The 62,405-nt window shown below is 35.5% G+C and overlaps 2 protein-coding genes across 3 annotated transcripts in view; one reads left to right on the forward strand and one right to left on the reverse strand.

Moving 5' to 3' along the window:
• Positions 1–4,864, reverse strand: part of LOC126726020 (serine/threonine-protein kinase GRIK1-like) — an 8,616-nt gene extending 3,752 nt beyond the window's left edge. The window contains exons 1-9 of one of the 2 annotated variants that reach the window (XM_050431117.1): positions 4,215–4,864; positions 3,811–3,993; positions 3,209–3,584; positions 2,520–2,594; positions 2,368–2,412; positions 1,966–2,040; positions 1,288–1,375; positions 1,032–1,156; positions 429–524 (exon numbers count right to left, since the gene is read on the reverse strand). In XM_050431117.1, the coding sequence (XP_050287074.1) occupies positions 429–524; positions 1,032–1,156; positions 1,288–1,375; positions 1,966–2,040; positions 2,368–2,412; positions 2,520–2,594; positions 3,209–3,520 (816 nt within the window). In that variant the 5' untranslated portion in view covers positions 3,521–3,584; positions 3,811–3,993; positions 4,215–4,864. Of the gene's footprint in view, positions 1–428; positions 525–1,031; positions 1,157–1,287; positions 1,376–1,965; positions 2,041–2,367; positions 2,413–2,519; positions 2,595–3,208; positions 3,585–3,810; positions 3,999–4,214 lie in introns of both variants that reach the window. The other variant, XM_050431124.1, reaches the window with a different exon arrangement.
• Positions 4,865–27,854: 22,990 nt separating this feature from the next.
• LOC126726033 (probable pyridoxal 5'-phosphate synthase subunit PDX2) lies at positions 27,855–32,295 on the forward strand. Its single transcript, XM_050431135.1, has 7 exons — positions 27,855–28,060; positions 28,149–28,276; positions 28,846–28,933; positions 29,084–29,157; positions 30,370–30,558; positions 31,789–31,886; positions 31,965–32,295. Exons 1-7 carry the CDS (start codon positions 28,006–28,008, stop codon positions 32,098–32,100), a joined length of 768 nt encoding a protein of 255 aa, XP_050287092.1. The 5' UTR covers positions 27,855–28,005; the 3' UTR covers positions 32,101–32,295.
• The last annotated feature ends 30,110 nt before the right edge of the window (positions 32,296–62,405 follow it).

Below are 62,405 nucleotides of genomic sequence, written 5' to 3' on the forward strand. Positions count from 1 at the left end.
TAATAAGAGTCCTAGTAGGATACTATATAGGTTAGGCTCATTTAAATAAATTTATTTATTAAATGGCGAATAAGGATTGTAGAACCTATAAATTGGCTGCAAGTACTATAACGAATTAATTATATAATTTTTTATCAGTAAAATTTCCATGAGTTTTTTTTTCCCCTTCTTCTAGTAGACTCTAGAACCCTTTTGGACTTGGGGGTTTATTGCATGCACTACATCAAAAGGTATTCTTCAATTAATGATATGTTCACCCATTCTTTTTTGACAAAAGAGCATACGCATGCACAAATCCTTGACAAAAAATTCACATTCCACCTTCATGCATATTACAAAAAAATAATATCAGAGCATATTGTCACCAGTTTTATTCTTGTCATTCAATGAAGTAATGTGAATGAAATAAAGGTGAAGCAATTTGATACCTCAAACACCTGGCTGACACTGAAATCCCCTATCTTCACCGTACCATCACGAGAAACCAAGAGATTATCAGGTTTGATATCACCATGTACAATATTCTGCATTTTCAAAGTAAAGACAAAAAGGATTACTATAACATTGAAGGCAGTCAACTAATATGTAAACTAAAGAGGCAATACACACTAATCATCCAAAAAAGAAATGCTGTAACCCAGAAACACAAACCCTTTTACAAAAGCTTGATCAATACTTTAAATTCTTATAGTGCAAAGAATGATTTTAGGATTTGAAAATTAAGAAAATATCAATGGATGGTAGAAGCAACTTGCTCTAGTCCAATACAAAAAGAAGAAAAAAAAGGATATCATGCATTTGCAAGAACTAGAAGACTCTGCAGACAAATTTTATACAGAAATCACTGATCTTAGTCCAAGCAATTATTGGACTCATGCCGAAAACATTGTTGAAATAATGCTATAAGACAATAAAATATAACAAAAACCCAAACTAGCTCGTATGAAATCAAACCAGAATATCTAGGCAAAAAGGTGATAAATCATCCAACTATCAAAGTCAAATTGAAAAGCAGACTTTCAAGATCATACATGAGCATGGAGATACATAAGCCCCGAAACTATATCTCGCAAATATTTTCTTGCTTTGGTTTCTCCCAAGCCACCTGGTGGACCTGAACCCTCACAAACCCATTTTCCCTCCACGAATTCAAGAACTGAACAAAAGAAAATCACTTAAAATCAAGCATAATCTAATGTATCAATTTTCAAATATTCATATCTTTGTGAAAGTATTGCAAAATATAGCACATTTTGAAGTGAAAGTAGAGAAAGCTGTAAAACATACCCATGTAGAAGTGATCTGTGTTTGGGTCATCAATCACCTCAATGAGATTAACAATATTAGGATGATCCAACATTTTCATTATTAGAACCTGAAAGGAAAAAAAGAGAGTACTACTATTGAGGATAATACTAATGCTTAAAGATGAAACAACTAAATGAGCTACTGCAATCAACCATTGATAAGCAACCAACCCCAACCCCCCCCCCCCCCCCCCCCGGTTGGGAGGGAAACAGATATAACAAAGCATTATTATATAGGTCACAAGTAGCATCCCCCTCCCCCTGGTGGGAGGGAAACAGATACAACAAGGCACTATTATGCTCTACTAAAATTACTTGTTGAGCATTTGCTTGTAATCGAAAATACTTCACACTGTTGGAGATATCATAACTAGAAGAAGCATCAAGAACCTTAAGCAGTGTAAGATATAGAAATTTTGCATGAGGTATGAGAACAATGATCCAGCAAACCCTTTTTTCTTTATAAGTCAGAAGTAGCATCCCCCCCCCCCCCCCCCAAAAAAAAAACCCCAAAAAAAATGTAAAAATAATTGTAACAATAAACAATAATGTAACAGTAGTGAGGAATAAGCTAGAGCAGCTGGAAAGTTGAAAAAATAAATACACAATTTTCAATACAAACTATACTAAATAACAAAATAAGACAGTAAGCAGATACCTCACGAAGCACATCAGTCATAGCAGTCTCTGACGGTGCAACTCGCTGCTTTAACAAATGAGACTTATGAAAGGCCTGCCATTCAAAAAGTAAGCCCATAAAGTTTTGAAATCATCTGTTTAGCATGAACTTGTAAATTATCCACAAAGTGCCAGAGATTTTATTATTTACAAATCTAGAGTAACTAAATAAAAAATACAGAACTAGCATCACTCAGAACCGCCTCCTATATCTTAAATTTCAGAATGGGTAACAAATATAATGATATGAATGGAGAAATAGACTAGCCCAAACAATTTCCTTAATCCAAATAACCAGAATAAATCACTCAACGCTACCCTTTTTTTGAACATAACATGCACACCACTCCTTTAAGCCAAAAAGAAAAAGAAAAAAGAATACCTTAATTGCATAATGCTTTCCATCTACAGTGCTTCGATATAAAACCTGTTCCACACGCAAGGAGAAATACTAAATAAAGAACAGGAAAAATGCTAAAGAAACAAATGCTATAAGCAAGAGATACAAAACAATGTCATCAAGATTATTCTTACCACTTTCCCATAGCTACCAGCACCAATCTTATACTCACGAACGTACTCATTGACCCTTTTATTGCCATTCTCATCCTGAAAATGCATTATAAAAAATTTAATAAGAAACATTGATGCAAGTGAAAATGTGGAATGGAGAAACTATTCTGCATGTAGAGAATAATGAAAACACATAGGCACCTACATGAGCCCTTGCACATCCAACCAAGAATAAGATGTACTAAACTACTAAGTACTAACATACATAACCTTTGTCAGTATATTAGCCTCAATCTGCAGTTTGATTGCATTATACTGAGAGAGAAAAGGAGAGCTTCTAATGTACATGAATGTCACAATTAATGCCATGACAATAAAATAAACAAAGCCTAAAAATGATGGTATATAGTTATTATTAGTTAAAATCCTAGTGGGAAACTGTTAGAACATAGAAGACACATTCGTAATGAAATACCGCTGCATGCCTGAATCTCTAGGAAGTAATAAAAAGCACAATAAAATTTTCAAAAACACTGTTGATTCAGAAAGCATACATCTTTATGCAACAAACTAACATCATGTTGCAACCTATGGTCAACCACATTGAATTTCTATGCAATAAGTGTCAAATAGCAATAGGTTAGTCGATGCATGTAACTTGAAGGATTGTCAAAAATCAATTGGCATGCAAGTAATACCAAGATTTATACCTCTGTGCGAACAACTTGATGAGTTTCCTTTACAGGAAATTGCCTGCAAACCATTCCACTTTGTTCTCTAAGCCTTAAAATCTCTTCAGAACATTTGGTGCGACTGTGCAACTCAGCATCATCTCCATGATTGGTATCAGTAACATCACCATTGTATGAACAATCATCATCTTCTATCTCATCATCCAACAACAGCTCCTGCGAATGGTTATTATTGTAGGCAGAAGGCGGTCTCGGTTGTGGTCTGGGCCTTCTACTAAAACCAAAGCAGCCGCAGCAACCCATCATTCTAGCTATACTCTTACTCAACATGAGAAACTTGAATCTTGAAGTGGTTAACTATATATCACCAACCAAAGAAATTTATCCCCACCACCTGTAAAAAAAGACATACCCCTAAAATGAACAAACCAAAAAAATTCCATAACCCACTTCCAAAAAAAAGCTACTTTTCATCTTGAGGTAGGTTTCAAAGCACAAATTTTGTCAAATTAAGCAAAACCCAAATTGGGTCTACTAGAATTTGTTCATATCACATCATATATAAGCCAAAACCAAATAAAATACACATAGTTGGAACTTAGAGAGCAATGAATACAAACCTGATTTTTACAGAAGAAGGAAAGGGCTCCAAGCCCAAATCAACTTGGCTATTGCAATGGATGCCATTCAGCTAAATGAAAGAAAGAGCTTGTATTATCGAGATTTTCCCATTTGGGATTCAAAGACAGCATCTTGATCGCTCCAGCTTATTATAACAACAAAATGCAGGCTCAAACTTGACCCTGCCCTACCCAACAAGAAGTTGACCTTTTCAATTACTATTATTATAAACTCAAAAAAAAAAAACAATAAATTAAAGACGATATTAAAACCAAATCACATCACATCAACACAATTCGATAAAAAAAGACAAATTTTTTACATACAATTGTCAGACACGAAATAAATACTATGAAAAATTGAGCATATCTGAACAGTACAAAATCAAATTCCTTTACGCTACCTTATTGTTCGGCTTGGAAGTGACTTCTTTTTTGACAAAAGGTAATCAGGAACCAAAATTTTCCACCAAATGACGACTTTCGGGAGCTAAATTCCACCCCAATTAATTAATTTACAGTGGAAAAAGAAAACCCTAATTTGGATAACCGAAATGGGGGAACAAAGAACAAGATTCTAGATTTCGTGCAAATGGGGCTCTACACAAGAAACCCTAAAGTCAGATGGGAATTTTTTTTTTTTTTTTGGGGTTTTGATTTTTTGGAGCTAGAATTTGGAGGTGATGATCTGAGAGTGAGTCAAAAGTGGAAGGCGTTTTGGGACATTTGAAAAGTTTTTGGAGTGAGAGGGATGTGTTAGCAAATTTGGAGATTGATTTGGGTTTATATTATATTACTATATATATATATATAGTGTGTGAGGGACAAACAGAAATAGAAAAACACTAGGACGATGCGTGTCCGAAGAAAGGGCAGTGAGAAGTGGGAAAGGCAAATGAAAGGTAAGGTATAGAGAATAAACAGGTAGAGTCAGGTATAAAGGGGAAGTTATTTTAGTTTTGGAGGTTAAGTTCTAGAGTGTTTGTATTTGGTGAGATGAGAGGTTAGATTTGGACATGTGAGAGACAGCAGTGGCCAGTGTTGAGGAGAGAGGATAGTTTTGCATGTTGCAACCCTCACTACATAATAATAGTTAGGTCAGGTGTGTTTGGACGGTAACCTGATGGCTTGGTTCTTCATTTGCAATTTTGGTTAAAGATAGGTAATGAAGGATGCTAGCTAGCTAATGTTTAGGGTATAGCTGATTTGGTTCCCCTGCTCAGCAAGCTTGGTCCCAACCGATAGCTATTATGTAGGGCCACTCTCAAGGTCCATTTAAATAGAATTTATTTTACTGAAATTGAAAATTAAAAATACTGTAATAAAATAATTTTTAAATGTGTGAATAGTATTGTAGGACTCATTTTTAATAAAAAAATTGTTGAAAAGTGAGATTTGTGGGTCTCATACACTGTTCACGGGACCCACTGATGTGTTAAAAAGTCAAATAATGCGTCTACTGTTCATAAACAGTAGCCACACTATCTCCTTAAACACGTGCCAAAAAAAAAGGAAAAATGCAAAACTCAAAACGCCAACGCTGTTTCCAAACCCCACCTCAGTTAGGGATGCCACATTCGATCACCCCTTCCGACCATTTTTTATTTATTTACTGTATGTGTACACTACCATTTTGAGTGACCGTTGTAGTTTGCTAGGTTTTTCCCCCTTTATTCCCCCAAGGTAATAGGGGTTTGATGAGAAATATAAATGAATAGAAATAATGGCAACAGTGAACAGGTAGAGTCATGAATTAGAGCACTAGCATTGAAAAATGCTATCTTATACTATTATACCATCTCAAAAAGTCACTTTATTACTTATACCATCCCATTTTACAATACCTCCCACATCCTAAAACTCTATTCTTATTAAAATATTATTCTTTAATCTTTTTTTATTATTTCTTTTTAACCAATTTATTTTTTCAGTTCTACTTTCCTACGCTTTCCAACCGTTTCTTTTTTTTTTTTTTCCTCAGCCTCCCTCAACCTCTAGCACCAGCTCCTCTCACAGAACCACACAAACCCATCAACAGAGCCACACACCGAGCAACCCACAACCCACCACCGATCAACCCACCGAGCAACCCACAACCCAACAACTACACAAACACGACCCAAACCCCGGACCCAACCACCACCCACAACCCCTTTAAGCACCGGTCATAGCCAGGAAAAAAAAAAAAAAAAAAAAACAGAGAACCAACACAGTGACCCACACACAGCCGCACACAAACCATCAAACCAAAGCCAACAACGGCCACCACACCCACCACCGATCCGAATCCACACCGCCGTTTTGAACATCAACCCACCACCGATCAACCCACTGATCAACCCACAACCCAACCACTACCCAAACACGACCCAAACCCCGGACCCAACCACCACCCACACCCCTTTAAGCACAAAAACCACAACCACAACCACAACCAAAAACACCGAACCCACGCCGGACCCAACCAAAAACCACAACCACAACCTAAAACACCGGACCCAAGCTAAAAACAACCAAAAATCAGCCCCAAAAAGACCGGTCACAGCCAAAAACCACAACCACCACACCCACGCCGTCACCCACGACCCAAACACCGGACCCACAACCCACCCACGACCCAACCAAGACCCAAACCCCGGACCCAACCACGACCCACAACCCCTTTAAGCACAAAAACCACAACAACAACCAAAAACCACAACCAAAAACACCTGACCCACGCCAAAAACAACCAAAAACCACAACCAAAAACACCGGTCACAGCCAAAAACCCACTCCGATCTCCGATCTCCGTGACCCACGCCATGACCCACTCCGATCTCCGTGACCCACAACTCACCTCAGCCATACCCACCACTTCTTTTAAGCCCCGGTCATAGCCAAAAAAAAAAAAAAAAAGCAGATGAGAAGATGGATGATGTTTGGGTTTGAAAGAGGAAAGAGCAGATGAGTGGTGACCGGTGCTTGAAGAGCAGATGAGCCGATGAGAAAGAGAGAATGAAGAGAACGGAGCGGTGACCGGTGCTTGAGAGAATGAAGAGAACGGAGCGGTGAGAAAGAGAGAATGAAGAGAACGGAGAGAGCAGATGAGAAAGAGAGAATGAGGAGAGAGAAGATTACAGAATTTATGGGAGGAGAGAGAAATTTTGGGTTGATTAAAATATATATATTTTTTTTACAATTGTGCTACAGTACAATTCTAAAGATAGAATTGTACTGTAGCACAATGGTATAATTTTTTACCATTCCTGTGTTTAGCATCCTTTGATGCAGCACATTTTGAACCAAAAAATGCTAAAAAGGACCTAAATATGGCATTAGCATTTTTCAATGCTAGTGCTCTAATTAGTGGGGTATTTATGGAGGCGAATTGGAAATATCTAAGGTGAATACCCATTAGACAAAGAGGTCCTTACGACTTTGCATCCTTTTAGCTACTCAGTGGATGAGACATGTAACTAGGGTAACTTTTCCAAAAATGATAAATTGGATGTCACTTTCTGGCCGATAATATTTAATGCTCAACCCATTACTGGGTGAGTCATTAAATGTTGATTAGTGACAGCAAGAAGCCGTCAAAGGTTCTTGGAGAAGCCTTTCCTAGCTTTTTAGAGAAGACTCATTGCCTAAATGGCAATAGTGTTTGATCTACGATATGATTGAGCTAGTATAATTCAACAAGGCCTGCTTGCTTCTTTTCTCATCATGCCTTGGTCGTCATTTAGAAGTTCAAACAAGAGTCATCCTCGAATTTTGGGTAATCCCTTTCCCCTCCATGTTTGTTCACACTTCATTCGTTTTACTATAAAGTTTTTTACTTCTTCGACCCACCATCCCTAGAGCATCCACATAGATCTTAAATATATATTTAATTATTCAAATAAAGAGTTATTAGATAATGAGTGGAAGTAGTGGGATAAAACACTATTTGAAATTGTCTAAAATTTAGTCTCGCACTTATCTAACCATTTTTCTTCTACATTAAATACATATTTAGGAGTCTAACATTGTGAATCTATCTTTCAAGTGTTCACCACTTGAATATTGTTTTTAAAAATAATGTTTTCTCTCAATTTTGAAATTCTCTACGAGTCTATTTGGTTGGAAGGTTGGAAAAATAAGAGAATAGAAAATTGAGAAGAGATAGAAAAGTCGAGTATAGAAGAGATTTAGTTTTCTCTCATATGTGTTTAGTTGGGAGAATGAAAAAGTAGAGAGACGGAAAAATCATTTGTTTGGTTGAAAAGGAAAATGAGAGGATTGAAAATGAAGTTAGTATGAATTTACAATTATGTCCCTATTACATTAAACAAATTTTTTTAATAGTATATGAATAATTCCTTTTTCATTATTATTATATAAGATAAAAAATAATGTTATCAATTTTATAAATATATATATATATATATATTAAGCAGCAAAGTATCTCAGTCTCCTTTAAAAAAAAATTAGAAATAAAAAAGAACCAAAAATAAAAAAATAAAATAGCTTTGATTAAAAAAATGTAAATAACGACGTACGTTCCAACAAGTGGCAACAACAAGGACAAACAATGAGAATAACATCCCCTCAAATAAAAAAAACAATGAGAATAACAAATTAAGACAAGCAAGTAAGAAAAAGGCACCATGTAGCATTAATAACAAATGGGGTACTCATATAATTTCACACTTTACATATTCTTCTTTCTTGTTTTCTCTCAGATTTGGGAAGATTGATTTTTGGTAGGCCAGGGGGGAAAACACTTGAGCACCACCAAAATTTACCTTTTTTCTCTCTCTACCAAACAACCAAAAATTATTTTTTCTCTTCCATTTTTAATCATCCTAAAATTCACTCCATCCAAATGCACTCTAAGGGTGCCTGTAATTAGTACCCAATATCCTATATAGTACAACTAATTGAGAGATTCTAGTAGCCTCCCATTAACAAAAAATTATGGTTTGTGAGATTTGATATTAGGGATGACAATTTTTCTCCGCCCCGCTTAACCCACCCTTCCTTATTTCAGTGCAGGTTTTCCCCTCCCTGCAAATGTGGTGGGGCGGGGATGGGGTAAGATTTTAGCCCCGCACCACGGGGCGGGGTGGGGATGGGTTTGGGATGGGTTTCAACTTTTTAGACCTACCCCGCCCCATCTCGCGTTGTTGAGGGTTATAATTGTAAATTTTTCATACCCTAAAACTCTACTATTTAAACAAACATATTAATATTAGCTTATTTTATTCTATTCAATGTGGTTCTTTGTCTTTATTTTGTTATGTGTTATACTATGAGATTTTTTAATTTTTTTTATATAATTGTCTTGTTAAACACTTAGATATATTATTCAATTTTTTCTAAAAATTGATTTGATTTGATGTGATAAATTTAGTTGTAATTTCAAGTATATTTTTATTAATGAAATAGGTTTCATTAAAAAAATTGTACTAGTTGTAAGGCAAATTAACAAAAAGTAGAGTTTTATGAGGTGGGGTGGGGTTTCGTGGGGCCCCAAGAGGCAGAGATGGGGTGAGAAAGTTTTCCCAGTCATGCGGGGCAAGGTGAGGATGGGGTAAGACAAAACCATGTGGGACGGGGACAAAGACTCTATCCTTCGACCCCGCCCCATTGCCGTCCCTAAGATTTGTGGTTCAAAAGATTTGCAAAATTATAGCATAGAGCCTTTTAGGACAAGTAATCAAGGATGTGACTTGAGAAATAAGTTTTCTTTAGATATGTAAACCAACTATCCAATGTCAAGTGAAATCACTTTCATCAACAACAATTTTTTCTAACATTATTAAATTGAAGAAATATCTTGAAATTTATGAGTTGCAAGAATCTAAGAATAGTTTTGTAGTAGATAGAATTATTAAAATGTAATGACTATTTTTTTTGTTTTTGGCTTTTGATGATATTGAAGTTAGACATGTAAATTTGAGATTTATGAACTAAGGTTTTTTGTTTTCCTCGAAAATTTAAGTATGTGTTTTTTCTTTTAAAATTTGTTTGGTAACTATGTTGCTTATGATTTTTAATGAGGTTGAAGTGAAATATATATAAATCTAAGATTTATAAATTTGAATTTGTGCATTTTTTTTTTAATTTCACTAAATAAGTTAGATTTGTGTTTTTGGTATTTTGAGTAAATTTTATGGAATTTTGTTGTAATCTATAACTCATCTGAGGTATGATTGTTCCCTTGATGGTCGAATACTAAAGGTTTTGTTTGATCTATCGGACGACATCATGTGAGTGAGTTTATCATTTGACAGGATTGAATTGAGTAACAAATTGACTCCAAACTTGAATTAACTTGACCCATGAGTATATTTGGCAATAGAACTCATATATGTGAGGCTTGCGTGTTATAAGAGAGAGGGTGCATATCCTCTCAACTACTTGGTGGATGAGACGTGTAACTAGGGCAATTTTCTCAAAAAAAAAAAAGATAACCCCTTTTTGACTAATAGTATTTATCTTCTCATAAAAAACTAATCTATATATATATATATATATATATATATATAATCGAAGCTTTTTAAACTCCCACAATTTTCCACGTCAGCAATATCTTAATAAATAATAATAAATCTTTAAAAAGCTTCCACAATTTTTCATGTCAGCAGTACCTAAATAAATAATAATAAATCTTTTTTTTCCCACCAAATACAAATTACAAACCGTAGGTTTCAGCTAATACTTAAATAAATAATAATAAATTTTTTTTTTCCACCAAATACAAATTACAAACCGTAGGTTTCAGCCGCAACTATCTCAAACCTATCTCTCAAACGCAAAATCAGCCCTAACAAAATACAAATTACAAACCGTAGGTTTCAGCCGCAACTATCTCAAACCTATCTCTCAAACGCAAAATCAGCCCTAACAAAACCCTCGATCAAACTCTCTTTATTTCAAGCTCAGTCCCATCTCCTTCTTCTTCTTCTTTAACTCTCTCATTCAATGCAGCTCCCTCCTTTTCTCAGCCACAACTCCTCTGGCTAATGTCAATTTTGATTCATGGTTATTTTGTTCTTGAGTTTTTATCATCTGGGCATTGATTATTTTTTGGCCCCCTTTTTGGGCATTTGGTTTTCAGGACTAACTTGAAGAATTTGGATCGTTTTCCGTTTCTGATGTTGGACGATTTGGATCCTTCCGTTTCTGATGTTGGACGATTTTTCAAGTATGAAGAATTCCAATTTGATCTTTTTCAAGTTTCAATTTTATTTGATTGATATGGGTTAAAATTCAAATTGAAATTGGTTTAAATGGAATAGAGCCTCAAAGTTATGTTTTAATTATATTTCTTCAATTAGGTTTTCTATTGATTTAGGGATTTCAAATTCTACAGGTTTGGTAAGAAAATATTGTAAATATCGATGGGTTTCATGGTGGAGATAGTATCAATTTAATTTTTTTTCTATGTTTTTGAAAGGCCTAAGAGTCGGCCTGATGATTAATTTATTTGGGCTGAAAAATTAATTCATATTGTTGTAGATTGTGTTTTCAGAATTTTTAGTGACATGTATGGGCTGTGTGTTGCATATAGTTATGGGCTGCTGCTGGGGTTTGTTTAATTAATTTATTTTGGGTTGCTGTTGGGGTTTGTTTCAGTTTCAGGTTGCTGGAGTTTTTAATATCATTTTTTATCTGAATTTGTTTTAATTTAGGCTTATGTTTGGATTTATAAAAAATTTAGGCTTATGTTTGGGCATGTGATTTTTTGAAAGAAAAATTCTTTTTGTTAACAGAGAATGTTCATAATATATGATTGTTTAAGGTCCTCAGATATTATCAAGAACTGTTTTTTTCTTTTTTGTTTCTCTAAAACTACACAGTAAATTAAAACATGCATTTCTCTTTACAAAAACAGTCCAATGGACAGTGAGATTGACATGTCTTTCCATTTGATTTTTGAATTTGATTGTGATTATCAATTTTTCATATACTTACTAATATAGTTATTGTTTCTATGCCTTATTGTCGTACAAATCGAATACTTTAGTGGGGTTTTTCAAACTTGGGCTTCTTCCCAGTTAAGTGATGGTATTATGATTTCTTTTGATTACATTTTTGTTTATGGTATCTTAATTTCTAATGTTGTTTCCACTTTGCAATTTTTATTTCATGTTAAATTATGCTTGATATGACTTTTGATTTTAGTTCTAATATCACATTAGCTACTGAGCATGTGAATCTGTTTCCAACTACTAAAGCTTAGAATGACCTATTTTTGATGTTGTCTTCCGGATCTTGCACATTTGTTTGCTGCCTCCTAAAGATTGCAATCTCTGTAGTTCTGTACCTCTATAATCATAATGCACTAGAGCATGTGAATCAGTTTCCGACTATTAAAGATTGCAAGGCCAATACCTCTTTTCTCTGAGAAATTGAACATTTTGGTACTACACACAGACAGACATACATTGATCCATGTCTAGGTTTAGAAATATATATTATGTTACTTTCTTTTTTGCGTGCTTGGAGTTGCAAAGGATGTAGGAGTTAATTCTCTCGCTGTTGTTTTTGTGAGTAGGTATTAACTTGATTTAGGTGGTCATTTACTGCACTATTATTGATCTTCGTTATTCAGTTTTTTACAAATTATTTTAATTAAAAAAATAAAAATACTTATTTTGCAGGTTCTACTTTCTTTTTTGGATAAAGAGCTGCATACTTAACTGCATCGACTCAAGGTTTGTTCACAATTTCTGTAAAAGATTTTTAAAAAAAGTTCCTGTTGCATAAAAGTTATATATAAATAGTCAATATAAAACCATTAATCAGATCATTTACTGCTTTGCTACTAATACATGTATTGCACTATTTGTCTGATGTAGATAGTTTTGTTTATGAAATCTATATTTGTTCATTATTCTGTTTACTTGCTAAATAAAAGAAAAAAGAGAAAAAAAAAAAAAAAAAAAAAAAACTCCTTTGTTTTTAGACTATTTTCATTTTAAAAAGTATATTTGACTCAGCTGAGTTGTTATACAAAATAAAAGAAATATTTCTTTTAAACGGTTGGAACATATTGTTTATTGCGATTGTTATACTCATTATAATTGTTTTTAGTTGTTTTTCCAATAATTCATTGTGAGAAGGTAAAATGTTTCTTTTAAATGGTTGGAAGGTAAAATATTTGTTTTCAATCATACAACCTGCCCTTGAATATTTTGTATCTATAAAAATTATTCTCTTGGCTTCAACTCAAACTAACAGCTACCGTACATCATTTGTAAAGGAAAAACCAAACAGCTCAGCAACCCAATATGTTCTGTGTTAGACAGCACCTTTAAGATAATATACCCGACTGTTTTGTTCTTATTACAGAATCTGAATCTAAATTCCCAAATTTTTGAATGTTTACATAAATTTATGATCTTTTTCACTCATTTTTATTGTGTCCATGCTTTAATTTAAAAGATATTGCATTAAATGATGTCGTTGGGTTATTTTGGCATTTTAAAAGGTGCAGGAGTGGTGGAGAAAGTAGAAGTAGAGGTGGAGATAAAGGAATATAAGTATGAGGAATTAGTTAAAGCCCTTGAAAACTTTGAAAACAGGTATTATATCTTCCTATTCTTTTTGTTTGTTTATCTAATTCTTTGACTGGATTGAAAAGAATTAGATTCCCATAGGTGTATAAAATTTGTTAACCCTGACAAACTTTAGTAGTTTTGGAAATCCTTAAACATTTTTGGCAGTTATAAATAAACAGTTAAGTTCTTTCTCAATCTAACATTTTAATCTATTTAGATTTTTATAATTTTGGGTGTGTTATTCATGGTTGATATACGTGCCAATTTGTTTGGTTTGTTATCCGCTCATCCTGTAACTCCCTTGATATCCTTGCTCCAGGAGGTATAAAACAATGCAAGAAAGCTTGGCAAGCTAAAACTTTTAGAGTTACTTCCTTTCCAATTGAGTCTAAAATCTTAACAATTTATGTTAGGTTTGTTAATTCTGCTCCCAACAATCTCCCTCTATGTTCTTGATATTTGGTTCTTCATTTTGTGAATTTTAATTATTTTTATTTTGCTTCATTCATCTCTCTTCAAATATTATGATTATTTGTTGGTGATATTTCTGCATTATGGTGTTTTTAAAATAAGGCTGCTTTTGAATCAATTTGTATCTATGCTAATGGTGTATATATTGAGAATTTTAATAATAAAGGCATGCAAGATTTTGATAAAATCATGAATCTTAACTTTTGTTGAGGGCTGCAAAAGTAGGAAATGAAAATTCTGGAATTCTACTTTTGTCTGCACAGTTTTGCAAGGCAAGAAGCTTATGATGGGGGAGCTTTAGTTGTAGAGCACAGAGAAGAATGAAGCAATCCAAGAGAGACTCTTTGTGATACTGTGTAGAGTCAACAACAATATGGTTGCACCTATTTTCTCATATTTAATATGATAACTTAAACAAGTCTTATGAAGAAAATAATTTTTATTGATAAAATATAGTTAGTGAAGCTGCCCCCAGCAATTTAATAAGATTTTGTTTTTGATCTACAAAACTCTTTGAATATTATGATCATTTGTTATTAGTGCATGTCATATATTTTACTTTCTGTTAGTGTTTCTTTTAAATGTGATATGTAATCTTTTGATTTGAAATTTTACCCTTTTTGTTGTGAAGGCAATAACCAGTGATAGAACATCATATTATTTTTCATCTACTCAAATTGTAAATCACAACAACAAAAAGTATGTAAGCTTCTGCCTAGAATGAACATTGTAAATTGCTTCAAATGAGCAATAATTTGCTTTGTTGGCAGATTAAGAAATATTTGACAAGGTTACTATATATATATATATATATATATATAAAGACACACGCACACCTACCTTGGTTGACCAGCTCAAATCCTAATGAAATTTGTATATTCCTTTTTGTGAGAGTTATTCCTTAAAATCCAAAGCGAAAAGGTTCATTTAAGTTGACGAAATTTTTCTCAACCCGACAACAAATGTATTTAATTTGATTAAAAAATATATTTAGCATTTCTAAGGACTTGCACGGGTTAGCGACTAGTATTATTTAATGCTCAACCCATTAGTGGGCCAATCATTAAATGTTGATTAGTGATAGGAAGATGTCATCAAAGGTTCTTAGAGAAGCCTTTTCTAACGTCCTAAAGAAGACTTATCACCTAAATGGCCGGAGTGTCTGATCTAAGATTTGACCGAACTAGCATAATCTAGCAAGGCCCGTTTGTTTATTTTCTCATCCTACCTTGGTTGTCATCTAAAAGTTCAAAAATGAGTCATCCTCAAACTCTGGGTAATCCTTGGCCCCTCCATGTTCGTTCACACTTCATTCATTTTACTATATAAGGTTTTCCCTCTTCAACCCACCATTCTTAGAGCATCCACATAGATCTTAAATATATATTTAATTATTAAAATAAAATACTGTCTCATAGGAGTTATTAGATAAGTGGAAGTAATGGGATAAGCCACTTTTTAAAATGGTCTAAAATTAAGTCCCCCACTTTTTAAAATTGTCTAGAATTAAGTCCCTATAGACACCGCATTTTGTACCCCTTACAACTCAGGCCTCCGTTCTCCAATGATGCTCGAACTCTAATAAGACCTAAGGCCAATTTAGAGCCCAATTAAATGTTAAATTGATTTGAGAAGTGTTAAAATGGAAAATATAAACTTTTAAATGAGCAAAAATTTATTTTTAGAAAATTAAATGACCAAAGTGGCCCTCGGCCTGCGTACGCGAGCTAAAGTATGTATACGCAGCTAGGGTTTCAGAAGCATATGAAAGGCAAGTTTTTTGCAATAATGGCTGAAGTTTGGAATAAATCCCACATCGTATGGGAGCCGTTCCAAACTCTTTTTATTTTATTTTATTTTATTTTATTTTTTATAACTATAAAAAGCCTTACATGGTACATTTTCAACATTCACATAAATCCCACAGAAAAAACCTAAGATTCACTAGAAAATAGTGAATCAAAAGGGAATTTTCACAAAACACCCTCAAGTCTTTTTTATTATTATTGGGACCATTTCTAGCCCCAATCCTTTGAGTTTAAGATTACTAATCACTATTTTATTGAATTATAATAGATTTGACAGAAGGGAACGGTAAAAAATCAAGCTTAGGAGCTTTTGCTTTAAGGTATTCTTTTGAACTTTTGCTTTTTCTTTTCTGCCTTTAATCTGTTTCTTTGTTTAGTTTATGTTTATACATGTTTGTCTAGGTTATTTTTAGGTTTTCTTCATATTTTTAAGCATGTTAGGTTGCTAGATTTACGTTTTTCTATTTTGTTTGGCTTTTGCTCTATTTTTGTGTTAATTAGGTTTTCTGGGTAAGGATCTGTGTACGCTTGATTAGCCTGCGCACGCAGGCTGAACTCATGCATATGCAACCCTGTTCTAGCATGCGTGATGCCGTTACTTAAAAACCCTAATTTTTGTTTGTTTTGTTTCTACTTTCACATGTTTGTTCTGTGTAGCCTCTTTTTCATTTATTTTAAGCCCTATAATTGCTTGTCCGTCTTTTTAACATATTTGTTTGTTATCACATGTTTAGATTAGGGTTTTATGCTTGTTTCTTGCTTCGATGCCATGAACATGCACTCACATGCCCATTCATGATGCCATAGATGCTGAGGTGCTGCGAGGTAAGTAAGGTAAGTCATGCATTCGTATGAACATGCATGTTGATTGTTTAATCCTCCCTTGATATATGTGTATGAAGTTGATGCCTTGTTTTGATTCGTGATTTGATATGCTTGCTGCCATGCTTGGTTTGCTGATTTGCCTTGAGATGTATGATAGGATGTTCACATGTTCGATGTATGCTGTGGTTTCTTATTTGTGTTTGGGTTTGACTCTCTTTTGCTTTAGTTTGATGTATTGGGATGAATGATGTCATGTTGTATGTTAGATGCATGTTAGCGTGCTTGTGAGTTAGGATACAAGTGTTGAATTGGTTTTTAATAAGGTTAAGACATAAGACATAATGATGGGAGGCCAACCTTAGGGTTAGGCGATCTTGGGTGCCTAACACCTTCCCAAGAGCATACTTAAACTCCGAACCCATGCTCTAGTAGTAAGACCAAAGGTCCTTCCTTGAACAGACGCTATATTTATGGTTCCTAGACCATATAATTAGGTGGCAACTCCGACACGTCTTGCCCTTGCGCCCACAGTTCCCCACCTTTCTAACCATTTTTCTTTAATATTAAATACATATTTAGGAGACTAACATTGTGTTTGCCACTTGAATATTGTTTTCTTTTAAAAGGTTCTCTAAAATTTGAAATTCTCTAAAGGTGATTTTTTTCTGAGCGATAAAGGTGATTGTTATTAATACCTAATATCTTGTCGGGTACAACTGTCGGGGGCGGTTTTTTGCGCGTAGCCACGTGCCTTTTGGAGGTGTGACTTTGCTAGGCCCAGATTTGTTTTAAGGAGGTCAACTCGGAACTCGACATTGGGCCGCATAGACCAATGTTTACCGGTGTATTTTTTAAGCCTACAAAATAGATAAAACCCAAAGTCTTAGAATCATGATAATGGTTGAAATAAATAAATAATATGCTTAGCATGATAGCTTTGATTAAATGGTGAGTTGATACGTTTTTATTATGTTTGTTAAGTGATGTCCAATATTAGAAAGTGTTTAATTAGGTGTCCAATGTACAATAATAGGATGAGTCCGATAGTCGATGTCTAGTTGCGGTTCATGGTTCATGTTCAACATGATAAGGTATGTCCGGCAATGGTCATTGTCTAAATAATAAATGTCCAATGGTAGTTCATGTTCAAAAAAGATATGTGTCCAAGGATGGTTCATGTCCAAATAATATATGTGAGATGATGGTAGATCAATTTATTAATATGTATTTTCATTAATGAAGTATTAGTGAGATGATATTAAAATAACTTGCATCCAGTGGTAAAATAATAATGAATTAACATGTACTTAATAATGTAATCTTGAAAATAGAGAAAGATTGACTTATCTTGTGTGTTTCTGACTCCAGCCGTATAGCATCACTTTGTTCTTTATGTGATTTATGGCCCTAGCCATGTAACAATAATGGGCTGATGACATTCCAACAGTATAATGACATTAGTTGAGTGGTATAATGATAGTGAATAAAATATACTTAATAATATAAGTTTGAAGGTAAAATATAATGACTTATCTTCATAATTTGGGGCTCTAGCCGTAACATCAGTGGACTTAGTCATTTTAGCAACCTTCAGACTTTGCAGTTCCAGCCGTACAACACCAGTGGGCTTAACATTTCAGCAGCATGGTGAAGTGAATCCTTTCATGGTGACTTCATGTTTGAAAAGGGAAAAATAGGTGCAACTTTGAAAAATGGTGACTTCATGTTCGAAAAGCCGTTTTTGGTGTTTTTGGCTAAGTTTCTTCTCTTGGAAAAATTATATGTTTAGTCCATATATAATTTTGGTAAGTAATAGACTAGTTGGTTGATATTTGATGAAGTTTTAGAGATATAAATATGATCTTTTTGTATTTTAACCAAATCTTGGAGAGTAAAGAGAACATTTAATGCTAGATATCAGATGTTAATATATATTTAGTCATGTGCTTGGAATTGATTTATATGAAAATAATAAAATAATTAATATGGAATGATATGATTATATTTTAAAACTTATATTATATGATGGACATTAATTTTTATGTAAAATGCATGGGGAGTTTTATCATTTTAAGTGCTTATGTGATATGAGAGGCTTACCCAAATGTTACCTTTTACACACTGACCTGTCAGAGTTCAGGGAATTGGGGAAGACATGCCAAGCAACATGCTTTCCTTTATCAACTTTGAACCACTAGAGCTTTACTAAACATACTTCTTGGCCCTCCAAACCACGACTCCCAAAATTCCCTCGATGAGACTCATGAGTTTGGATCATGAGCCAAAAATGAGATGTTGTGCCATGAGCTCGAACTATGGGCCTTGATGAGATTATATCGCCATGAGTTTTGGACAATGGGTTTCGGCATCATTTTTGTGAATAAGGACTCTTTTGGGCTTTAAAATAGATTCTCTCAAAATCTATGATAATATTGATGTGGTGCGGGTCGCCAATGAAATGAAGTCATGTGGTGTGAAAAATTTGTCCTCAACATTCAGCCCCCCGAGTGCATGGGCTTGCTTTATAAGGGCTTGTCTTGTAAGGGCTTGTTTTTGCAAGGGCATGCACGAGTGAAGATGTTTCTTGAAAGAGATTGGCCAATAGAGTTATGTAGTGGAAGTGCCTCTATTGACATATTTGATACTTTTTTTTTCTTTAGATCAATACCCAATTGTAGCCCCCGTAAATGGAATCCTTTGGATTAGTGAATCGAGCCCCCGGGTGTAGGAAGGCGTTGGATAAGCATAGATTTGCTGCAAGTATCACAGCTGAACCGTTGACTATTTCTTCTTAATTGCATGAGCTTTGTTAATTAATTTGCCATGGGCTTGAACCATGGGCTTTGATTATGGGATTGAATTCCATTGATAAAATAACTTTGCCATGGACTTGAATCATGGGCTTTTAAAATATTGCTAAGTTGTATTGGGCTTTTGATAAGATATTGCCAAGCATTATTGGGCTTGGGCTTTGATAAATAATTTGCCACGAGCTTGAACCATGGGCTTTGATTATTTTAGTGTAATTATAGAATAAATAATCATCTAGTAATATAGTTTTTCATGGGCTTTTGACAAATGTGTGCCATGAGTTTGTAAAATAAACGTAATTGTTGTAGGTTTCAAATATGACTTCTATGAGTTTTGAATATTAGTAACACAAGTTCATATTTCTCCATGAGCTTGATGTATGTTAGCCATGAGTTTTGGAAAGATGAATAGTGTTACATAAGATTAATAGTTACTATGTTTTTATATAAATCTTGTGGTATAGATAAGTACATATATATGTTAGGAAATCTATGTTGCCAAATATTATTAGTTTCGGACTTTTAGTAAGATATTTGAAATAATTTATTTGCCAAGTATCATTAGTCTTGGACTTTTAAGACTTTACAATAATGTTTGCCAAATGATATTGCGCTTTTAAAATATTGCCAAGTAGTATTGGGCTTTCGATAAAATGGTGCCAAATATTATCGGTCTTGGGCTTTGAATGTTAATGGGATAAATAATATAACATAAGATAAATAATTATAATTTTCATGATAATATATATATATATATATTTTTTTTCATCACAATTTCCATGGTTTTGTAAAATAGTAAGGTAAATATTAATCGCCACGGGGTTTAAAATAATTTCCATGGGCTTTTGAATGGTAGAGAGATAAATAATGTGATATAAGATAAATGCTTACCATGGGTTTTATTAAGGTAAGTTCCATGGATTTATAATAAAGTACGAAGTAAATAAGTGTCATAAGTTTTTTAATATAATTGCTATAGATTTTAAGGTAAAAACCTTTATGGTCTTAGATATTAATAACACATATTCATAATTCTCCATGGGCTTGATATATGTTTGCCATGGGTTTTGGAAAGATGAATAGTGTTAAATAGATAGTTAAAATTAATCACCATAGGTTTTAAATATAATTTCCATGGGCTTAAATGTTAGTAACACAAATTCATAATTCTCCATGGGCTTGATGTATGTTTGCCATGGGTTTTGGAAAGATGAATAGTGTTAAATAGATAGTTAAAATTAATCACCATAGGTTTTAAATATAATTTTCATGGGCTTAAATGTTAGTAACACAAATTCATAATTCTCCATGGGCTTGATGTATGTTTGCCATGGGTTTTGGAAAGATGAATAGTGTTAAATAAATAGTTAAAATTAATCGCCATAGGTTTTAAATATAATTTCCATGGGCTTAAATGTTAGTAACACAAATTCATAATTCTCCATAGGCTTGATGTATGTTTGCCATGGGTTTTGGAAAAACAAATAGTGTTACGTAACATACATAGTTACCATGGGTTTTACAAAATAGATTCAATGGGTTTATAATATGGCATAAATTATAGCTATGCGTTTAAGAGCTTATTAAAAAAAAAATGTTCATTATTGGGTTTCAAATATTTGTAATATAGTATTTGCCAAGTATTATTAATCTTGGGTTTAAGATATTGCCAAGTATTATTAGTCTTGGGCTTTAAATGTTAGTAATATAAGATAAGTAATTATCATAATATAATTTTATTTGAATCTTTTATGTGTTTTTGTGAAATAGCAAGGTAAATAATAATTGCCATGGGGTTTAAGATAATTATCATGGGCTTTATAATCATTGAATAAGTAATTACTTTGATAATATAATTTTCCATGGATTTTTATGAATATTTTCCATGGGTTTGCAAGATAAATAAAATTGCCATAGGTATTGAATATAATTTCTATGGGCTTAATTATTAATGTCACACACTCACATTTCTCCATGGGCTTGATATATGTTTGCCATGGGTTTTGGAAAAATGAATGGTGTTATTTCATAAGATAGATAATATGGTATAAATATTTGCCATGATTCATTAGCTTATATACTTGTTTAGGAAAATTAATTTGCCAAAGGTTATTAGCTTTGGGCTTCAAATATAATGCGTTTGTAAAATTAAAAAAAAAAATCTGTTTTGCCAAAGATTATTAACTTTGGGCTTTTGAGCAAGATATAATATTTTTGTAAAGTGATTTTGGATTTTTTTGAAATGATGGTTTGCCAAAAAATAGTACTTAGGCTCTTAGTAAAATATTTATAATATGATTTTTTCCAAGTATTAATAACCTTGGGCTTTTGATAAAATAGTGCTAAGTAGTTAGCTTGGGCTTTGATGAAATAATGTCAAGTAGTTAGCTTGGGCTTTTGATGTTGCCAATAAGAATTGGGTTTTGGATGTTGCCAATGAGAATTAGGCTTTTGATGTTGCAATGAGAATTGGGCTTTGGATGTTACCAATAAGAACTGGGCTTTTGATGTTGCCAGCGAGAACTGGGCTTTTGATGTTGCCAATAAAAATTGGGCTTGATGTTGCCATCCATTAATGGGCTTCGATGGTGCCATTTAGTAATGGGCTTTGATGTTGTCAAGTATATCAAAGTATGGTCATGGAGGCAATATCTATTTTGAAATCACATGACCATTTTATTTTGAAGAGGTCCAGCCATAGAGGCTATTATCAAATTTGAATATTTATAAGTTTGAAATATGTTTTGATCATAAAAAATTGATGCACTTAAACCAAAACTATGGTAATGGAAGTTATACATTTTATTTTATAAAAATAACTTGTCAGAATCATGATAGTTCATTTTGGAGATATTAAGTTGTAAAAAGTCGTCATTGCGAGATCGAAATATAAATATCGACGTAAGAAAAAAAAAAAAAAATATATATATATATATATATCTTCAAATACTCATAGTTGGTTTAAGGCAAAAGATAATGCTTACTAGTTATTTTCGAGGTAGTTTATTGGAAACATGATGATGATTGAGTCAAGAATGATATAGCTCCAACCATTTGCCATTGATAGGTTCCATGAGATTTTCTCCTTCCACCATGGCTAGACAATAATAGTTGTTGTTATTGACTTCTTTTTCAAGACAAATGTCCGTGAATGTAGGGATGTCAGATTGATTGGGCCTTTTAGATCAAAGCCCCCTGGTATGAGGTAGTTGACATCCTTGATGATGCTCAAGATTCCAAATGTTCCAATGATATGACTCATGTGCATTTGATGGTTCTAGTAATATGATGCATGGAGTCACCATGGCTTTAGGGGGCACGGGGTTATCATGGCCTTGATGGTGATAATAAAGCTTCTTTGATGACCTCCGATTTGCTTGGTTCAGTGGATGATTCAAAAAACTTTCTTTTATTGATTGGAACAAGATTGGTGATTCCAGTGGCAAGGAGTTATTGAATTTCTTGGATGATTCGGGCTTCTATATTGGGATGAGGATTCTTATGGGTTTTATGCCTACAAAATAGACAAATTCCAAAGTATAAAAAACATAACGATAGTTGAAACAAACAATATGTTTCGCATAATAATTTTCGATCAATGGTCGCAATGATGGTAAAGATAAAGTAATATATATATATATATATTTAACATGATAGTTTTAATTGAATGATGAATGTGATTTAAAGTAATTCGTATTGAGTGATATGAGCATAGTAGAGTAACATATACTCGATATAAATCCAAAGATAGGGATGTAATGACTTATCTTGAAAGTTCGTGATGATGAGATGAAGTTTGCCACTAGCGGTGGCTCCTCCTCCTTGGAAACCTTTGGCGGCTTATTGAACTAGGCTACTCATGCTTTAGTTTATTTTTTCTAGTGGGCAACTTTGTTGGGATGTAATATATATCTAATGTGTTACTACATGTTTTGAGACTCTCTAGTTATAAAGACTTCTTTCCTCTTTCTCTTTTGTAATAGGATGAAAAAAATTGCTCTTCTAGGTGTTGTTACTATTCATGTATGTGAAACTATTCAGCTATAGAAAAGCTTACTTAGTTGTGACTTGTTCAGCTATAAGTGTTGTTATTATTTGTGCGAAAGGTCATTCAATTGTAGGTACCAATATTACACGCGAAAGAAGGACTAGTCAACTATGGGCATTGTTTTGTAAAAGGTTCACACCCAAAATAATTTTTTCTGTATAAAAGCTATTTTTTTGCATAAAATAAATTTTCTGCATAAAGAAAAATTTTCTGAATAAAGGAATTTTTCTGCATAAAGAAAATTTTCTGCATAAAGGAATTTTTCTGCTAAAAGAAAATTTTTTGCATAGCCGAAATTTTTTCTGCAAAGCAGAAATTTTTTTTTTCTTTACAGTAGAAATTTTTCTGCATAAAAGGGGCTGTTTATTGCCACTTTTTCATGTGTGCACATGTTTTATCCTACTGTTCATGTGGAGATATTGCATTGTTCATAGCAAAGGACACCTCCAGTCGTAGCTGTCGTGCCTCTTTTTTTGCAAAAATGATTTTTTGAGCCCAAAAGGGAAGGGAAAAAATGTTTCGTGATCAAATAATGTTCATTCATCTACGTATATGTATACACATGTATACTAACATACATATATGCATCATTAGCCTTTTCTTTTAGCCATTTGCGTGTAAATATTGTACTTTTCATGGCAAAGGACACCTCCTACCGTAGCCACTGTGTTCCTTTTTTTTTTTTATTTTTTTTTATTTATTTATTTTTTTTATATGTACATTGTTATCTTTCTTTTTGACTAAGCTTTAATTTAGTTGTTGGTGAAACTAAAGCCGCTGGCGAGGAGGTTGAAGAGATTGAACCTCTTTTGCCACTGCATGATCTATGGTGCCATTATTTCCATTGTTTCAGCAATAATTTAGAAGGATCATCCTTTGTGAGCCCATTATTGATTGGCTTAATTGAATAAGCTGAAAGATTGATAGTAAAGTGCTTTATTAACCCCTTCATAAAGCCAATGTCATTGGTGATGTGATATTGTTCCGTGAGCTGCTGGATCAAGAGATATTGAGCGTGTGATATGTTGGAGTTGAGATCTCCTTCATGATATGTGATTCTAGACTTTTGGAAGCATGATAAGGCTATACTTTATGACTCCCCAGTGGAGTCGTCAGAATGTCGGGGGCAGTTTTTTGCACGTAGCCAAGTGCCTTTTGGAGGTGTGACTTTGTTAGGCTCGGATTTGTTTTGGGGAGGTCAACCCGGAACTCAACATTGGACCACATAGACCAATGGCTACCGGTGTATTTTTTAAGCCTACAAAATAGATAAAACCCAAAGTCTTAGAATCATGATAATGGTTGAAATAAATAAATAATATGCTTAGCATGATAGCTTTGATTAAATGGTGAGTTGATACGTTATTATTATGTTTGTTAAGTGATGTCCAATATTAGAAAGTGTTTAATTAGGTGTCCAATGTACAATAATAGGATGAGTCCGATAGTCGATGTCTAGTTGCGGTTCATGGTTCATGTTTAACATGATAAGGTATGTCCGGCAATGGTCCATGTCCAAATAATAAATGTCCAATGGTAGTTCATGCCCAAAAAAGATATGTGTCCAAGGATGGTTCATGTCCAAATAATATATGTGAGATGATGGTAGATCAATTTATTAATATGTATTTTCATTAATGAAGTATTAGTGAGATGATATTAAAACAACTTGCATCCAATGGTAAAATAATAATGAATTAACATGTACTTAATAATGTAATCTTGAAAATAGAGAAAGATTGACTTATCTTGTTTGTTTCTGACTCCAGCCGTATAGCATCACTTTGTTCTTTATGTGATTTATGGCCCTAGCCATGTAACAATAATGGATTGATGACATTCCAACAGTATAATAACATTAGTTGAGTGGTATAATGATAGTGAATAAAATATACTTAATAATATAAGTTTGAAGGTAAAATATAATGACTTATCTTCATAATTTGGGGTTCTAGCCGTAACATCAGTGGACTTAGTCATTTCAGCAACCTTCAGACTTTGCAGTTCCAGTCGTACAACACTAGTGGGCTTAACATTTCAGCAGCATGGCGAAGTGAATCCTTTCATGGTGACTTCATGTTTGAAAAGGGAAAAATGAGTGCAACTGGAGAGAGAGAGAGAGTATATCTAGCCATGTGCATCGGTTGATTAAGTTTGTCCCCTTAATCATGCACTTAAATGATTTTCCTCCTGTAATGCTCTTTTAGTTTTTTAGTCAAGCACGAGTGATATTGCCTTTTAAGATGTGTAGAAATGGTAAGAAATATATATATTGTGAGATATGGTGTTTGTAATATGTATAAGAATTGTATGTAGATACTTTGTTGGACATAGATCTTGTATGCTATGTGAGGCATGGAGTTCAAAGATATATGATGAGTATGTATGGGTATTTTGTGAGAAAGATGTTTATAAAATATATGGAAGTGTGAGATAGATAATATGAAGGTTGAATATAGTAAATACATGAGATTATTCGTGTTATGGGTTATGTTACTTTCTAAGAATGGAGATTTTGTATGGGAAATAAAGAATGAGATGGAGATGCGTTTTGGGCAATAAAAATGAGTGAAATTTCAAAGTATTGAAGTGTGGGAGAGATGGATAATGTGTAATGGTGTTGTCTAGGAAGATATATTTTTGTAAGGGAGATGGAGAAGTATAGAAGAGTTTAGAGATCTTTAGAGATATGGCAGCAAAATGAATAGAGTTTTAGAAAATGGAAGATGAGAAAGGGATGAAGAAAGACATGGAGATCTATTAGAGATATGACAACAAGATAAATGGAGTTTCAGAATTATTGAAGATCAGAGAGAGGGTTCAGACGGAGGGGGGGATGGATGATGTCTTTAGTGTGTAGCTTAGTCCTCTTTATAGAGCCAAGCTATGTAACTAGATCAGAATTAGTTGAAGGAAAATTAGCAAATAAGGGAAAATCTTTGACAAAGTAAGTGGTCTTTTGTTTTTTAACCAAAAGAAGAAATTTTGAGACTTAAATGTTGCTAACACAGCTGGATGATGTCATGTGGATGACATCTTTTGCTTGGAGAAAAAATACTTGGCATTAAATTCATGATTTAACTAAAGATGGTGAGATGATCTTTAAGGGATCCTCTTGTTTTTGGTACCACAGCTGTTGGGATTGGGCATTTATGGGCGAATGACATCATTTTAGGACATGTGTCAATCTGCTGGAGCTGCTACAGATCTGTTGGAGCTGCTACAGATCTGTTGGAGCTGTTATAGCTTCTGCAGGAACTGTTACAGCTTCTGCAGAAACTGTTTGCAGCTTTCGCTGGAGCTGTTTTTCTGTAGAAGCTGTTGCAGCTTCCGCTGGAGCCGTTTTTGGTGTTTTTGGCTAAGTTTCTTCTCTTGGAAAAATTATATGTTTAGTCCATATATAATTTTGGTAAGTAATAGACTAGTTGGTTGATATTTGATGAAGTTTTAGAGATATAAATATGATCTTTTTGTATTTTAACCAAATCTTGGAGAGTAAAGAGAGCATTTAATACTAGATATGAGATGTTAATATATATTTAGCCATGTGCTTGGAATTGATTTATATGAAAATAATAAAATAATTAATATGGAATGATATGATTATATTTTAAAACTTATATTGTATGATGGACATAATTTTTTATGTAAAGAGCATGTGGAGTTTTATCATTTTAAGTGCTTATATGATATGAGAGGCTTACCCAAATGTTATCTTTTGCACAATGACCTGTCAGAGTTCAGGGAATTGGGGAAGACATGCCAAGCAACATGCTTTCCTTTATCAACTTTGAATCACTGGAGCTTTACTGAACATACTTCTTGGCCCTCCAAACCACGACTCCCAAAATTCCCTCGATGAGACTCATGAGCTTGGATCATGAGCCAAAAATGAGATGTTGTGCCATGAGCTCGAACTATGGGCCTTGATGAGATTATATCGCCATGAGTTTTGGACCATGGGATTCGGCATCATTTTTGTGAATAAGGACTTTTTTGGGCTTTAAAATAAATTCTCCCAAAATCTATGATAATATTGATGTGGTGCGGGTTGCCATTGAAATGAAGCCATATGGTGTGAAAAATTTGTTCTCAACAACAACTAATTGAGAGATTCTAGTAGCTTCCCTTAAGTATATTTGGCAATAGAAATCATGTAAGTGAGACCGATGTATTTTAAGAGAGAAGGTGCATATCTTTTATGCTTGAGATACTTTCTAAATGGTGTGAGTGACTTGGCCAAGAGCTTGGTAACCTGCTTTCATTTATAATAGGGAGAATTATGGTTGAAGCAATGTTTATTGTCTATTACACATTGTTATATTATACACAATTCACTTTTTGAACTGTAATTGTGTCTTGAAGTCACGATTTGAGTTCAAAAAATGGTTTATTTGTTTGTTGTGTAAAAGTTTACAATTATAGTTTGAATTGAATTCCTCCTCCCCATTGTCTTTTAAATCATTAAAAAAATGAGTAATAAGAAAGTTACTTGGACCCGCTGGTGGCATGAAACCATAATGTAATAGGTGAAAATTAAAGCTAACATAAAATAAGCGAAGGTGGAGGGAAAGTGGCCAGTGGAAACTAACGAGGAGCGCCATAAGAAACAAGAGGCCCGCTAGTGGTTTACGTATCTCTCTCTCTCTCTTTCTCTGAATTTGTTTCGTTCGCAGATTCACTCAGCCAAATCTTTCGCGAACATGGCCCTCGTTGGCGTTCTCGCCCTTCAGGGATCTTTCAACGAACACATCGCAGGCACATCTTCTATCTCTCTCTCACACACACATACTTCACATACTGTTTTGTGTGTGCGCTCAATCTCTGTCTTTGTTTATGGTCTCAGCGCTGAGAAGGCTAGGAGTCAAAGGCGTGGAGATAAGGAAGCCAGCGCAGCTTGACAGCGTAGCCTCCCTTATCATCCCTGGTGGAGAGAGCACCACCATGGCTAAGCTCGCTGAGTACCACAACCTGGTCCTCTCTCTCACTCTCTACATTTTTATTTTCAAAAAAATGTTTCTTGCTAAAGTACAATCAAACAACGCTAAAAATTCAATTGGGTAGCTAATCATATAGACCCTCTTGCTAATTTGCTCCAAGATTTTTACTTTCTTACAAGTTAGCGTGACATGTAACTATATACCATGCTAGAGTTTGCAATTTTCTTCTTTTTAATCTCAAGAATGATGCTTAACGTTGATTAGGAGAGAAAAGAACTTATTTTAATGTACCGTGTGATTCCTTGAACTTGGTTGTTGTTGTTCATTAAATTTTTCCATTGACAAGGTTTGTTTTTCAGACCCCAGATTATCTAAAATGCTGGGCTTTGGAGTACTTAAACTTTATATATTTTTCATGTTCTATTGGTTTGAAATAAATGCTAGTTATAATGAACTTGTCTAAAGTTTTCTATTTGACAAGGTTTTGTTTTTTCAGACCCCAAATTTTTTAAAATGCAGGGCTTTTGCTCAATTTATATATATGTTCTTAATTTTTCTTCAGAACCAATGTAGCTAATTTATTAATTTTGAATTTATTTGTAGTTTCCTGCATTGCGTGAATTTGTTAAAATGGGGAAGCCTGTTTGGGGGACCTGTGCAGGGCTTATCTTCTTAGCAAACAAAGCTGTAGGTGGGTTTTCCATCCTTTGTTCTGTTTTGCATTGGGTTTACTTTAATGCTTTTTTTTTTTTTTTTTTTTTTTTAAACCTTGATTTGTCCTTAAAGAAATAGAAGCACCTGAAACTTGTTTATACATTGAGTGGCTGGCATATCTTTTCAGGGCAAAAAACAGGTGGGCAGGAGCTAGTTGGTGGCCTGGATTGTACTGTGCATAGGAATTTCTTTGGTAGTCAGGTAACTCTCTGCAATCTTATTTCTCAAATGCATTATGTTTAATTCAGATAGTTATGCAACAAAGGCTAAAGCTGTTGGGGTTTGTAGAGTAATGGTCTGGAAATCTGATATAATATGATGAGACATACTTAAGCATGTTTGGATATGATGAGGAGTACTTAAGTATGTTTGAGCATCTTGTAGTAATTCAATTAATTTGTTTTCCATAGCATCTCATGTCACAAATCTGTCATTATGGAGCCATTCAAAAACTTGGGATTTATATCCTAAAAATGATTGTAGGATCAGGTCTTAGGATCTCATGAAACATTTCAATTTTAACCCTATATATATATATTTTGAAATATCTTTATTAGTTCTTTTGTTTTGAAGGTTTTGTATAAAAATTATATGTAAAGTCCTTTAAATCTTCTAATGTGTTCTAGTAGTCTAGTAGCATAGGGTTAATTCTATAGAATATTTGTTAAATGAAAATGTGTGTGTTTTTTTTGGGAGGGGGGGGGCGGGGGGTAACGCTGGCTGGTTTCAATTAATTAGAAGCTGTCCTGTTCAGTATTTGAGTTTGAAGAGTTCATGTTGTCTAAGAAGGTATGGACTGAAGTAGATAAAAACTGCTAAAGTTCTTTGGTTAGGTTCAGAGTTCTTTGTTTGCCATATTTGGTTGCAAAGAGATTAACTGAACTTTCTCTGTTTGATACAAGGATGGGTAGAGCATTGAAAGAGCTACCTTGTTTATTGCTAGGTGCAGATTCTCTAGTAATGTTTTTGCATTGAAGTAATGATTTATGAAGTCTTTTCACGGAGTGTGGGATTAAATTCCTTAAGTTATGTATTTTTTGTATTGAGTATATATAGTTTGCTTTCTTGATGAACAGAATAAAATATATAAAGCATTCATACTCATTTGGCTGGAAAAGCCCCGTCTTTATTATTTTACTCACCTAGAAATTTCTTAGATAAATATTGATTTATCATGTATGGAGTTACTCCCCTCCCTCAGGCCTTGGTAGGCGGCCAAAAAATAGGGAAGAGGAAAATGCATGAAGCTTATGGCACATAAGTTTGGATCTTCCCTTTTATGAAACGTCCTGCTGTTGAGGGATTGACTTCTTTAAAATTTAATATAGTGACATGTGTGTCAATTTATTGTCAATATCCACTTATGGGGTTTCTCAAATGTCTTTGTTATCTAAAAAATTCATGTGTATATAGATTCAAAGCTTTGAGGCAGAGCTTGCAGTACTGGAGCTTGCATCCAAGGAAGGTGGTCCTGAGACATTTCCTGGAGTTTTCATTCGTGCTCCTGCAATCCTTGAAGTAGGTCCGGAAGTTCAAGTGCTGGCTGATTACCCCGTCCCATCCGATGTCTTGGATTCAAATTCTACTATTGAATCCCCAGAGGTTTGTTATATGCTCATTGCTGTAATGATCTATTGATTCAATACTTTAACAGAAAAATTTAATCTGCTACTTAACATATAAACAATAGAGTATTTTATTTGTCTTCTCCAAAATATGGTTGACCATGTTGCTATCTAAATGCAATGTAAAAGATATGCATGCATCTGTACAATGATCATATTGCACAACAAAGAGTACAATCTGTTCTAATTAGTGGATGGACTATTCTATCATTTGTAGATAGAGGAAGTGAGATTAGCAGAGATGGCTTATAGAACTCATATTAGATCCTGAAACCATGATTTAACCTCTATGGCGCTGGTATAGCGTCATATTTTGGGTCTTATAAAGGTTATATAGATAGAGAACATACTATCTTGTGAACTAGCAATCTGATAGTGAGCATTTTTTCAGTACTTACAATTTTATTCTTGATGTGCCTTACAATGATTGCTTTCTTTATGAGACAGGGACATCTTTGTAATGTTGCACTTGTGCCTTTTATCTCTTATGACCTATATTAGCCTTTAGATAATGTAAAAATGGAACCACCACGTCCACCGTAGTACAAGTTATTATGATTTTATGGGTGGAAAGGAGGTAAAGAAAAAAAAATGGCAGCTAGTGCTTCCCTTTGTCTCCACTTCTAAGAGGATAAGGAAAATCCCGTTTTGGTTGAGCCTTCTCCCATGGGGTTTTAGAGCTTTAGAGGGCTTGCCTCTGTGCCTAAGAGCTGCCACATGAACTAGCAAGCCACAATTTCATTTGCTAGAGTACTACTCCATCATTTCTTTCTTCACAAGAGCTGCTGTAAAAACCAAACTGTGTCAAAGTCATTTCTTGTTATAATTTTTTTTTTTTCAAAATTGAAGACAGTAAGTTTCTGATAGTGTTTATGCACCGGAGCCATACTAGACACTGCCCTAGAGACATTGTGAGGATGACTAACTGTGATAACTGACTTCTGTCATCAATGACTTCCCTAGCGTATATTTTGAAGATATGCTGGAGTCTTTGGTGAGGGGTGCAATAAATGCAGCTATTTAGCTTGAAAAATGAAAAAGAGAAAAAAAAGAGCCAACACAGGAACTTGTTATGTGTGTGTGTGTGTGTATATATATATGGGTTAAATAGTGATCATAATATGCCATACACAATATCACTGGAATGGTTAAAATGGAAGCGATTTTATCAATTAGTTATCTACTTATACATTGTTCAACATTTTAGGAGAAAATTCAGTCTGAAAAGAAAGTGATTGTAGCTGTAAGACAGGGAAACTTGTTAGGGACTGCCTTCCATCCTGAATTGACAGCAGATACTCGATGGTATATGTATTTTGACTATTTTCCATTGCTTAAATATTTTTATAATATTATACCAGGTCTAAGCATTTGCTTCTGCAGGCATAGTTACTTTTTGAAGATGGCAAATGATGTTGCAGAAGGGGCCTCAACTAGCATTATTGCTGTTGGAGTGGATTTAGGTTTAAACAATCAGCCTAGGAATGACCTTCCTATATATAGGAGCATTGAGAACTAAAAATCCTCTTTACCACATTTCCTTTTCTAAATTATTTTTCTTTCTATTATGAAGTTTTCGCATCCTTGTAGAACTGTTATATCTTTTAAAGGTCATATACATTGAGCTAGCATTCTTTAAATTTTGTGATTTTGATTTAAGGCAGACTCTCAGTCACATGGTGTATATATAATTTGAAATAACTATATTTAGTCATTCACTTCTTGTTAAATGGCAATGAACATATGTTTGCAAACCAATAATGTGGTGTTTACCATCAATGTTAAATTAGGATATAATGCTCGTTTTGTCTGTCCAACTAGGCCAGAACTTTTTGAAGTTATCAGAGTACTGATGTTTTGAAATTTCACTGATATAGATTAGAGAAATGACACCATTCAAGTTTCCATTATATTTGATTATCAATTGCGTGGACGTGTACTCTATATATAATTTGATGCAGTGCTTTGTTCATTGGTTGCAAGTGGCTGCCAACCATGTTGCAGCCAATTGGTGATGCAATGCAGCCTAGGTGCATTGTTGCTGTGGGCTGTGTGCGCCAGCAAGTGCAGCCAATAAGTGTTAGGCTCTTTGTAACTCAGCTAATAAGTGCCAACAAGAACATTTTTTCTGCGTCTAGCTCAACTTCCAAGAACGGGTAGAATATAATTGTGCATGACAATGTCATTACTTACAGAAGTAAATAACTATAGTCTGGTTGTTGGGCTTCCGGTGCCGTTTCCTCAAAATCCAGACGCATGCAGCATATAGGTTTATTTGGTCAACTCCAGTAGGTTTAAAGTTTAAACACAATATATTATCTCTAGCAGACTGCACTTTGTTTTGATCATCTCAACGGACAACGATGGCTGTAATAATGACATAATGCCAGATGGCTATAATTATGACATTATGCCAATTCTTAGAGCATCCACACCAGCTTGTGTAAACTTATCATCTATTTTACATGGAAAAAGTTACATTTTCTATTTTACATATCTATTTTTACAAAATACCCACATCAGTTCATTTATTATACAATATATTTTATATTCTTTTTTTAATATTATTTTACCTACCCATTTCTTTTTCCAATACCTCATTTTCTTTTTTCTTTCTTTCTTTTTCCTTATCTCTGCCGTTTCCTCTTTCTTTTCTTCCTCTTCTTTCTTCTTCTTTCTCTCACGGTCAAAACCCAGAAGCACCAGAAGAAGAACTCCATCAACACCACAGCCATCACAAGCACCACAACACCTCTCCAATCTGTCGATCTCCATCTCTATACCCATTTCTGAATCAACTCTCCCTCTCAGTCTAATCCACACCATCTCGGTCAAAAGCACCAATCCACAGCTCCGATCAGGCAAGCACTGATCTCCACAGCTCCGATCCACAAGCACCGATCTCCCTAGCTCCGATCCACAAGCACCAATTAGATCTGACCAGATCAGATTTGACCGAGATCTCCCTAGCTCCGATCCATAAGCACCGATTAGTTAGTGTATCTCTCTAGCTTCGATCAGGCAAGACCCATACCCACAAACTCCGATCAAGCAAGACCCACGAGCTCCGATCGTTCCAGTCAAGCACCGATCGTTCCGATAAGCACCGATCTCTCTTTGTTGTTTGTCCGTTTGGGTTTGTTTGTGTGTGGGTGTGTTTGTGTATCTCTGTGTTTTTTTTTTTTTTGAGCAAGTGTATCTCTGTGTAGATTTGTCTGTGTAGATGTGTTTGGGTTAATTTGTAGTTGATTTTGGGTTAATTTTCAGTTGATAATGGGTTGATTTTGGTTAATTTTTAGTAGATGTGTTTGGGTTAATTTTTAGTTGATTCTGGTGCCCTGGGTTGTTGTAATGGTTGGGGAAGAGAAGTAGTTTCATAGAGGAGGGAGAAAAAAAAAAATTGTTTACACGGTGAACAATAACCGTGTATATATACACGATTACTGTTCATTTACACAGCCGGGTGTATATTTTGCACAATTTTACACCCATTGATTTGGGTGTTTTTTTGGCAAAAATGTGTAAAAATGGCTGCTTTATGTATTTTGCAAGACTATCCATGGACTGATGTGGATGCTCTTATATTCTTATTTGATGTACATTTGTTTATATTTATATAAGAATAATGCTAGAGATACAAACTATTTTACAATTTTTTTTATAAACTGCTAATGTGGTGAGTGATTATTGGTAAATGAAAAAAATGATATTAATAGTGGGATTAGATGAAAACCAATAAAAGGTTGACCACATCAATATTTTGTAAAAATATTGTAAAATAGTTTGTGCTTGTAGCATTACTCTTTATATAATATCTAAGTATTTAATGTTTCAATGCTTTTGCTGAGTCACATCATCGATAGTGTCGCTTTATATATATATATATATTGATTGGTTCCTCTAATCTTTTAATAATATTAAATACATTAACCAATTGACTTTATATATTCATCTTGGATGATTTTAACTTTATACTCCTTCCGTCCCAATTTGTTTGTCTTGTTTGAAAAGTCAAATTTTTTAAGGGAACATCATTTATTGTCTTGTTTGCTTTATAAAAATGCATAGGTGCTTTTTTTTTAAAGAGTTATTCTGAATGAGGCAACTAAAAAGATACCCCAATTAGATTGATTTTTTAAATATTTGTTAGTTTTTTTTTTTTTCAAATAGTTTTGAAAATAAAGTAGGGGTATAATAAGAACATTAGTAAATTAATGACTTTATTTTTAGAAACATGACAATATTTTGGGACATCTCAAAATAGAATAGAGGACAAACAAAGTGGGACGGAGAAAGTATATACTTTGCGTTTACTTATTCATCCAATTTAATTTAGAAATAACTAATTCCATACTTTTCTTTTTCATCACTAGTCTTTAATTCATTGCTTCTCCGTTTCTTTCAACCCTTCCTCTACCCATCAAACCCGAATGACTATCTAGCTGCTTCAATTGCTACTCCTTAAAATTAAAGTCCACTGATTTTTTTTCCTATTAGATTTTTAAATTCCCTTTTGTCCTCTCACCTCTCCCATTCATTGAACAAGTAGAATCCTAAGGTGAGTTTCTCTCTCTCTCTCATATTTCCAGTGGATATGTGATTTTTTTGTTGGCTAATCTACTTCTAAAGTGTGCTAGGTAGATTGAATTTTTTTTGCCCATTTTGATTGAATTTATGACTTTGGGTTTAGAATGAAGACAAATCTTTTCAGCCTAAGTAGAGGCGGAACTATATTCCCCCCCGGCCATCAGGCCACGACCCAAAAAAAATTTTATTTTTATTTTCTAGTATATATATTAGTGAAAATTTTTAAAGGATTCATTAAAAAATTAGGATTTGGCCTCCCAAAAAATTTAAATTCTCAAACAATGCTCTAAAAAATAAAGAATTGACTAATAGACCAAATAATTATAGAGAGAATGTATTTGTTTTTCTCAATTTCATTTGTTTCTCAACAATACTTTTAAGGTTGGATCATTCACAATTTTGAAGACTTCTTTAGTTTCATTGAAGGTTTTTTTATTCATGATAGACTACTTAGTAATCTATATGCAAATGAAAATTGTAAGAATTCACTATGAAGATGATAATAGTTGAATTTTATTCTATGAAATATCGTCATCAAGTTTTATTCTATAAGTTTTAAAAATACATTTTTTTTTGGTGTGTGGTACTGTTGAGGTACAAATTTTCAAGCCCTAATCTCATTAGCCCACTCACTAAAATATCCATACAAGCGGCAAAAATGGCCCATTACCATCAATTTTCAAAATAATTTGCCCAGAAACACTGTTTCCAAACTATATAGCAATATACCACTTTTTTAGGTACTCGAGCTTGCCAAGCTCGAGTACCATATTTTTTTAATCCACTATCGCCCCATATTCAAGGAGCCCTATAGTGGCGTTTTTAAGCCCTATAGTGACGTTTTCGGGCCAAAAAACACCACTATAGGGCCCCTTGAACCTGTTATGGGGACTTATAAAAAATTTTTGCAGGAAAACGCCGCTATAGGGCCCAAAAACGTCACTATAGGGCTTAAAAACGCCACTATAGGGCCCCTTGAACCTGTTATGGGGACTTATAAAAAAATTTTGCAGGAAAACGCCGCTATAGGGTCCGAAAACGTCACTATAGGGCCCCTTAACTTGGTATGGGGGCTTAAAAACGCCGCTATAGGGCCCGAAAACGTCACTATAGGGCTTAAAAACGCCACTATAGGGCTCCTTGAATATGGGGCGACATTGGATTAAAAAAACATGGTACTCGAGCTCACCAAGCTCGAGTACCAAAAAAAGTGGTACATTGCTATATAGTTCAGAAACAGTGTTTCTGGGCAAATTATTTTGAAAATTGACGATAATGGGCCATTTTTGCCCATACAAGCTCATAAACTATTTTGGGTCCACACAAATATTTCCTAAATACTTTCCACATATTACCCAAATATTTTCTAGTATTGGGCTCCCACAAATATTTCTCATATAAGCGCCATAAATTATTTTGGGCCCTCTTACAAATATTACCCAACTTGGGCTCTCACACAAATACTTATCATACCGCTACCAAAATTGGGCCACCAAATTATACAATCTCTACAAAAAGCCCAAACTCATTTACTTTGTGGGCAAAATCCAAAAAGCCCAACAAAGCTCTCTTTACAAAGCTCGTTGCTATAAGACATCTCTAAAGCTTTTTACTACATGGCAGCTTAAAGCTCGTTGCTACATGGCACCTCTAAAGCCAATAGCTACACGGCATTCTTACTAAGTCCATTGCTATACGGCAATATTTTTACAAAATCTCAAATTATTCTGTTAAAGCCCAAATATCATTTGGCAAAAACAATTACATTATGCTCAAAACACAAAACTATTCCTTGGCAAAAACATATTTTCATATACTAAATCCATAATTCATGGGAAGAATAAATTACTTATGATATATTACTCATCTTTCAAAACTATTCCTTATACAAAATTTATGGGAACTATGCTTATTTTTTCCATGAGAAACTCTAACTACAAAAGCCCATGTATGTTACCCATGGCAAAACTATTTATTTTTTAGGGATGAACAAGCCTAAAGAAGCCCAACAACAAGGTCTAGTCGAGATAGCCTAACCTAAAGTGCCGTTGCTACACGACACTTTAAAGCTCATTGTTACACGTCACCTCTAAAGCCAGTAGCTACACGACACTCTTACTAAGTTCGTTGCTATACGGCAATATTTTTACAAAATCTCAAATTATTCTGTTACAGCCAAATATCATTTGGCAAAAATAATTACATTATACTAAAAACACAACTAAGTTGACAGTTGGGGCCCATTACCCTCATTTTCAGCTTGTCAAAATAGATCAGAAGGGGACACATGTCCAGCTAAGCTTACACCCTTCCTTGGCAAGCTGATTTTCATGATTACTGATGTGACATAAAGTTGTGCTAACAAGACATAAGGTTGTGAAGCTGAAGCCAGCCATTCTCTCCCTCTTCTCCAACACAATTGGTCAAGGAATTAGGAGTAGCCATGAACAGACTATGGAAGCTTCTGGAATAACTTGTAAAGAGCTCATTACCATGCCAAAAATATATACTTTCTGGTTCATGAACCAAGCATATGAACCCAAATGGGAAAACTTAGGGAAATGTGGTTTGGAGGGCACCATAGAGATTTCCATTAGAGTTTCCAGCAGAAGGCTCCAAGATTGACACTTGGCTTGAGGTGACACAATTTGCCCTGGGAAGCTCTGATAATAGCAACAGATAACCAAGATCATTAGCCTAAAACATGCTCTAATCCCATTGGCTGAGGACAATCAGCATTTAATGCTAAGTTAGAACTCTAGCTGCTATTACCCAAAATAGCAAGAACATTTTAAAGTTGAACTTACCACTCTTGGCCAAATCCTAGGAACGATTTTCTAAAGATTTTCTGAAGATTGAGATTGATTTTGGCAGAGATTATTTGTTGAAAACTCCCTCAAACTCAACTATAAATAGAGCTTTTTACCAATTCTTCAACCCACACCAATAGAGAAGAATTCTCTCATAAACTTATCTATTTTCCTCTCTCTCTAATTTTCTTTAAGCTTTTAGTGAGGTTTTGAGCTTCTAAGTTCTTAGTTTCAAATTTAGAAACTAAGCTCTTTAGCTCCTAGCTCATAAATACCCCTTACACCTCTACTTATAAGCTCTTATCTATCCCCAGCAAAAAGTCCTAACAGCTTTACTAAATTCTCTCTCACTACTCATACCACCAAAATGACTCTTACTTCTCACTACATATACGATATCCATGAGCATACCCTAGCATAATAATGATGTTACTGCACTAATTGGAATCACTCTCTCTCCCTTAATCTCACACTAAACTTTCTCCATTACTTGTTATAATGGAACCTATAGTGTTTGTTTATTCATTTGCTATTGAAGGTTATAATATAATTGTTACTATAGAGTTTTTCCCTCATGTTTTAGTATTAGAGGACTTCTCCTCACTGGAACTTATGGATGGTGATTTTGGAGATGTAGACACTCTCTTTAATCTGTGAAATAATTAACGGCTGGAGGTTTATTTTGTTCTATCTCATTTTACTACTGGAATATTCTACCGCTGTAATATTTTATTGTTGGGCTATTTCTTTATTGCAGTATGCTTTTCTGTTGTGTTGATGTTAAGGTTGTCCAGCAACCCAGATAACTCGACCCACTCGACCAGACCGATCCAACCTGAGGCCTAACAGGTGGATCCGAATAGTTAAGGCAGTTGGTTTCGGATATGTGTAATTTAAAACTCGAAATTTCGGGTCGAGTTACGGGTTAGGGTTTTGAAACTAGACAGATCCGACCCGACCGAAATCTCCTAATAGGGTTTTTGATTCACCCCTTGTGTCCTCCTTTCATTGGTGGAAAATCTCACCTCATCTTCAAAAGTTATTATTTTTTTCATCCTCTCGTAAGTTTCTAGGCAAGTGGGAAACAACTATAAACACTAAACACTCTTGTCATGCTCTGTCATCCTCACATGTTCTCTCATTCTCAAATTTGAGAATTCAGACTTCCTCTCTTGGAAAAGCACACAAAACACTCCAATGACTCTACTAATAATGTATATGTAAAAGTCTAAAAACTGGTAAGTTCCTTTTTCGGCTCATCGGTCTTTCCTGTTTCCTTTCCATACTCATTTTCTATCCAAAAAAATCTTAACATTTTACTTTTCATAGCAAGAGCTCAAAATCAAGAAGACCAACAAAATTAGTGGGGTAAATTTTGGCAAAAATCTTTTGAAATCTTTGCTAATTTCTCTCCCTATTTCATTTAATATACCATTGGAATATTTTCAAACATTAATATGATAAATTAATTTCCATAATTTTCAATTTTTTCGTCCACAAAATCTGATTCTAGATTTCACTCTATTAATTTGTCTTTCTTGATTCAAGGCAGGTCATGGGTTTTTTGTTTCCTATTATGTTTCTAATACCAGTTGCTTGATTCAAGGCTGGTCATTTTTTTTTTCCTATTATTTTTCTAGTTGATATCATTCAAATTGTTGGCTTTCTTATTAGTAATAATGGCAATAATTCCATTTGGGTATTAAAAATCATTTCCATTTCCATATTAGATTATGCATATCTGGTATAAATCTTTTTTCTACTTGGATCTGAATATATTCTTGGGAATATTGTTGCTCTTTGAATTCACAATTTGCATGATTAGTGTAGATGCAAGTTTTGATTATGGTAACACAATATTCGACCGATACCCGACCGTTAAGTTTGGGTCGAGTTGTTTTTGGTTTACAAGGTTCTATCATTAGACAATGGGTGGGATGATTCTCAACTCGAATGATTCGGGTTGAGTGGCAGGTGCACTCCAAACCCTATCCGCCTGACCCGTGGACACCCCTAGTTGATGTGTCTACTGTAGGAAACGTTTTTGGACCATCCCATAATCCTTGTTAGTCCCAACCTAGGCTGTTGTTGAAATTTTAAAGTACTCGCAAGTGTACGAACCGTATCGAAGTATAGTTTGACAAGAACGAGGTCGAACCCACAGGGACTTGAATGAGCGTGGGAAAATTAAATCAAATCTTAACCAAATTATCCTAATCTAGTTTAATAAAAATTGGTTGTTTTGAAATTAAATAAACTAAGCAAATAGTTAAACTAAGCAAAAAATATAAAGCAATAAAAAGATGTAAACAATCAAGGGAAAGGAATTAAGGTTTTGGAATCCGCCTTGTAAGTCATATCAAAATATATTTATGATCATTAATTTTTCCTAACTCACTACATGATAATCTAGAAATCAATTTTGCTATCATGGAAAATATTCTCATTAAAACTTCTATTTAAATATCTAAAGCATGTTCTTCTTCACTTCTTAAGTATAAAACCAAATTATCAATTGTATCCATAGCCCAACAAATCACAAGATATATCCAATTCTAAAAATCAAATCATAAATTGTATCCATTGACAGATAAATCACAAATGATATCCAATTTTATAATCAAGAATTAATAAACCAAGCATTCAATTAATTAAGACAAATCCTAAATCATGAAAAAAACATGATTGAACTCATATCTAGAATCCCATTTTAGTCAATTGATATGAAGCAAGAACAATTTAAATCATTAAAAAACAACTATTGTGGGAAAAATCAAACCACATAAATATTATTGATAATCCTTAACAAGGTTTCATCCTCAACCCTAATTATAAATTTAGCTACTCATGGTAATTGAAATAAAACACAAGAATAAAACACTAAACATTGAACTAGACAAATAAAATAGAGAAAGAAATAGTCACAATGCTATCATGGAGAAAGGCTACAGAGAAGCCACATGCGACATTGCCTCTTGCTCCAATTTTCTGTTTTTGCATCTCAGCCCTAGCACTAGCCGCCCTTCTTGAACAAACTAACCTAAAGCATTATATAAGAAAAATAACTCCTAATACAATTCGGACTAGCCTCCCTTTCTATTGCGTTAATTTGCTCATTTATAATCACATAACACACGAGGTTGACCTAAGGCTTTTCTTTATAAAGACCAAAACTGAAGTGGCCCAATAGAAATTCCTTGTTTGATTCTTGTATATTGGTGAAGTTATAGGGAATCGTTGGACTAGAGAAAGCCCACAAACATGCAAACTTCTTGTCTTTACTTTTCCTTATCTGACACTTCATGCTTTCCAGCCTTGCAAATTACAATTCTCTACAAGTTGGCTTCTTGAATCAATTGGCCCCACCTTATTGTTTCAGCATACTCAAGTACACTTCACTTGCTCTGCTTCTTCTTCATTTTTCTTGTCTTCCACTGATTCTTGTAAACATGCAAAGCCTTTATAACCTATAAAACATAGATAGATTATAATTAGTCACAAATTAATCATAAAAATGAGGTAAAATATACCAATATGAGGGTACTTATTATATAAATTTCATGCACATCATAGGCCCAAGGCATAAAATAAGGCAAATTCTCTAAATCTTCATCGATACCCTTTGGGTCATGCTTCAAGCCCATTGTCGAGTTTTGGTTTAGGCCCTCAACTTAACATAAATCTAATCTGTCGGGAGGAAAATTTTTCCGCCCCCGACATTTTGGCGACTCCACTAGGGAGCCTACTGAAGTCAAGAATTCACCATGCCTCTTAGGCTACAAAACTGTCGGCAAGAAGGGACACAAAACAACAACCCTCTAGCAATATAAAGTCGTCACAACCCGGCTGCATAAGATGAATAGGCTGACCAACATGAAGTTAATCAAGAGAATTCTGATCATCAATTCTCTTTTCTCCTGGAGATGTTACAAGGAATGCAACAAGCTCAGTTCGAACTTACTGAATCTATGAGAGTCTTAAAAGAGGCTTAAGAACCAGTACCCCAGCCATTACCTGAAGGTCCAAATCCTAGAACATAGTAGGAGAGAGGATCAGCTGTTGGAAATCCTCAATCTTGTGAGCAAAGTGCCTTTCCTCCTCAGTTTGTTACATTATTTGACCTTATTGCTTTGCTGGAAAAGGAATGAATTAGCCAGCCAAGGGAACCAAGGCACTTTGTTTGAAGGTCACCATACCCAGTTGAGTTACTAAGCAAAGCCATATCCGAAAAAGTATGATACTCTCACCTTCACTCTTTATGACGGGAGGTAAGAGAATGCACTTGAGCATGTTAACAAGTTTCTTGATTCTATGGGTCCTTTTGCTAGAAATGGAGACCTTTGTCTAAGGGAGTTCTTAAAATCCCTTACCGATCATGCACACACATGGTATTCCACTCTCCAGCTAGGTTCCATTGCTACGTGGGACGACATGGTTGAAAGTTTCTACTCAAAGTATTTTCACGGAGAAGAAAAAGTTATTATCCTCACACTTTACAACACCAAGCAAAAGTCCTCCGAAGGACTCCTTGACTTCATCCGATGATTTAGAGATGCGGCTTTTGATTGTTATGGGTAGTACAAAGAACAAGAGCTTGTTGAAATTTGCATTGACAACATGTCTCATGAATATCGGGCCTATTTGGAGAATCTTGACATTGTTCAATTTGCCTAGTTGCTCTAGAAAGCTCAAAAGATAGCAGTATCAGTCAAGTCCTCTACCGTTGAAAAGCCCAAGTCAAAAACGAAGAATGTTCCTCAAGCTCTCACTGTCTCCAGCAGTGAACCAGTAGCTGGAGTGAAGCGAAAAAGAAAAGACCAGAAGAGTACCCTCCTATACCATGCACTGATGAAGAAATGAATGCCGTCATCGACAAATGGATGGTTGACGGAGTGCTTAAGCCTTTCAAGCCTAGTTGAGAGCCTACTGTGGAGGATATGTGAAAGCCCTTTTATTGTCAATATCATTGATTTATGAGTCAAGGAACTAGAGATTGTAGAGCAATCTGGAGAACATTTCACAAGAAGATTTCAGATGGCACCTTAAACCTCACTCGTGAGCAGGAGGTCCAGCGGAACCCACTGCCTCAGCATCACAAAGAGAAAGCCATAGCAGCTGTACTCTTTCATACTTGAGGCGATGAAGATGAAGTGGCCAGCAGTACAAGTATGCCTCTAGCAGCTATCTCCGCTCTTCAAAGAAGCCCTACCTTTCGGACTTTGTTTAACAAGTTGGGGCTTAAAGAGGAGTCAAGGGGAATAGCGACCAAAGCTCTTGTATTCATTGCTGCCAACTCCCGAACACACTACCTCATAGTTAAAGCTCATGCCAACTAAGCTTTTCTAGAGGCTACTAATGCCATTACCTTCACCGACGAGGATATGGAGGTACAACACCTTGATCATAGTAGACCATTATATGTTGCTGCTTAAATCAATAATGTTCACATAAGAAGGGCACTAGTTGACACTGGTGCATCACTTAATCTTATCCCAACTAGCATATTCAAAGTAGTTGAAATCTCGCTCAGCAGAATCGCTTGGGCTCTTATTGAAGTTTCTAGTTTTGCTTGAATTCATGAATACATTATCAGAAGCATGAAGCTAGTCCTCAAAGTGGGGCTCATTGTTGCTCTCACCAGATTTCATGTGATCGACTCACCCGTCTCTTACCATGCTCTACTTGGGAGGCCATGGCTCCATAAACACAAGCTTGTGCCATCCATTTACCACCAATGTGCCAAGGGAAGACTTAATGGTATGCCCATATGTATCCCTGCTAATCCTACTCCATTTGATTTATCTGAGGCACATTACTTTGAGGCTAATTTCTACGATGAGCTCACCCCAAGTGGGGAAGATTCTACTTCAAAGCTTGTTGGGATTTCATTTCCTAATTGGCAAGATATTGAGAATGATCTAGAAATGGAAATGAGGTCTCTCTTTGATCAAAAGAGAAAGAAAAGAGAACATAAGAAAACCTCCAGCAGTGTCTCATAGCCACGATTTGTGCAAGTCTAGCTGCTAGTTGGACGTTTAGGGTATCATTTATGATGGTACGCAAGGCCTAGCTGTCTCAAACAGAAAGGACCTAGATTGAATGAAGCAAGCACTACACTGATATGTTGCCATACTCAAGAAATAGAAGCACCAGCAGTAGAAGAGAATCTGCTCAGCAGTCTGACAGAACCATCTGAAGAGCCTCCATCAGTGACCAATTTTTCACCTGATATGGAGCTAGAAACCATTAATCTCAGTGATGATCCTAGTGTCTAGCGACCAACTTCAGTTAATGCAACTTTGCTACCGTTAGAAAAAGCTCAACTCATTTCATTATTAAAGGAGTACATTGATGTCTTTGCTTAGGAGTACCATGAGATGCCCCGTTTGGATCCCAACCTAGTAGCACATGCTTTTAATGTGGAACCAGGGGCAAAACCAGTAGTATAGCCCATGTGGACCTTCCATCTTGATGTTGAAGCTCAAATTATTTAAGAAGTCCAGAAACTCCTCACAATTGGGTTCATCAAGCCCATTATGCACCTAAAGTGGCTTTCCAATGTTGTACTGGTCTTGAAAAAGAATAGACGAATACAATGTTGTGTTGACTTTCAGAATCTTAATAAAGCATGTCCTAAAGACGAGTTTCCACTTCTAAACATGGATATGCTCATTGACTCAGTTGCTAGACATGTTATGTTTTCATTCATAGATGGTTTCAGTGGTTATAATTAGATCAGAATGTCATCCAAAGATGCAGCCAAGACAACCTTTCGAACTCCTATTGGCAACTTTTACTACATTGTCATGCCCTTCGGTCTCAAAAATGCCGGAGCCACCTACCAAAGGGCTATGACCACAATCTTTCATGATATGATGAACAAAGAAATTGAAGACTATAAGGACGACATTGTTGTAAAGTCAAAGACAAGAGAAGATCATCTTGCTATCTTACGAAAAGTCTTTGAAAGGTGTCGACTCTCCAAGCTTCACATGAATCCACTCAAATGTGCCTTTGGAGTTACAGTTGGAAAATTTTTGGGATTTCTTGTTCACTAAAGAGGCATAGATGTTGATCCTATCAAAGTGCAAGCCATTGCTACCATAAAGCCACTTACTACATAGAGCTTAAGAGTTTTCTTGGTAGACTCTCTGTAGGGGCCTTTTTTTGTGTATTGCGTTGGGCTGGGTTGCCTCCTGGGGTAATGGTCCCGAATGTTTCTGAGTAAGGGAGTTGAGACCGGTCCAACTATAATTCAACTTGGGCCGGCTTGTGCACAAACTATGCCTTGTCTGCCAGGAGTATGCTTACGGCAAGCAGAACTGTTTCAGATGAGTTACGGCAGGCAGATATAATAATAATAACAAAACAGAGTACTCTGACTATTTAATGAAAAATGGCCAATTAATCCCTACTTATAAAACATAATTACAGTTGTAACAATGTCATTTACAAAGAAAATAAAGGAGAAAGAAAGCAATATGAACTAATCAAGAATGGGCATAAAGTCAAGTTTAAGTTTGGTCCGTAGAAGCAAAACCAAAGAGGGGAGAACGCCTCCTCTCAATGCAAATAATCTCCCAGGAAAAGATCCTGCCGTGGGAATTAATGGCTTTGAGGGAGTCGGACCTGAATGGTTAATGCCCAAAAGGAATCCTTGTTATGTTTTGGAAGAGAGCATGATTTGAAGAGGGAGAGAGGGAAATCGACCTACTAGTGCGTGCCCATTGTATTATCTTTCTTTCTTTCTTTGTTTTCTCTCTTCTTTCCTCTGTTTTCTCTCTTATCTTTTTCTTTTCTTTCTCTTGTTTTCTTTTATTCTCTTTTCTTTTACTCCGTGAATACCCCCTGTTTTTCGATCTCCCTTTCAGGGCACAGCAAGGGTCCTTTTATAGTGCCTGTCGTGACCAAATTTTACCACTTTGCCCCTTAACCGCTTTTGTCTAGTCTGGGCGTACTTTCCGACCACTAAAGGGTTCGTCTGTGTGCCACTCACCCTTGCCAGACAAAGGCAGGTTTGTTTCATTCGTCAGTCCACTGTAGCACTCTTACCTGCCACGGCGTAAATGCTTTCTCTTTTTTTCCCTCAAGGCATGCACCTAACGGTTCCCCCTTCAACCTTGCCTCTTTTGGGTGGTCTGTCATCCCAGCAGAACGTACCTCCCAAAAGGGCTTGGGCAGGAGCCACAAAATAGGCCTTTTCCCCTCTCCCCACCACCAAACCATACCCCTTTTACCTCTTACCTTTGGCCCATGACCCCACCATGTCCCATATTGGTTGGGTACAGGCTGGTAGTGCCTGGACCTTGCGCGTGTTTTCCTTTCAGATATGTCCAAAAATCTGCCTGCTGCTCATGTGTTTGCCGTGATCTAGAGGCTCGGCGTCCGTGTTTTTTAACCTCTTATGTGGGCTTTTCTTTGTTTTCCTGCTCCATTCAAGAGCTGGACTTTGTCTGATGATGGACCTTACATTTCTTTGGCCCACTCCTTGATTTTCTTTATTTCTTGCAATGTTGTACTGTTATTTCTGCCGTAATAACTTAATTCTGCTGGGCCTCTTTTGGGCCAGCCTTTTATTCCTTCTCTCAGTGGCTTGACATGGCCACTGTTTTGCTTTTACTTATGGGCTCCCATGTCCTTTTGGGCTTTCCTTTGGGCATCCACGGCCTGTTTGCTTTCTTTGGGCTTCCTCGGCCCATTTGCTAATTCCACATTCCCATGGGCTTTTTACTAACTTCATTGGACTTCCCTAGCCCAATAGCCTTATTCTATCCTTGGGGTTTAGGGGCCTGCCATAAACCCCTTACTTTCTTAGTTTACATTACATCGGGCCTGCGGCAGCCCTTTCTCGCTTTTCTACCTCATACACTGCCCATGGGATGCTATTTCTTTCTTTCTGGGCTTCTTTGAGCCCACTTGTTTCTTCAAGACCCACTTGTTCATTTCTTGGGCCTGTGATCCATTATTCCTGCCGTTTGGGCCTAATGGTTTTGCTGCCTACTTTGTCAATTCTTTGTTGCCCTTGTTATTGGGCTTTCTTTCTCACAAATGGCTCAACACTCTCATACATTCGGCGGTTCATTCCAGGTCTCGTTGCCCTCATAACTGTCTTTACACCACTGTTGAAATAAGGAAGATCCTTCCGCTGGACTTTTAAATGCCAGTAGACATTCCTCCAGCTACAGCAACTTATGACTAGACTGCCAACCATATGTGCACCCATACCAGGAAAACCACTCAAGATGTATTTGGCTACCAATGAAGAAGCAATTAGGGCACTCATAGCTCAAGATGATCAAGAAGGGATTGAGTGACCAGTTTACTATATTAGCAGAAAGCTAAAGGATGCTAAAACTCTCTACCCAAGGGTTGAAAGGGCTTGTCTTGCTCTAATATATGCTGCCCAGCGGTTGCATCACTATCTGCTAGCTCACATGGTACAGCTCTTAACAAAATCTCATCCGACCTACTCACTCTTGAGGCGCCCAATTCTTTTTGGGCAGCTAGCACAATGGCTTTTGCAATTATTTGAATTTGAGATCATCACAATCACCCCAATAGCTGTAAAGGGTCAAGCCATCATTGATTTGCTATCAAACTTTCCTGGAGAAAATAGCTGGAACATTACTGATGATGTACCTGGTGAGCTGCCACAAATTGCACTGATGGAAACAGTTGGAGCTGTTTGGACTTTACGTTTTGATAAATCCTCTACCACTTTTGAAGGAGGAGCTGGAATAGTTCTGTTCAAGAATACCAGAGAAATAGTGGCTATGTCATTCAAGCTTGATTTTCCATGCACCAATAATATGGCTGAATATGAGGCATATCTTATGGGCCTAATGGTGGCTCGTGAAATGGGTATCAAACATCTTCGAGTAATCAGATACTCAAATCTGGTTGTTTGTCAAGCTAGAGGAGATTTTGCACTCAAGGAACCATCTTTAGCTCTATATAGAGCTTTGGCTCAAAGGTTGGAGGACTCTTTTGAAGAATTTAACATTGAACACTCTCTAAGGTTTGATAATTGCTTTGTCGATGCTTTAGCTACCTTAGGATCAAAAGTCAACTTTGTGGGTGCAACCATAGATGTCACTATTATGAAAAGGCCTATTCCAGTCGTACAAATGCTGAAAGAAGTGTTCTTTGATCAACCGTTGGAACAGACAGATTAGCGGTCATCCCTTAAAGAAACCTTTGTTATCACCCGATGAGAAGGATCATTTGAAGGTGCTCAAAGATTACACTCTGATGGTAGAAGAGCTATACAGAAAACTTCCTGGAGGAGTTCTAGCTAGATGCGTGAGCTCTGATGAGTCCACTAACCGATTAAAAGAAGTTCATGAAAAATCTTGTGGCTCCAGCGGTCTTGTCAGTTTTTACAGATGCCTTCAGTGGTCAGGATATTACTGGCCAGAAATGAGCAAACAAGCTACCACTATCCAAGAACAATGCACCAACTGCCAATACACTTTTGATAAGATGGAATCATATGCAGTCTTTACCATAAGTGATTGGCATATACCCTTTCTTGAGTATCTCATAAAGGACATCTTGCCCGACAACCATGAGGAGGCCTACCGCTTGAGAAAATTGGCTACTCGTTACTTTGTGGAAGGTGGTATTCTTTTTTGGAAGGGATTCAATGGGGAACCCTTGAGATGCTTAGGGACTCCCGAAGCACAATCAGTTATGCAAGAGGTACCTGCAGGAGAGTGTGGTGACCATCAAGGCAAAAAGCTACTTCTCTAGCAGTTACTCAATCTTGAGTATTTCTAGCCCACCATGAAACAAGATGTAGCTGAATGCGTCAAAACATGCCACACTAGCCAAGTCCATGGGAATCTTATACACACTCACCCCACCAACCTCCAAAACATGATGACTCCTTGGCCATTCCATACTTGGGGGCTTGATCTAATAGGCCCAATCAATCTAGCATCCAAGGGTCATATTTGGATACTAATGGCTACCAAGTACATTACCAAGTGGGTCAAAGCTATTTCACTAAAGAAGGCTATAGGCCCAACTGTTGGAAATTTCATCTGAGAGTACATAATTTGCAGATTTGGCATCCTTCACAAGATTGTTATTGATAACGGCACTCCTTTTGTCAACAAGGATGTTCGGAAGTTACTTGACCATCGCCACATCAAGCACCGCAAGTCTACTCCTTACTATCCACAAGGAAATGGTCAAGTAGAAGCTAACAACCAAGTGTTATTAAAAATTCTCATCAAAATGGTGCATGAATATGAGGGTGGCTAGACATAACATTTGCTGGAAACCCTGTGGGCATACCGAAGCTCGAGCAAAACAGCCACTAGACTGTCACCATTCTCTATTGTATATGGTACTGAGGCTATATCTCCGGTTGAGCTATTGGTTCCCACCCCAAAGGTTGTTTATGGACAAGAAACAGATATGGATGCTGCCACTTATGCAGAAATCAGAACTATGAACCTTGAAACCTTGGAGGAGACGCAAAATCTTGCCTATAACCATGCCCAGCGGTATCAGCAACAGATGGCCAATGCTTACAACAAAGCCATGAAATCCAGAGTTTTTGTCAAGGGACAGATGGTTCTAAAGGCAACAGATCATATAAGGAGGAATCTCTCAGCACCCTCCAAGTTTGCCCCAAGTTAGGAAGGGCCTTATCTCATAAGGGAAGCCAATGACAGCGGAAGGTGAAAGTCTCACGGAACCTATCAATGACAAATGACTTAAGTTGTACTATGCTTAACTCAACTTTCAAGGATGTATCAAGTAACTCTCCTTGTACAATCCTAAACTAGTACTATGTGAATAAGAAGTAAGCATTGCCTTTTGCCTCAAACATGAATTTCTTACAATTACAAGCACTCTAATCTTACTTTCCACACATAAACATGCATACTCTGAACTATGAATAAAGTTACAGCTTTAATAGCTGGGTATTTTGAACCAAAATAGTCATGAGCACAATAAATATTTTCAAAAATTATATATATGATTTCCATGACTATATTTTAGCTTGAACATACTATTCTATGATAAATAAAACATTTTTCATAAAACAAATTCATATACCTGTACATAAACAAAACCCAGCTTGCATAGCTGGAGAAATATCAAACTACCACATAAAGTTCACATGGTTGATGCACCTTTACAAAAAACATAGCCTACATAGCTGAATAAACCCAAAAATACATAACATGTTTCATTACATCATAACTTAAGGATAGATTGTTCAAAATACTAAGCTACTAATAAAAAGCTAGTCTAATAAGCCATTGCCAAAGGTCTCCATTGAGGAAGAAGCACCTCCAGCTAACGATGATTGCATCATTTTGTCCCTTTGGCTCACTAGAAGAGAAAGCTCAACTGTCTTTACTGTAATTTCCTCCTCAAGATCAATAATCTTTACTGCAAGCTCATTCAACTTGTTCTCATTATCTCGAGCAATACAAGCCTTAACAGCAAACCAAATCTTATCAAGGATAAATTGGACTCCAAACTTCATGAACAACAAATCCTTGAGAGTATTTTTCCACTCAAGTGCCTTTTTCAAATTTGCACTTTCAAGCTTTGTACTCTGCTTATCCAGCAGTACTGCAATAAGCAACTGAAGTCCATACTTCCTCAATGAAGCACCTAGCTTGCATCCAATCATGAAGTGAGGATATTTCCTTACAATCCCTTCCAACAGTGGTTGACCTTCTGCAGGAACCTTAGACCGCTGGAACATGACAGTATTACTTGAAAGAGGATAGAAATCAGCTACCACTTTCTCATTCTCCTCATCTTCTACAAATTGCTCTAAGAATTCTTCAAGACTTATTCTATTACAAGAAGCATCGGAAGATTCACTTCGTAACTTTGCAAAATTGAACATGATTATCTCTCCAGCAATAACATAAAGCACTTATACAGCCAAGCATTATTGAACAGGAAGCTTACTCTACTCAATGTAAATGACTTAGAATTATCAAACTTGGAGGTTCCTTGCTCTGGTGTACATCATGAACAGTCGAAGAAACAATGTGCCTTTGGCTGCGCATACGAGCAGCAGCTTATCCAGCAGTGACAGTGACATCAGGATCCTTGCCAGCGTGTTCTTGGCTGGGCATACTTGCATCGGTTTCTCCAGCAGTGACAGTAACATTAGGACCCTCATCAGCAATCTCTATGTCTTCATTAGTTGGACCTAGAGAATAAAGGACATTAGGAGAGGAAAAGTGAGAAGAAACCAAAGCAAGGAACAGTAGTTTACCAAAGTCAGCAGCTGTATCCTCAAAATCATACTCCTCTGACTGTGTCTCTTCACTCTTATCGGACTATTGTAGCCACAAAAACATATGGTTAGCACCAAAAATAAAGGCAAAGAAGAAAAGAAAAAAGATAGAAAGGATGTAAGAAGATAAGGGCTCTACAAGAATACCTCTTCTGAAGAGTCAGGTACCTTTATTCTGCTAGCACTAGTCTTCCTTTTGTATTGCTTCAACAACGAGAGTGTACTAGCAGATGCAGCAGTTGGAACACTAAACTTAGTAGCTGGAGCTGCACTAGAATCAGATTGAACAGTAGCTAGGGGCTTGGGAATACCAGTCTTAGGCTTCTCAATACTTGCTCTCTTGTGCCTCACCTTTTTGGGCTTGTCTTTTGAAGGAGGTGATTTGCCACAAGATCTCTTTGTTGAACCAATGGCTAGATTAGACTTGGGGGCTCCCACTATGATATTTTTCTCACTCCATTCTATGGGAACATTGCCACCATCAACCACCCAGCCATTGAGGTCAACACGCCACTCAACAAATCCCAAACTCTGCCTGGTAGCCCATGTCGAAGCTGCTTTTGTGTTTGGAATAAGCCGAGCATTGGTAGAAGGCTCATTTAAGGGAGGACCTATCACTACTTTGTCAACCTCTTGGCTATTCACATAATAAAAAAAGTGTTCATTACCTTCCTCCAATATAGCTGCATATTTGAAGTGGCATACCCTTCATGATGCCTACTTGAAACTAAGACCCCCTCCACCTTGCTGGCCCAATACTCCATCATTGTACCATGAGCCAACGGCTTCATTGCATCACTCAAGGGACATCTTGTGGCATTGATGTTCGGGACATCTTGATCAAACCCGAATTTCTTCAAAACTTTATGAGGATTGTATTGTATCAAATCAAACCCGACACCACTTGGATATGGGATGTATGAAGGGGACGTAATAAAAAAGAAGTTGGGAATCTTCACATGATTAGCCAGTCCAAACTCTTGAGACCTAGGCCTAGCATTTGGAAAAGGGTTCGGACAATAAAACCTAGCAGCAACATAAGAATAGGGCTTCCAAGCAAAGTGAGCCCCATCATCTAGCAATGTGATTGAAGGAGGATTCTAAACCTTCAACCCCATCCACTTCATAAGCAAAGGAAGACCATCTTCAAAACCAAGAAATTGAAGCTTACCATTAGGTCTAGCAGCTCGGACCACCTAATTGGCCATTTTGATATCACCAACATCTTTGTTAATATTCACATAATCTTTCAAATGCTTCCACATGAAAGTTTGCAACAATACTACATTAACACTGGATTCAATAATGTGATATGGAGATCCTTCATGCTCATCACTATGCAATCTATCAAGCCCAGAATAAAGGGTACCTAAACACAAAGTACCTAAAGGCAAAGATGCACCCCTACTCAACACTATGACTAGAGGGAATGTGAAAGGTTTCATGAATTGTACCGGTTTAGAGTTAAACACACATTTACTCATCCACAATGCCAAGAATGCAGTTCTCCTTACACCAACATCCTTAGATTCTCTAAACTCAGAAATCCAAAAGGAGAACCTAGCTCTATTACCTATCCAAGACGTAGACGTGCCTCCAAAAGTCTCTAGCAGCTTTCTAGCAATCACAGACTCCTCATTAGACAACCCTAGCTCCAACAGATTCATATTTCCCATGTTAGGTAGCAAACAAATCCTTTCCACATCTTCAAGGGTGATTGTAGTCTTACCCCAATGAAAAAAGAAAGTGTGGGTATCGGGATTTCAACGACTTACCAAGAATCGAAGTGCTCTTATATCTCTATACATGTTCCACCCACGGGACACAACTATGGCTTTGAAAATCTTGGCATTCCTTAGAATGTGACAAAATTCTTCATCAACAACCTCTTGCTCTACCTAATCGAACCAGCCAACGATTGTGCCACAAGGACACAAAAACTGAATAGGCACTGGTAGAAGCTCTTTTCGTTGGAATCGCAGGTCCATTATGCCAGAAGCAACTTGAACCCATGCTGTTTCATATCTACGAGCTTCACCTTTCAGAATCCACTTCTTTAGCACACTAGGTGGACTAACCTTAGGAGCCCCAACTGCTGGAAATAGAGAAGTTAAGCAATACCATGGGTTTTGCAGCGGCAACAAGGGCTCTCCTTGCTTGGCCTTTGCACCAACACCCATGACAACAACCTCAGCCTTACCTTTTGACATAACCACTCCAAAAATACCAACACTACCAGAACCCAGCAGTTCTTCTCTTTCAGCCATGACCCACAAAAGCAAGAAATATTTATGCAAAAATACGAGTGACAAAAAGAGAACTCACTGCTACCATTGAAAAATAAAGAGGAAAATAGTCTCTGTTTCTCTTGGTCTTGGTCAAAAACAAGAAAAAGAAGGTGAAAAGGCTTTGTTTCTCTCTTTGCCTTGCCAAAACTCTATGTTGCTCTCTAGGGGTGTGCATGGGTCGGGTTGAGGGGATTTTTTGACCCAACCCACCATGGTGGGTCAAAAAAAATTCTACCCAATCCAACCCACATGGGTCGGGTTGAACCCATGGGTTTGACAAATTTTATTATTATTATTATTAAATTGAGTAGAAAAAATATATAAATATTAATATATTAAAAAAATCTAAAGATTAGTATCAATGTAACTCCTTAAAGGCAAACAACACTAATGACTAAACAACAATAGTAATTTATTAGAATTTGTGTGAACTAATTGGCTTTTATATAGAATAGGAAGAACTGGTTATTTAATTTTTTTTTTATTAATTATATAATATTATATATATATTAAATTAGTATTAGTAGGAGGAACCGAGGTAATACTGCTCTACAGTTGGTTTTTTTTTTAAAATTATTATATATATATATATATATATAAAGTGCCCTATAGCTAATTTTAAAAAAAATTATTAAATATATAATATATTTTAAATATATATTAAATATGGTGGGTCGGGTCGGGTTTGACGGGTTTGTAATTTTATGACCCAAACCCAACTCGACTCACTATAAAATTTTTTTTTGTAACCCAACCCAATCCACCAAGCTTTAAAAACCGACCCAACCCGGTGGGTTGGGTTGGGTCGGGTTTGGCGGGTCGGTGGGTTTTCTGCACACCCCTATTGCTCTCTCACTCTCAAGTGAAGACAAGAAAAAGAGGAAGAAAAAGCTTGGTTTCTCTCTCTACTTTGCCAAAAACCTAGTTTCTCTCTCTACCTTGGCCAAAACTATGTGTTGCTCTCTCTCACCCTTGGCTGAAAATAAGAAGAAGAAGAAGAAGAAGAGTCTCTCTCTAACTCACTCTCTCTATTTTTCAGTCTAAGCAAACTAAAAGGGAAGCAACTAAGGCCAACCTTTTCACTGGAAAATGTGAAAGCTGCAAGTGACAAGACATGGAGAAGAGACCAACATTTAATGCACGAAACCTGGGGAATAACTGAAAACCCACCAAGGTGCTGAACGTGGGAAGTTACAGAAGCCCATTATGCACAACTGCTACCAAATTTCAAATTTGCAAGTGTGACCAAACAAAAACTGCTAACACATGACTCGTGGGGCTAAATGTTGAGGTACAAATTTTCAGACCCTAATCTCATTAGCCCACTCACTAAAATACCCATACAAGCCCATAAACTCTTTTAGGCCCACACAAATATTTCCTAAATACTTCCCACATATTACCCAAATATTTCCCATATAAGCCCCATAATTTTTTTGGGCCCTTTCACAAATATTACCCATTATATCTCACACATTACCCAACTTGGGCTCGTACACAAATACTTATCATACCACTACCAAAATTGGGCCACAAAATTATACCATCTCTACAAAAAACCCAAACTCATTTATCTGGTGGGCAAAATCCAAAAAGCCCAATAAAACTCTCTTTACAAAGTCTATTGCTATACGTCACCTCTAAAGCCTGTTGCTACACGACACTTTTACAAAGCCCGTTGCTATACGACACTCTTACTAAGCTCGTTGCTACACTGCAATATTTTTACAAAATCTCAAATTATTTACAGAAAGCCCAAATACTATTTTTCACCTATTTACAAAAGCCTAATATTATTTTGGCACCTATTTAATAAGCCCAATATTATTTTGGCAACTATTTACAAAAGCCCAGTAATATTTTGGCAACTATTCACAAAAGCCCAATATTATTTTGGCAACTTTTACAAAAAGCCCAATACTATTTTATCAAAAAAATCCAAAACTATTAGGCAAACAATTATTCTATTAAAGCTCAAATATCATTTGGCAAAAACAACTACATTATGCTCAAAACCCAAAACTATTTCTTGGCAAAAACATATTTTCATATACTAAAGTCCATAACTCATGGGAAGCATATATTACTTATGATATATTGCTCATCTTTCAAAACTACTCCTTCTACAAAATTTATGGGAACTATGCTTATTTTTTCCATGAGAAACTCTAACTACAAAAGCCCATGTATGTTACCCATGGCAAAATTATTCATTCTATAGGGATGAACAAGCCCAAAGAAGCCCAACAACAAGGCCCAATGCCCATGTGCTAATCTCAGTAACCATGGTTCACTTGAGTATCTAAAGTGGTTAGACTTGCCACTAGTCAAGTTTTAGCACAATTAAGCTGACAGCTGGGGTCTATTATCATCATTTTCAGATTGTTAAATCAGGTCAGAAGGCGACACATGTCTAGCTGAGCTTACACCCTTCCTTGGCAAGTTGATTTTCATGATTACTGATGTGACATAAAGCTATTCTGACAAGACATAAGGCTGTGAAGTTGTAGTCAGCCATTCTCTCTCTCTTCTCCAATACAATCAGTCAAGGAATTAGGAGCAGCCATGAACAGACCATGGAAGCTTTTGGAATAACTTGTAAACAACTCATTACCATGCCAAAAATGTATACTTTTTGGTTTATGAACCAAGCACAAGAACCCAAATAGGGAAACTTAGGGAAATGCGGTTTAGAGAGCACCAAAGAGATCTCTAGCAGAGTTTCCAGTAGAGGGCTCCAAGATTGACACCTGGCTTGGGGTGACACAATCTGCCCTTGGAAGCTCTAATACTAGTAGTAAACAACCAAGATCATTAGCCTAAAATATGCTCTAATCCCATTGGCTGAAGACAATCATCATTTAATGCTAAGTTAGAACTCTAGCTGCTATTACCCAAAATAGCAAGAACATTTTAAAGTTGAACTTAACACTCTTGGCCAAATCATTGGAACGATTTTCTAAGGATTTTCTAAAGATTGAGACTAATTTTGGAAGAGATTATTTGCTAAAAACCTCTTCAAACTCAACTGTAAATAGAGCTCTCTACCAACTCTTCAACCCACACCAATAGAGAAGAACTCTCTCATAAACTTCTCTATTTTCCTCTCTCTCTAATTTTCTTTAAGCTCTTAGTGAGGTTCTGAGTTCTTAGTTTCAAACTTAGAAACTTAAGCTCTTCAGCCCCTAGCTCACAAATACCCATCACACCTCTACTTATAAGCTCTTATCCATCCCCAGCAGAAAGTCTCAATAGCTTTACTAAACTCTCTCTCTCTCTCTCTCTCACTACTCATACTACCAAAATGACCCATACTACTCACTACGTATACTATATCCATGAGCATACCCTGGAATAATAATGATGTTGTTGCACTTGTTGGAATCTCTCTCTCCCCCTTCATCTCATCCTAAGCTTTTTCCATTACTTGTTATAATGAAATCCATAGTGTTTGTTTATTCTTTTACTATTGAATATTATAATGTAATTGTTACTATAGAGTTTTCCCTCATGTTCTTGTATTAGAGGACTTCTTCTCACTAGAACCTATGGATGGTGATTTTGGAGATGTAGACACTCTCCTTAATCTATGAAATAATTAACAGTTGGAGGTTTATTATGTTCTTTTTCATTTTACTACTGGAATATTTTATTGTTGGGCTATTTCTTTATTGTAGTATGCTTTTTTGTTGTGCTGTTGTGTCTACTATAGGAAACATTTTTGGGCCATCCCATAATCCTTGTTAGTCCCAACCTAGGCCCAAGGAATAAAATAAGGCAAATTCTCCAAATCTTCACCAATAGCCTTTGGGCCGTGCTTCAAGCCTATTGTCGAGTTTCGATTTAGCCCTCAACCCAACTCAAATCTCATTTGTTGGAAGGAAAACTTTTCCGCCCCCGACAGGTACATATCTAATATCAAGGTAAACAACATTATGAACACTAGATGATAACTTCAACATTAATATATATGTGTAATGTATCAGTACTATAACTTGGTCTCCCCAAAGTAAAATTCCTGTGGTTTTGCCCTTAAGCCTAACCAAAAACTTGGGTACTAATGAAGAACTAGGTAGTGACGAGATTGTGTAGTGGAAGTAGCATAGATCTCACAAATTGAGTGACTAGTACTAAAATCTTCTTCATTATAAATCCTCACTTTCTTACAAACTTTTACAATGATATTGATTGGAGTGCTTTCCAAAGATTTTTAAAGGAGAAAGGATTTGCTGCAAACTAAGTTGTAGCAATTTTTGCAAAAATGCACTTATGTCAATACCTCAAATAGGCACCTGTTTAGGCTTATATTTAAATGAAAACTTCTTTGTTAGATTGAATTTTACACCAAATGGCCATTTGACATGTGTGCATTTTGCAGGAGTTGTTGCAACTTAGTTTGCATCAAATCCTTATCCTTTTTTAAGCAAGTGTTGCAATCAAGTCTGTAAGGAAAGAGGATAAGAAGAATGATAGGCATGTTTAATTACAAGAATAAAGCAAGCCCTAAATGGGTTCAGGAGTGTACCTAACAACATCCATTCAATTGTAATTAGAATAAATTAAAGCTATGACTTTTGTTTGTTTGGAACCAATTCTATTTTTGTATGGACAAAGATTTGCCGCAAACTAAGTTGCAGCAAATAGAAGGAGAGACAATGAATTTAGTTGCTATGACAATGAATTTTTCATAGCACTCAAAATAAAGCTATGACTTCTGTTTGTTTGGAACCAATTCTATTATGTTGCTATCATTTTATTTAGTATGACAAAAATAGAGGGAGAGACAATGAATTGAAGTAAAAGTAATGAAGAAATTGAAAAGTGTGGAAGGAGTTCTTTCTAAAATAAAGTAGACGAAGGTGTAAAGGTAGAGTATATGTAAAGTTAAAATCGTTCAAGATATTATTAGAAAAAGATTGTCCAAGATGAATGTGTAAAGTCAATTAGTCAATATGTTTAATATCATAGAAAAGTGGAGGAACAAATCAATTAAAAAAAATGGTGATGTGGCCAATGATTCGTTCCATTCGGTTTATTTTAGTCCACTTCAGTCCATTCGGGCCACTTCAATCCAATTTGGTCACTTTTGTCCATTTGGGCCATTTTAGTCCATTTAGTCTAATTCTATCTACTTTGGTCTATATGGTCCACCTCGGTCCATTTAGTCCAATTCGGTTTACTTCGGTCAACTTTTATTTATTTATTATTTTCACGTCTTTTATAATTGCAGTCAATGATTCCAAATTGGCTTCTTAAAATGACTAAACAAGTTTAAGTCATATAGAAATTAGGAGATTGCTATACCGATGGTTTTTTGTTAAAAGCTTTTAAATATGATTCACTTGAGCACATGAAAGCTTTTTTTTTTTTTTTTTCCATATAAGCTCATCTTGTAGTAGATAAGTTATTTTACATACCATGGTAGAAATTCCATTATACATAAATTTATTGTCCACTCAAATCTTTAACAAGAATGATTATATATATTTTCATACAAGCACTCAAAATAGTTAATATGACTCTTCTTAAAAAAAAAGTTAATAGAACAAAATGAGGCCACACGAAGCAATCTCTTTATGTTGATGGCTCTGTTGTATGGTTGGAAAAAGCACCAAACTTTTTATTGAAAAAAAAATCGACACAAAAAATGGTAACTATCCCACAAATTATACGGGCTTGACAACTAGTTTCAAATGATAGTATTAACAATAATATTAAAAATAAGTAGATGAATAGGAGTGTGAAACCTGCACGGATGGCCATGGGGCCTTGTGATAAAGAAAGAGTGTGTTGTATCATTATTTCGACCGGTTAGCTTTGATGTCTTCCATAGAAAATTTTTCCCACCTTCAAAGTGAAATAGTACCCTTCTTAAGTAGAGTTGAGACTTGAGACAACGTCCAAACTCAAAAACTTTCAATTGATAGGAAAAAAAGGATTCCTCCAAATACGCATTTACTTATTGAACTATTATTCAACCCAAAGTTTTCACATAAATAAATGGGTAAAAACTAATTCATACACACTTAAACCGTACATAAATAATGACCTTAAGTCACAAATTCCAAGTAAATATATGATGGTTGAAAGGCTTATTCCTCCAATAGGGCAGTATTGTGTAAGATAAATTGGTTTTGCATCTCATACAAAAACACGCAACGGAAATAAATGGATCTACTTCATTTATGTAAGACAACATGTAGCACACAAATTTCAGAAAACAAAGAATAAGAAGGCATATCTTGATGCAATGAAAGTAAAAAACGAAGATCAAAAAGTACTTGGAAAGACTTTTGGTCTTCACTCCTATTCCACATTTTGCCCAAGAAGTGTGGTCTCTCAATCAGTTTATACATACTTGTCCAAAAGAAACATACGAGGGAGACTACACAGAATTTTTTTTGTATGTTTCTCTTTTATACATATATGCACTTGGTAGTTATTTTATTTAATAACTCTTATTAAATAAATAGCTGATTATCTAATTGGATTAGTCCATTGGGCTATCTCAATTGGGCTTTAGTGTGTGGCTTGAAGTGGGATCAAAATGGACAAATAAGACTCTAACTCCAATGGGTTTTGGGCCTATCTGTCAACTCTTGACAAACTCAAAATTACCATTAATTATATTTAATACCACTATATAAATATAATTGCACTCTAGGCCTTATTAATAAATTATATTCCAAGACTTTATTATGTAAACATTTAACCCTTTCATGAAAATATTCGTAACAATACAAAGTCATAATTAATAACTGTCACTTTGAAGATTTCTACATCTTAATCCTTGAGTACTCAATTTAATCCTTTAAGTTATTCATATATTTATATTTATGAAATCCAGTTTCATAAAATATAAACTTTAGTAACTCTTTACTACAGTGGTTAGGCCTAACACTCTGAATAACAAAACTCATTAAACTTATCTTAAGTGAATATTTTATATCTCTATAAAGAGATTATGAATTCCATCTTGAGAATATGTATTTCTTCAACATTACATGTGATTTCCCAACAAACTGAGGTTTTGACCATAAAATTAGACCTCACTCCTGATATATCAAAACAACCTACATGTTATGATTGAGTCCACTATTCTCTCAAGATTGAGAGTTTATGTGAATAAAATTCGTGAGATTTATTATTCATTTGACAGTTGTTAATAAAATAATAAATCTTATAGCAGTCCAGTTCAATTTTTCTTATACACTTAAAACATATCAACATATCAACTAAAAGTCTTTACTTCCACGATCAAGACAAATCATCTTAGTCAATATGTTATAGTCTTTGCAGATGAAACGCCCAATATCATCATTGACTATGAATTAAAATTTTGAGTTTACAAAGAATTTGTAATTTACATCTTCTGTGACTAAATTACATAAATCACATATTATGCATCTCAATACTTATATGATAATGTCCAAATATTTATGTTACCACTATTTAAGATAGTAATAAAACAATTTTATTACTAATAACAAAATGTCATATATATATATATATATATATATATATATAGTATCATACAATAGGATTTTAAGGGACTTATTCTAACATATTGGACTTCAGAACTGCTAGGCTAGCTTTAAGAACTACCGATTTTTTCTTTTCTTTTTACGCCATGTGAGCTCAAGTCAATCCAGGAAAGCTAAACACGCCTACAGTGACCTATTTTGAGCAGAAATGAACCATGTTTGTTTCATTCCCTCAAAGGTCTCATTAATCGTATTAAGCAAGAAATTGCTGACCCTTTTCCTAACTTAGCAGCCAATGCCAGCTGTGGTTCATAAAAAAATAAGTGCATGCATGGATCGATGGTGGTAGAGCTTGCCATGTGGACTAGCTTCGTTGGATTGATTTGTGATACGTGGTGATTGGCATTTGACCAACACTGTCAGGTTTGGGCGGCAAAAGTTTGGTTGCATCAACTGTGTGGTTGATTTGATTAGTTCGAGGGGATCATAAAAAACTTTTCTGAAATCTCCATATTGAAGTACTTGTGTAATGTAATTCTAGAGACGGACCTATTCAGTTGTGTTGTTTAATCAATACCATACATATTTTTACAATATTTTTTTATCTATACGTATTTTCACAATACTTAAACAAAGTTACTAAAACAACATTACCAAACGGGCAAAAATGTATATCAAAATGATTTGTGTATCAATGAGGCGGTGATTCATTCTAATAATCTAATTAATCAGCCATATTAAGTGCAAAGAAGACAAAAGAAAAGAAAATCCTTATCAACCAAGTTTGGATTAGAGTATCATGGGATCCAAGGCATTATTCCGAGGGTACTAATCACATGAGTGGTGCGTAATCAGGACGTTATCCGAGACCAACTGGCTCAAGTGCCCATTTTTCTGCAAATTTTAGAGGCAAGTTGAGCTGGTGTCTTTAATTACAGATGATTTCACGCTTATCAAAGGCTATAGTCATATGCAATGTTGCATGAAATCCAAGTTATTTTCTCCTAGAAAAGTTGTCTCTTGCTGGTGACTTCTTAAGAATAAATTTGAATGCACGCATGCATGCGCGAGCATACTCATTTTTATATATCTTGATTTATTAATTTCTTAATTGACAGGCAATCCACTAAATTTCAGCCTTTCAGGGGAAAATTATTGTTTTAATTTCTAGACTCTCAAGTGTCAATTAAGAAAAATTATTAGGTCTTTTAAGAGGATGTCACATTTGCATAAGGGGCATTTTTTTTTTTTATCAGTTAGGACTTAGGAGGACCACTTTAGTAGTCCTTCTAGTGGACTTAATAATTTCTAATTATTAGGTTAATTATTAGCTCCACCAGGAAGACTGCTGAAGTGGTCATTCCAATCAATGATGT

The sequence above is a fragment of the Quercus robur genome, chromosome 1 (assembly GCF_932294415.1).
Source record: "Quercus robur chromosome 1, dhQueRobu3.1, whole genome shotgun sequence".
NCBI lineage: Eukaryota > Viridiplantae > Streptophyta > Magnoliopsida > Fagales > Fagaceae > Quercus > Quercus robur.

What these genes read in the sequence shown, in the direction of transcription:
- LOC126726033 (XM_050431135.1), top strand. Translation starts at nt 28,006, where the DNA reads ATGGCCCTCGTTGGCGTTCTCGCCCTTCAGGGATCTTTCAACGAACAC. An exon ending in CTTAGCAAACAAAGCTGTAG is followed by an intron (nt 28,934 to 29,083) that starts GTGGGTTTTCCA and finishes ATATCTTTTCAG; the next exon opens with GGCAAAAAACAGGTGGGCAG. An exon ending in GGAATTTCTTTGGTAGTCAG is followed by an intron (nt 29,158 to 30,369) that starts GTAACTCTCTGC and finishes ATGTGTATATAG; the next exon opens with ATTCAAAGCTTTGAGGCAGA.